Source organism: Coregonus lavaretus (genome assembly GCF_964263955.1).
Source record: "Coregonus lavaretus genome assembly, chromosome: 1".
Classification (NCBI taxonomy): domain Eukaryota; kingdom Metazoa; phylum Chordata; class Actinopteri; order Salmoniformes; family Salmonidae; genus Coregonus; species Coregonus lavaretus.
In genome coordinates, this window is record NC_139988.1 from 36,668,729 (window position 1) to 36,740,817 (window position 72,089).

At 45.6% G+C, this 72,089-nt stretch overlaps 1 protein-coding gene and 1 pseudogene across 2 annotated transcripts in view; one reads left to right on the top strand and one right to left on the bottom strand.

The window, feature by feature from the left end:
• The first annotated feature begins 35,491 nt into the window (after window positions 1-35,491).
• On the top strand, window positions 35,492-50,098 carry LOC311133112 (SH2 domain-containing protein 4B-like; annotated as a pseudogene). Its single transcript has 7 exons — window positions 35,492-35,596; window positions 37,783-37,920; window positions 38,246-38,393; window positions 48,126-48,262; window positions 49,037-49,195; window positions 49,823-49,950; window positions 50,085-50,098. The product of its transcript is annotated as an SH2 domain-containing protein 4B-like (transcript).
• Window positions 50,099-63,113: 13,015 nt separating this feature from the next.
• The window catches only part of LOC311130244 (tetraspanin-14-like), a 17,474-nt gene continuing 8,498 nt past the window's right edge, over window positions 63,114-72,089 (bottom strand). Inside the window, exons 5-9 of the mRNA XM_084162942.1 lie at window positions 68,451-68,621; window positions 67,930-68,055; window positions 67,371-67,421; window positions 65,369-65,482; window positions 63,114-65,271 (exon numbers count right to left, since the gene is read on the bottom strand). Coding sequence (XP_084019068.1) covers window positions 65,206-65,271; window positions 65,369-65,482; window positions 67,371-67,421; window positions 67,930-68,055; window positions 68,451-68,621 — 528 coding nt within the window. The 3' untranslated portion in view covers window positions 63,114-65,205. The remainder of the gene's footprint in view (window positions 65,272-65,368; window positions 65,483-67,370; window positions 67,422-67,929; window positions 68,056-68,450; window positions 68,622-72,089) is intronic.

Below are 72,089 nucleotides of genomic sequence, written 5' to 3' on the forward strand. Positions count from 1 at the left end.
TATAGCCAAGTTATCGTTACTCATTGTGTATTTATTATTACGCGTTTTACTCTCTGCATTGTTGGGAAAGGCCTGTAAGTAAGCATTTCACTGTTAGTCTACACCTGTTGTTTACGAAGCATGTGACAAATACAATTTTATTTAATTTTTTCTGCTTTACAACCAGTCCTTGTTGCCACCGTTACACAGGGATCTTCTGACCCAAGCATAGCGGGAGATTTGCCACCCTTACCCTTACCCAGTAGCCATGGCCCTCTGAATGCGACAAGCCTGCCACTCAATATCATTGACGATCTAGAGTGCCAGTGCGCACTGTTTATGCTCACTGTTTAGAAAAACAGGCGTTTTTGAGAAGTGGTGTGACCTACACAGATCATTCCTTAAATGCTCTGTATCCAGGGTTGCTTTGCTTCATTGCAGGACCTTTTTGGACAGTGTCACGCTCTGGCTCCGGGACTGTGTTGTTTGAGCCAGGGTGTATTCATTTGGTTGTGTTGGGTTAGGGTGTGTTCATTTGTTGTGTTTGGTTTTGGTTTTGTTTCCGTGTTTGGTCAGTGACTCCCAATCGGAGGTAACGAGTGTCAGCTGTCGGCTCGTTATCTCTGATTGGGAGCCATATTTATACTGTGTGTTTTCACCTTGTGGTTGTGGGTTTTTGTTCCGTTTCAGTCATAGTCACTGTTGGACTTCACTATCGTCTTTTGTTTTGTATTTACGTGCTTTATCAATTAAAGTCATCATGTTCACTCAACGCGCTGCGTATTGGTCTGCTCCTGTTTTAGACGATCGTGACAGAAAAACCCACCATAAGAGGACCAAGCAGCGTGTCAAGCGGCAACAGGACCCAGCTCCAAAGGTCTGGACATGGGAGGAGATTTTGGACGGAAAAGGGTCCTGGACTTGGGAGGAAATCCTGGAGGGGATGGATCGCCGTCCATGGAGCGAGACAGTGGAGAGGCGACGGAGAGAGGAACAACGGCGTCGGCAGGGCCATCGTCGGAGGGACGAGAGGCAACCCCAAAAAGTTTTTGGGGGGGGGCACATGGCTTGGGCGGCTGGGCAGCAGGAGGCTGCCACAGAGAGATGTGGAGAGAAGGCTATCGGATTACGGGAGCCATTGGCGAGTAGAGGAAGGGAAGTTGTTGCGGCACGGCGTGAGAGACTGATGTGTGTTACCAGTCCGGTCCGGCCCGTTCCTGATCCCCAGTTAAAGCCAGTGGTGTGTGTTCCCAGTACGGACCGGCCTGTTCCTACTCCACGCATCAAGCCCACGGTGTGCGTCGCCAGTCCAGCCCGGCCGGTTCCTGCTCCACGTACTAAGCCTACGGTGTACGTCGCCAGCCCAGCCCGGCCTGTTCCTGCTCCACGCACAGAACCTACGGTGTGCGTCGCCAGCCCAGCCCGGCCTGTTCCTGCTCCACGCACAGAACCTACGGTGTGCGTCGCCAGCCCGGTCCGGCCTGTTCCTGCCACCCGCACCAAGTCTACGGTGTGCGTCGCCAGCCCGGTCCGGCCTGTTCCTGCCACCCGCACCAAGTCTACGGTGTGCGTCGCCAGCCCAGCCCGGCCTGTTCCTGCCACCCGCACCAAGCCTACGGTGTGCGTCGCCAGCCCGACCCGGCCTGTTCCTGCCACTCGCACCAAACCCACGGTGCGCGTCGCCAGCCCGGTCCGGCCTGTTCCTGCCACCCGCACCAAGTCTACGGTGTGCGTCGCCAGCCCAGCCCGGCCTGTTCCTGCTCCCCGCACTAGCCCTGAGATGCGTGTCCTCAGCCCGGGACCACCAGTTCCGGCACCACGCACTAGGCCTTATGTGCGTCCCCAGGGTCCAGCATGCCCTGTTGCTTCTCCCCGCACTAGCCCTGAGATGCGTGTCCTCAGCCCGGTACCTCCAGTTCCGGCACCACGCACCAGGCCTACGGTGCGCCTCAGACGGCCAGAGTCTGCCGTCTGCCCAACGGCGCCTGAACTGACCGTCTGCCCAACGGCGCCTGAACTGCCCGTCTGCCCAACGGCGCCTGAACTGCCCGTCTGCCCAACGGCGCTTGAACTGCCCGTCTGCCCAAAGGCGCCTGAACTGCCTGTCTGCCCAACGCCGTCTGAACTGTCCGTCTGCCAAGCGCTGCATAAGCCGCCCGTCTGCCATGAGCCTTCAGAGCCGTCCGCCAGACCGGAGCCGCTAAAGCCTTCCGCCAGACAGGATCAGCCAGAGCCTTCCGCCAGACAGGATCAGCCAGAGCCTTCCGCCAGACAGGATCAGCCAGAGCCTTCCGCCAGACAGGATCAGCCAGAGCCTTCCGCCAGACAGGATCAGCCAGAGCCTTCCGCCAGACAGGATCAGCCAGAGCCTTCCGCCAGACAGGATCCGCCAGAGCCAGCCAGCCAGGATCTGCCATTCAGTCCGGTGCTGCCCCTTAGTCCGGTGCTGCCCCTTAGTCTGGTGCTGCCCCTTAGTCCGGTGCTGCCCCTTAGTCTGGTGCTGCCCCTTAGTCCGGTGCTGCCCCTTAGTCTGGTGCTGCCCCTTAGTCCGGTGCTGCCCCTTAGTCTGGTGCTGCCCCTTAGTCCGGTGCTGCCCCTTAGTCCGGTGCTGCCCCTTAGTCCGGTGCTGCCTCTTAGTCCGGTGCTGCCCCTTAATCCGGTGGGGGTCAGTTGGAGGAGGCGACGAAAGCGGGTAGTGACTATGGTGGGGTGGGGACCACGACCGGAGCCAGAACCACCGCCGAAGAGGTATGCCCGCCCAGCCCTCCCTTGTTTAGCCCGTATTGAGGCGCGGTCGCAGTCCGCGCCTTTAGGGGGGGGTACTGTCACTCTCTGGCTCCGGGACTGTGTTGTTTGAGCCAGGGTGTATTCATTTGGTTGTGTTGGGTTAGGGTGTGTTCATTTGTTGTGTTTGGTTTTGGTTTTGTTTCCGTGTTTGGTCAGTGACTCCCAATCGGAGGTAACGAGTGTCAGCTGTCGGCTCGTTATCTCTGATTGGGAGCCATATTTATACTGTGTGTTTTCACCTTGTGGTTGTGGGTTTTTGTTCCGTTTCAGTCATAGTCACTGTTGGACTTCACTATCGTCTTTTGTTTTGTATTTACGTGCTTTATCAATTAAAGTCATCATGTTCACTCAACGCGCTGCGTATTGGTCTGCTCCTGTTTTAGACGATCGTGACAGACAGGGGGAAGATCTCCACTGCAAGGTTCATTTAGCCACTATTCTTGACCATTACTCAATAGGGTAACACCCTCTGTTATGCCATTGATGAAGTACGCACGTCACTCCAAGTCTCGTCATTGGGACCTGTCTATTGTGCTTGAGGCTTCCTCGCGGCAGCCTCTTGAGCCGTTGGAAAGAGCGATATACTTCTCCTTCTCTATCGCTTTACCTTCTGCCGTTAAGCCTGCAAAGCGAGTGAGTGGGCTGCAAACACAGTCAGTCCACTGTTCGTGCCTACAGTTTGACTCCCGAGTGGTGTAGTGGTCTAAGGCACTGCATCGCAGTGCTAGCTGTGCCACTAGAGATCCTGGTTCGAGTCCAGGCCGGGAGACCCATGGGTGGCGCACAATTGGTCCAGCGTCGTCCAAGGTAGGGGAGGGTTTGGCCTGCAGGGATGTGGGTTCGTTTTCCACGAGGGGCCAGTATGAAAAATAAAAATATACATGTATGCATTCACTAACTGTAAGTCGCTCTGGATAAGAGCATCTGCTAAATGACCTAAATGTAAAATGTAAATGTTTGCCCCAGGGTTCTCCTAGGTACCTTGTTAACCCAGGATCGGGTAGGAATTTAACGGATCCAATTTGGTTCGGATCTCCATTTTGGGATCTGAGAAAACCTCTACTCAGTCTTAGGGGTGATGTTGTTGGGACTACCCTGGCTTAGGAGAACATGTCTGCGATACGGCAGTTGGCCATATCCCAATGTGACACATCAAAACAAGTATTTGAAATATAATTTAGGGTTACTTGGGTAACCCCGGTTCTATGATAATATGACTGAGATGTCTCACCTTGGTTCCCTGCTCGCAAGAGTGCAATGAAGAGAGGCATGTTTGAGAATGACCAGTGGGCGGGCAAGTGGAGAAGGGCTCACCTCATTTGCCACTTGATCTGTCTGTCTCCAACAGACGCTGTGTGATTGGTTCTTCAATTCCATTGATCCGCCGAGAGAATCCCAATGTGAGGCATCTCACTCATATTATCATAGAACTGGGGTTACGCAAGTAGCCCTAAATTTCCATTCACCCTTTGTTCTCCCTCTCAGATATGCCTATGCTAGGCCTCTCTGTTCCCACAACAACAGTACAGTCAAAAGCAAATAGTTCAGATATTTGGTGTAAATTCATATGCTGAAACAAGTAAATGTGTTGCAAAAATTCAAACACACATCACATTACGTATATAACCAAATCTCGCTTAGGGCCCCCAAAAGGTCTCAGGCCTTACACAAGGGCTTCAGAGGTACCCTTACCCTCCTGTGTGGCCTTCGTCATATCACAGATCCTAATGGTTGTGGTGCTAGCTTTTAGCCATCAAATACAAGGAGAGCTGGAAGAGCAGAGAGGCAGCAGAAGCAACCCAGCAGGGGATGTGTTTAGGAGAGTACCCCTCACCTCATCCAAATGACTACAGGCTTTTTGTTTGTATAGCTTCTTTCTTTCGGCTCTAACAAAGCAAGCACCCATTGGAATACTGTGTGTTTGGGAGGATTAAGAAGTTGTAGTTGATAAATTGGTTGTATACTTTTCTTCTCTTCTCTTGGCTTTAGTCCTTCAGTACCAATGCAAATTGACTCTCATTGGATTACATTTGGCATAACCAGCAGACACGTTTTTCAGGTCTGTAGGTGGTTGGCAGTGTAAGATCAGTAGCTTGCTGGTGTATAGATTATTTTACAACAATGATCCTTGTGTGACATTGTCAAGGTCTCCTCTCTAGGTATTTAAGAGAATTCATGGCCACATGCACTGATAGAGAGATATACAGAGGTTGAGAAGGAAGAGGCATAGAGAGAAGAGGAGAGCAAGAGGGAACACCAGCTTCCCAGTTCCCTAAAGTATGTTTTCTATCTGTCTTCTTCCTTATTCTCCTGCAAGTGTTGAAAGATGTTCTTGCACATCTTTTTAGTTTACAACATGCACCACATTCGTGGTTCAGAGCCACAGTGATACCTTTGTGTGAGCTTGATAAACAAGGGGTTTTCTGACTGCCCTGTTTTCTTGGTTAAATATTATGAGAGTGAGAGAAATGTATTTTATTTAACAAATTCAAAATGATCAATAAAAAATAAATCAACTACAAATTACAGAATCAACACTAGAGCTTCAAACACCACAAATACAACTATTTACATTAAATCCAAACAGTTGCAATTCTCATTAAATTCATTCAACATTAAAGTCCTAAACTGCCCTAGAGGCATCAGAGAGTCAAGATGTAGGGAGTTTTGTAGGCTACTCCAAAAATGGGGGGCACTAAAACTGAAGGCGGATTTACCTAGATCGGTATGTAGTAGTGGAACCTCGAGAGTTAACCATCCCTATGAACGGGTTTGGTGTCTCATATTTGTACATTTTAACAATGAAGTGAGGTAGGTCAGAAGCTTGTGTAGTAGAGCTTTGTAAACAAAAGGGAGTAATTAAGTGATCTAGGGGACTTTAATGAGGACCAGCCAACTTTTTTATACAGGGAGGGAAGGGGGGGGGGGGAGCGAGAGAGAGAGAGAGAGAGAGAGAGAGAGAGAGAGAGAGAGAGAGAGAGAGAGAGAGAGAGAGAGAGAGAGAGAGAGAGAGAGAGAGAGAGAGAGAGAGAGAGAGAGAGAGAGAGAGAGAGAGAGAGAGAGAGAGAGAGAGAGAGAGAGAGAGAGAGAGAGAGAGAGAGAGAGAGAGAGAGAGAGAGAGAGAGAGAGAGAGAGAGAGAGAGAGAGAGAGAGAGAGAGAGAGAGAGAGAGAGAGAGAGAGAGAGAGAGAGAGAGAGAGAACCCAAAATAGCAGAAAAAGAGTTCACTGCAGTCTCTACAAACACTCTTTGAGCAGGGGCTGACTGCAGAACCGGCATCAATGGGCTTTGAAACAGCAGCTCCCAGTGGCCAACACCACTCACTGCAGCCACAGCCACGACCAAAGCCACAGCCCATCTCCAGACTGAGATAACTTTATTTACTCAGAGCACAGCATTATTTAGATAACGCTGCGATAGTCACAAACTAATCCGGGCAGAATTACAGCCAGTGGGTTTTAAATGAGCGTTGTGATGTCGTGTTTCCATGCAGATTTTGGTTTTCCCCAGTCCTTAGATGTGTGTACTAGAGGGAAGGTTTAGTCCGGCTCAGTGTAGAGGATCTGTCTGACCACACAGACACAGACACAACACAGCATCTCCCCTCCAATACAGAGCCAAGCTTGTTTGGGATGCAGCCGCGATGACAGCCACACACTCCAGTGTGATGAACCAATTTGTTCCATGCATATCCCTATTTTCCACTGCCAATGCAGGAAAGGGTGTTTAGAGAACACAGCTGCAAGGTGGGAGACATGATGTTGGACAAGTCTGGATGATTTCGAGTCCTCTTCTGGAATAAAATCTGTCTAAATACTCAACGTTGGTGTTACTACAGTATGCACGTCTTTGACATCTTTGACAGTTCAACTGGATGAATAGTAACAACACCATGATTCATGTTGTTTTGATGAATGATAGAATGGCTGTCATTAGGAACCATCAAGAGACATGCTTCAATAACAGTAGAAGCTGCATTTCTGAGCATCTCAAGGCCCCTCACATCACTTATCTCAATTGGTGAAATATTTAACTGGAGTAATGATTTGGGAACGCTTTTCCATCTAACGAGTCTAGCATGTATGAGGTGATTTGGAGGTAATTTACAGTGAGAGAAGGAGAGGCCCTCACTTCTATACATCACAGTGAACAGGGGCTCCAGGGTTCCTGTTTATGAAAATTATATGCATGGAGTAAGTGTTAAAATGAGCATAGTAAGGTGCATTTGGGAGGGTTATCGTTACGGTAAATGAGGCAACAACTATGGTAAATTGATGTTTAATTATAGAGCAGTCTTCATAGAGGCCAACAGGTGGATGGTAGCTCCTTTAGCATACACTCCTTGTTGATGGACAGCTGTATAGTTTTGCAAGTAAATATTGTCTCATGCCAAAATGTTAATTAGATAAATCAGAGTGCTGACCTTTTCCTCTGTATCTACTGACACAAATAGTGGATGTCATTGTGTACAGGCTTTAGAAACCACATAGAAACATGTGGCACCAACTTTATTCCTGAAGGGCTTGACTGACGTGAGCCATGCCTGGGTTTCCAGAGGTGTTAAAACACTACCTTGGAGCAGCCACACTGTTTGAGAAGCCACTGCTACACTCATTCAGACTGTCTCCGCCAGCCTCAGAGAAATGATGGCAATTTGGATTTATACAGTAATTGCAGCAGAGATTCGTTAAAGGCACCCAAAACTGCAATTACCCAGGGATCCCTCCGTCTGTCAGCCTCTCACGGCTATGTACAAAGTCACCATGGCGATATGCAGTGAATGACAGCCTGTCACAGAGCTGACAGAAATGAAGTTCACGCTCCAGTCTTTTTGTAATGATACGGTATGTCAAATAAACATAATGATGTGAAGAGAAAAAGATAGAAAGATGATATGAGTATTTTTTGTAATATAGGATATCTATTCCGAGGATAATTAAGTTAGTGTAAGTGAATCATCTCAAGTGGAAATAACAACAACAAGCCTTGCGGAGGGCTGAGGAAGAAATCCTAATATTGTGGAAGAGATGGACACTCTCAATCTATCTATGTACAGTGGGGGAAAAAAGTATTTAGTCAGCCACCAATTGTGCAAGTTCTCCCACTTAAAAAGATGAGAGATGCCTGTAATTGTCATCATAGGTACACATCAACTATGACAGACAAATTGAGGAAAAAAAATCCAGAAAATCACATTGTAGGATTTTTTATGAATTTATTTGCAAATTATGGTGGAAAATAAGTATTTGGTCACCTACAAACAAGCAAGATTTCTGGCTCTCACAGACCTGTAACTTCTTCTTTAAGAGGCTCCTCTGTCCTCCACTCGTTACCTGTATTAATGGCACCTGTTTGAACTTGTTATCAGTATAAAAGACACCTGTCCACAACCTCAAACAGTCACACTCCAAACTCCACTATGGCAAAGACCAAAGAGCTGTCAAAGGACACCAGAAACAAAATTGTAGACCTGCACCAGGCTGGGAAGACTGAATCTGCAATAGGTAAGCAGCTTGGTTTGAAGAAATCAACTGTGGGAGCAATTATTAGGAAATGGAAGACATACAAGACCACTGATAATCTCCCTCGATCTGGGGCTCCACGCAAGATCTCACCCCGTGGGGTCAAAATGATCACAGGAACGGTGAGCAAAAATCCCAGAACCACACGGGGGGACCTAGTGACTGACCTGCAGAGAGCTGGGACCAAAGTAACAAAGCCTACCATCAGTAACACACTACGCCGCCAGGGACTCAAATCCTGCAGTGCCAGACGTGTCCCCCTGCTTAAGCCAGTACATGTCCAGGCCCGTCTGAAGTTTGCTAGAGTGCATTTGGATGATCCAGAAGAGGATTGGGAGAATGTCATATGGTCAGATGAAACCAAAATATAATTTTTTGCTAAAAACTTAACTCGTCGTTTTTGGAGGACAAAGAATGCTGAGTTGCATCCAAAGCAGGGGCGGTGTGTTCAATAGGGCGATATGGGCGACGCACTGCCAAACGGGAAAAGGAAGGGATTTTTTTTCTAATCAATTATATCACGGCAACAGTAGTTATCAGTGTTGTAATCTAGACGTCTGATCTGCCACAGTGCCACTAAATGTCCAATCAGGCTAAAGTCGTGCTTCAAATGGCCCCCCCCCCTTTTGGGGCGATTTCAGTCAGGTTGAAAATCGCCCAGAAGTCTGTCATAGACTCCCATGTAAAATCTATTTTTTTCAAATATCAGAGCTTTCAATACAATCTCTATGGGTTTCTGAGGGCTTGCACTTACGCGCTTTCGTCATACGTAACATAACCATGAACGTAACTAAGAAAAGAGCGGGTAGCAGCGTCAATCAATTCACTTTTACTGTCAAAATGGCTAGGCTTCAGTGCAACTCGATTGTGTCTTTGAAAGAAGTTCCTTTTTGTCGGCGAACAAATGAAGATAAATTGGCAACGAAACAATTAGGACCTCCCAGACCAAATTTAATAATTCAACAGGTTTCTACTAAAGGGGGGAAGTCCTACACCCGAGGATTTTCCAAAAATTGGTACGAACGAAAAACCTGGCTAGCAGGCTGCGATGTAGCTAATGCAGTCTTCTGCTACCCCCTGCTTACTCTTTCACCCTGAAGGCGGCACGGCAGACAGCACCGCTTGGACAGCGACTGGTGTGTAACGGACATGCACCATCTTTCAGGAAAGATTAAGAAACATGAGCTGTCAAAGACCCACATGGATACCTGTTTGAGATTGTCTGCTTTGGGGAGAGTGAACATTCCCACTCAACTGGATGAGGGATACAGGCTAGCTGTCCGCCGCCACAACGATGAGGTTAGTGTTGATAATCACAAGTTTCCTGGAGAACTGAAACTGACAAGGCTGACAAGATAGGACCCTTTTGTCCATTGTTATTGGATAGGAACATAACTTATAACCAGCTCCTGACCTAAATAGATCTTAGCACAACATTTTACTCAACATATCATATTCCATATTCACTATAACAAATATATTTACTACGACATTAGCAAGAACCGCCACATCCTCAGCCGGCTAATCCAGTGTGTGAAGTTTTGCGGAGTGTTTGAGTTAGCTTTGCGAGGCAAAGATGAAACTGAGGGCTCCACCAACCCTGGTAAGCCAACACTTTTGAGATCAGTCAATAAATGCTTCTGGTATTGACTTATATGCTGCCCCTGTCTTCATGTTGTTGCTGGACATATCTTTTTTAAAATGTGTGTAGGTCACCTAAATCATCAGAAAAATTGCCCCCCCTGAGAATTTTTTCAGGAGCCGCCACTGATCCAAAGAACACCATACCTACTGTGAAACATGGGGGTGGAAACATAATGCTTTGGGGCTGTTTTTCTGCAAAGGGACCAGGACGACTGATCCGTGTAAAGGAAATAATGAATGGGGCCATGTATCGTGAGATTTTGAGTGAAAACCTCCTTCCATCAGCAAGGGCATTGAAGATGAAACGTGGCTGGGTCTTTCAGCATGACAATGATCCCAAACACACCGCCCGGGCAATGAAGGAGTGGCTTCGTAAGAAGCATTTCAAGGTCCTGGAGTGGCCTAGCCAGTCTCCAGATCTCAACCCCATAGAAAATCTTTGGAGGGAGTTGAAAGTCCGTGTTGCCCAGCGACAGCCCCAAAACATCACTGCTCTAGAGGAGATCTGCATGGAGGAATGGGCCAAAATACCAGCAACAGTGTGTGAAAACCTTGTGAAGACTTACAGAAAACGTTTGACCTGTGTCATTGCCAACAAAGGGTATATAACAAAGTATTGAGAAACTTTTGTTATTGACCAAATACTTATTTTCCACCATAATTAGCAAATAAATTCATAAAAAATCCTACAATGTGATTTTCTGGGGAAAGAAATGCTCATTTTGTCTGTCATAGTTGACGTGTACCTATGATGAAAATTACAGGCCTCTCTCATCTTTTTAAGTGTGAGAACTTGCACAATTGGTGGCTGACTAAATACTTTTTTTCCCCACTGTAAATGACCCAATGGGCATACAGAAAGATGAGGTGTGCAGATGAGCTGGAAAAAGGCTCAGAGCCTAAACCAATCACTATAATCATCATGATGGCCCATTATACCTGTTGACTTCCCAGAATTGCATTGGATACCCTGAGAGTGTAGATGAGGCCAGTTGGAGTGAGAATAAAGTATATTTTCATGCTACAGCTGCACTTAATGTGCTATGATATTTTAAGGGTGTACTCCAACAAATATGTCCCGGCATTCCCTTTCAGCCAACATTGACTATGCAGGGAAGGGATTCTCAGGAGATGTCATATGAGCACTACCGCTATGTGGACCATTGTGCTCTAAATTAAAGCCAGACTTTTTACAAGGACGACTCAAATAAAAGGATATAATATGTAGTCTTGTAATATTCTAGTGACTGACAGTGCCCACTCATAGTATGTCCTCAGATGTTAGCTTTGAGATGGGCGCATACAGTACTGTAGTTGTTCTAAAATGTATTTAAAACTTTTAAACTATTGCATGTCCTCCCCTAAAACTCTAAGCCGTTAGTCTAACACATTCATAAATGGCAAAAGCGTCAAAAAATAAATCATAAGGAAAACGTTTTTGAAGTGTCTGTCCTATATCTAGGAGATATAAGAAAGTTCAGGAATATATACAGTTGAAGTCGGAAGTTTACATACACTTAGGTTGGAGTGATTAAAACTAGTTTTTCAACCACTCCACACATTTCTTGTTAACAAAGTATAGTTTTGGCAAGTCGGTTAGGACATCTACTTTGTGCATGACACAAGTAAGATTATTTCACTTATATTTCACTGTATCACAATTCCAGTGGGTCAGAAGTTTACATACACTAAGTTGACTGTGCCTTTAAATAGCTTGGAAAATTCCAGAAAATGATGTCATGGCTTTAGAAGCTTCTGATAGGCTAATTGACATCATTTGAGTCAATTGGAGGTGTACCTGTGGATGTATTTCAAGGCCTACCTTCAAACTCAGTGCCTCTTTGCTTGACATCATGGGTAAGTCAAAAGAAATCAGCCAAGACCTCAGAAAAAAACAAGTCTGGTTCATCCTTGAGAGCAATTTCCAAATGCCTGAAGGTACCACATTCATCTGTACAAACAATAGTACGCAAGTATAAACACCATGGGACCACGCAGCCATCATACCGCTCAGGAAGGAGACGCGTTCTGTCTCCTAGAGATGAAAGTACTTTGGTGCGAAAAGTGCAAATCAATCTCAGAACAACAGCAAAGGACCTTGTGAAGATGCTGGAGGAAAAGTATCTATATCCACAGTAAAACGAGTTCTATATCGACATAACCTGAAAGGCCGCTCATCAAGGAAGAAGCCACTGCTCCAAAACCACAATAAAAAAGCCAGACTACGGTTTGCGACTGCACAAGTGGACAAAGATCGTACTTTTTGGAGAAATGTCCTCTGGTCTGATGAAACAAAAATATAACTGTTTGGCAATAATGTCCACCGTTATGTTTGGAGGAAAAAGGGGCTTGCAAGCCGAAGAACACCATCCCAACCGTGAAGCACGGGGGTGGCAGCATCATGCTGTGGGGGTGCTTTGCTGCAGGAGGGACTGGTGCACTTCACAAAATAGATGGCATCATGAGGAAGGAAAATTATGTGGATATATTGAAGCAACATCTCAAGACATCAGTCAGGAAGTTAAAGCTTGGTCGCAAATGGGTCTTCCAAATGGACAATGACCCCAAGCATACTTCCAAAGTTGTGGCAAAATGGCTTAAGGACAACAAAGTCAAGTTTTGGAGTGGCCATCACAAACCCCTGACCTCAATTTTATGAAAAAGCGTGTGCGTGCAAGGAGGCCTTCAAACCTGACTCAGTTACACCAGCTCTGTCAGGAGGAATGGGCCAAAATTCACCCAACTTATTGTGGGAAGCTTGTGGCAGGCTACCCGAAACGTTTGACCCAAGTTAAACAATTTAAAGCCAATGCTACCAAATACTAATTGAGTGTATGTAAACTGCTGACCCACTGGAAATGTGATGAAATTACATTTACATTTTACATTTTAGTCATTTAGCAGACGCTCTTATCCAGAGCGACTTACAGTTAGTGAATACATATTTTTTTATACTGGCCCCCCATGGGAAACAAACCCACAACCCTGGCGTTGCAAACGCCATGCTCTATCAACTGAGCTACATCCCTGCCGGCCATTCCCTCCCCTACCCTGGACGACGCTGGGCCAATTGTGCGACGCCCATGAGTCTCCCGGTCGCGGCCGGCTGCGACAGAGCCTGGATTCAAACCAGGATCTCTAGTGGCACAGTTAGCACTGCGATGCAGTGCCTTAGACCACTGCGCCACACAGGAGTAAATACAAGCTGAAATAAATCATTCTCTCTACTATTATTCTGACATTTCACATTCTTAAATAAAGTGGCGATCCTAACTGACCTAAGACAGGGAATTTTTACTAGGATTAAATGTCAGGAATTGTGAAAAACTGAGTTGAAATGTATTTGGCTAAGGTGTATGTAAACTGCCGACTTCAACTGTATATCCATACTTCCATTTATTTGTTTAACCGGTACAGGGTTACCATTAGACAAGTCCCGTAGGGCTTGTGGGGGTCGTAGAACAAAACGGAGAACACCATATGTTCGTGACAGACTCATCTTTCTAGAGAGTGGTCCATAGAGTGGTCCATAGAGTGGTCAAACGCTACAGATGTTTTCGTGAGAAGACCGATTTTTGGTCTCCTGGTCTCCTGGTCTGACAAACAGCGCTGTAGCTCTGCCACTTTCCACCGCAGATGTGGAAGGCCGACATCGGTGGATGCAGTGGTTTGAAACGCAGCCCATGCATGTCCACTTATTCACTGACCAAGCCATGATAAATATTTAATTAACCTAAACAAGCATTGATATGATTGATATTGTGTGTGTGTGTGTGTGTGTGTGTGTGTGTGTGTGTCTGTGCGTGTGTGTGTATGTGCGTGCGTGTGTGTGTAAGCATGTGTGCGTGCGTGCATGTGTGTTGGGGGTGAGAGAGGTTTGGGTGTGGGATGGAGGCCCCCAGAAGATACACAGACACAGCTGGTAGTGTCTGCCATAATCTTAATTGAAATCTCCTAGTCTCACTCTCCCTCTGTGTGTGTTGGTGTGCGTGTGTGTGTGTGCTGAAGTAGAGAAACATTTTCCTTCACTAAGCTCACAACAGGTGTGTGTGTGTATGTTTTTCACCTCAGTGTGTTTGTGTGTGCGTGTGCGTACCTTCATGTGTTTAAAATACATGTAAGGTTGTTCCATCACTATGTTGAAACAGCAATGTATAGGCCTACATTTAAAAAACGATGAAAGATATATTGAGAGCTGCATAGGATTTGGAGGATAAGGACATTCCATGTATTTATTTCTGTCACTGGTGGGTGCCAGAAGGTATGCGGGCCAAGATAGCTGGGGGGCCACTGGTGCTAATCTTAGAAGGAGTACGTGATGGAATATCCTGAATGGAGTGCAACACGATACCATATAGGGTGATCCTATTGTGGTGAGGAGTGACACTCAATAATGGTTGGCAGCTGTTGGATAGAATTAGCTTGCAAACAAGTATACAGTATAAGCCAAGAGATTTCAGATAACAATGGGCCACACACGGGCCGTTTGCTATGTGAACCCGGTACCGCAATATTAAATACTTTGAATCAACTCTCCATGTAAGTGTTTAAGTATCTTCTTGCATTCTGAATTACTTGATGCCAGAGAAACTCATCATAACAAGTAGGTCCTTAGTGATGTGGACACCGAGGAACTTGAAGCTCTTGACCCGCTCGTCTGGTAGGCTGGCGTCACTGGGCAGCTCGCAGCTGGGTTTCCCTTTGTAATCTATGATAGTTTGCAAGCCCTGACACATCTGACGAGCCTCAGAGCCGGTGAAATAGAATTAGATCTTAGTCCTATATTGATGCTTTGCTTGTTTGATGGTTTGCCGGAGGACATAGTGGGATTTCTTATAAGCGTCCAGATTAATGTCCTGCTCCTTGAAAACGGCAGCTCTTGCCTTTAGCTCAGTGCGGATGTTGCCTGTAATCCCCAGCTTCTGGTTGGGATATGTACGTATGAATATTGTGGGGACAACGACGTCAATGCACTTAATAATGAATCCGGTGACTGATGTGGTAAACTCCTCAATGCCATCGGATTAATCCTGGAACATATTCCAGTCTGTGCTAGCGAAACAGTCCTGTAGCTTAGCATCCGCTTTATTGGACCACTTCCGTATTGAGCGTGTCACTGGTACTTCCTGTTTGAGTTTTTACTTTTAAGAAGGAATCAGGAGGACAGAGTTAGAAATGGATTTCAGTTTTCCTGCATTAAAATCACCGGCCACTAGTAGCCCCACCTCTGGATGAGCATTTTCTTGTTTGCTTATGGCCCTATACAGCTCGTTCAGTGCGGTCTTAGTGCCAGCATCGGTTTGTGGTGGTAAATAGACAGCTACAAAATATACAGTTGAAAAAACTGGTAAATAGTATGGTCTACAGTTCATCATGAGGTATTCTAACTCAGTATAACAGTACTCTTCTTGCGTTGTGTACAATCATCGACACAGACTCCAACTTATGGCACCAGTCATGGAGATTTATTCTCATAGAAACAGCTCAATATTGACGTCATGCAATGCACGGCTCACCATCCAACTCTGCACTCACGCACGCTGGTTTGGTGCTTGTTCACTGGGGCAACGTAGTTACTAAAATAATACAACGATTACAATTCACAATGTAATATTTTTAACAATGTACCTGATAGAAACAGCACAAAATTGCACGTCATGCAATGCACGGCTCACCATCCAACTCTGCATATACACACTGTACAAAATATACAAACCCCCCCCCACCCGACACAATAAGTTGCTAGCTAGCATTAACTGCAATTCTCTACAACAAAATGCACAACAAATATGCACAAAAAACGCTGCATCTTATTTGTGATGTTTTAATATTATTTACAAACAAATTGATAAAAATGTCAAATCATCACTTGGGAGTATAAAAATCACTTTTGAAGTACAGTGCTTTGCAACCAACAAACTACTGCTGGTTTGGTGCTTGTTCATTGGGACGATTCTAACTTAATCATCCTCCCCGTAAGCAAAGCCACGCAAACCAGCAAATAAGACGCCATGTTGAGTAGGTGAAGGAAAGACAAAACTAAAATCAAAAACCCATTGGCTTAAGCCGACATGAGGAATTTTAGGACCCTTTAAGTATAAAAAAATATACAGTACCAGTCAAAGGTTTGGTCACACCTACTCATTCAAGGGTTTTTCTTTATTTTTACTATTTTCTACATTGTAGAATAATAGTGAAGACATCAAAACTATGAAATAACACATATGGAATCATGTAGTAACCAACAAAGTGTTAAACAAATCAAAATATATTTGAGATTCTTCAAATAGCCACCCTTTGCATTGATGACAGCTTTGCACACTCTTGGCATTATCTCAACCAGCTTTATGAGGTAGTCACCTGGAATGCATTTCAATTAATAGGTGGGCCTTCTTAAAAGTTAATTTGTGGAATTTATTTCCTTCTTAATGCGTTTCTGTCACGCCCTGACTCAAGGGACTTGTATTTGTTGAGTCAGGGTGTGTATTTTCTGTGTTGGGTTTGTCTATGTTAGATTCTAGTATGTCTAGATCTATGTTGGCCTGTGTGGTTCCCAATCAGAGGCAGCTGTCGCTCGTTGTCTCTGATTGGGGACCATACTTAGGCAGCCTTTTGGCACGTGTTAGTTGTGGGATCTTGTTCCGTGTGAGGTATGTTATTTGTCTACCTTGGACGTCATGTTTCGTTTGTTGTTTTGTCGTGTGTTTATTCGCTTAATAAATATGAATGCATATCACGCTGCGCCTTGGTCCTTCTCGTCCGTAAACGATCGTGACAGAAGATCCCACCAATCCTGGATCAAGCAGCGTGACGAGGAGAGAGGATGGACTTGGGAGGAGATGAGCGAGAGTCTGGCAAGAGGGATGGAGGCCATGATCACGGGGGAGAGACAAGCCCCAAAAAATTTTAGGGGGGGGCTCACGCCGTGGACGACGAGGCAGCAGGAGGCCGCGATAGAGCGGTTCAGCCGTTTAGCAGAGGAGGCCGCCAGATTAAGGGGGTCATTGGTTCAGAGGGAGCAGAAGGAAAGTGTAGAGGCACAGCGAGAGGAGCTGGTTAGGCAGCAGAAGGTGCCAATCGAGTGGTGCGTGTCGCCAGTCCGGTCCGGCCCGTTCCTGATTCCCGCACTAAGCCAGTGGTGGGTGTTCCCAGTATGGTTCGGCCCGTTCCTGCCCCTCGCTTCAAGCCAGTGGTGCGCATCGCCAGCCCGGTCCGGCCTGTTCCTGTCCCTCGCACCAAGCCAGTGGTGCACGTCGTCAGCCCAGTCCGGCCCATTCCTGCTCCCCGCACCAAGCCAGGGGTGCGCGTCGTCAGCCCAGTCCGGCCCGTTCCTGCTCCCCGCACCAAGCCAGTGGTGCGTGTGTCCAGTCCGGCACGGCCCGTGCCTGTTCCACCGGAGCCTGGTCCGGCACCGGTCAGCAGCTCCACTCCGGAGCCAGAGCAATCCGCTCCACCGGGGTCCAGTCCAGCTCCGGTCAGCGGCTCCACCCCGGAGCCAGAGCAGTTCGATCCACCGTCGTCGGGTCCAGCTCCAGACAGCGGTTCCAGTCCAGACCCAGACGTCAGCCCCTCTCCAGGTTCGGGGTCTCCCACACCAGAGTCCAGACAGGGCGTGGTACTTCGTGGGAGGAAGGAGAGAGGAAGCAGCGCGCCAAGGTCCAGACCAGACAAGGGGCGCAACGGGGAGGTGGAGAGTAAGTGGTGGTCACACCCGGAGCCGGATCCGCCTCCGAGGCGGAATGACCACCCGGCCCCTACCCTGTTAGGTTTATGTGGCGCGGTCGGAGTCCGCATCTTTGGGGGGGGGTACTGTCACGCCCTGACTCAAGGGACTTGTATTTGTTGAGTCAGGGTGTGTATTTTCTGTGTTGGGTTTGTCTATGTTAGATTCTAGTATGTCTAGATCTATGTTGGCCTGTGTGGTTCCCAATCAGAGGCAGCTGTCGCTCGTTGTCTCTGATTGGGGACCATACTTAGGCAGCCTTTTGGCACGGGTTAGTTGTGGGATCTTCTTCCGTGTGAGGTATGTTATTTGTCTACCTTGGACGTCACGTTTCGTTTGTTGTTTTGTTGTGTGTTTATTCGCTTAATGAATATGAATGCATATCACGCTGCTCCTTGGTCCTTCTCGTCCGTAAACGATCGTGACAGTTTGAGCCAATCAGTTGTGTTGTGACAACGTAGGAGGGGTATACAGAAGATAGCCCTATTTGGTAAAAGACCAAGTCCATATTATGGCAAGAACAGCTCAAATAAGCAAAGAGAAACGACAGTCCATCACTACTTTAAGACATGAAGGTCAGTCAATCTGGAAAATGTCAAGAACTTTGAAAGCTTCTTCAAGTGCAGTAGCAAAAACCATCAAGCGCTATGATGAAACTGGCTCTCATGAGGACCGCCACAGGAATGGAAGACCCAGAGTTACCTCTACTGCAGAGGATAAGTTAATTACAGTTACCAGCCTCAGAAATTGCAGCCCAAATAAATGCTTCACAGAGTTCAAGTAACAGACACATCTCAACATCAACTGTTCAGAGGGGACTGTGTGAATCAGGTCGTCATGGTCGAATTGCTGCAAAGAAACCACTACTAAAGGACACCAATAAGATGAAGAGACTTGCTTGGGCCAAGAAACACGAGCAATGGACATTAGACCGGTGGAAATGTGTCCTTTGGTCTGGAGTCCAAATTGGAGATTTTTGGTTCCAACCGCCGTTTCTTTGTGAGATGCGGTGTGGGTGAACGGATGATCTCTGCATTTGTATTTCCCACTGTAAAGCATGGAGGAGGAGGTGTTATGGTGTGGGGGTGCTTTGCTGGTGACACTGTGATTTATTTAGAATTCAAGGCACACTTAACCAGCATGGCTACCACAGCATTCTGCAGCGATACGCCATCCCATCTGGTTTGGGCTTAGTGGGACTTTCATTTCTTTTTCAACAGGACAATGACCCAACACAACTCCAGGCTGTGTAAGGGCTATTTTCCCAAGAAGGAGAGTGATGGGGTGCTGCATCAGATGACCTGGCCTCCACAATCCCCAAACCTCAACCCAATTGAGATGGTTGTGATGAGTCGGACCGCAGTGTGAAGGAAAAGCAGCCAACAAGTGCTCAGCATATGTGGGAACTCACATTAAACTACAATGTAAAACATTTTAAAAATAAAGAAAAACCCTTGAATGAGTAGGTGTGTCCAAACTTTTGACTGGTACTGTATATATATATATTGTTTTGATAAAATATTGACTTTGGCCTTTACTACTAAAGTCCATAGAAACGCATTAAATAACACATTCATAAAAGGCAAAAAGGACGTTCAGAAATTAAAACAAGGTTTTGAAGTGTCTTTCCTAAAAGGAGAGATAAAAAAAAAAACTCAGACCCCATGACTTTTTCCACATTTTGTTACGTTACAGCCTTATTCTAAAATCAATGCAATTGTTTTCCCCTCCTCAATCTACACACAATATCCCATAATGAAATTTTGGCAAATTTATTAAATAATTAAAACGGAAATATCACATTTACATAAGTATTCAGACCCTTTACTTAGTACTTTGTTGAAGCACCTTACACAGCGATTACAGCCTCAAGTCTTCTTGGTTATGACGCTACAAGCTTGGCACACCTGTATTTGGGGAGTTTCTCCCATTCATCTCTGCAGATCCGCTCAAGCCCTGTCAGATTGTATGGGGAGCATTGCTGCACAGCTATTTCAAATCAAATCAAATCAAATCAAATCAAATTTTATTGGTCACATGCGCCGAATACAACAGGTGCAGACATTGCAGTGAAATGCTTACTTACAGCCCTTAACCAACAGTGCATTTATTTTAAACAAAAAAAGTAAGAATAAAACAACAACAACAAAAAAGTGTTGAGAAAAAAAGAGCAGAAGTAAAATAAAGTGACAGTAGGGAGGCTATATATACAGTAAAATAAAGTGACAGTAGGGAGGCTATATATACAGGGGGGTACCGTTGCAGAGTCAATGTGCGGGGGCACCGGCTAGTTGAGGTAGTTGAGGTAATATGTACATGTGGGTAGAGTTAAAGTGACTATGCATAAATACTTAACAGAGTAGCAGCAGCGTAAAAAGGATGGGGTGGGGGGGCAGTGCAAATAGTCCGGGTAGCCATGATTAGCTGTTCAGGAGTCTTATGGCTTGGGGGTAGAAGCTGTTGAGAAGTCTTTTGGACCTAGACTTGGCACTCCGGTACCGCTTGCCGTGCGGTAGCAGAGAGAACAGTCTATGACTAGGGTGGCTGGAGTCTTTGACAATTTTGAGGGCCTTCCTCTGACACCGCCTGGTATAGAGGTCCTGGATGGCAGGGAGCTTTGCCCCAGTGATGTACTGGGCCGTACGCACTACCCTCTGTAGTGCCTTGCGGTCAGAGGCCAAGCAGTTGCCATACCAGGCGGTGATGCAACCAGTCAGGATGCTCTCGATGGTGCAGCTGTAGAATTCTTTGAGGATCTGAGGACCCATGCCAAATCTTTTTAGTCTCCTGAGGGGGAATAGGCTTTGTCGTGCCCTCTTCACGACTGTCTTGGTGTGTTTGGACCATGATAGTTCGTTGGTGATGTGGACACCAAGGAACTTGAAGCTCTCAACCTGTTCCACTACAGCCCCGTCGATGAGAATGGGGGCGTGCTCAGTCCTCTTTTTTTTCCTGTAGTCCACAATCATCTCCTTTGTCTTGGTCACGTTGAGGGAGAGGTTGTTGTCCTGGCACCACACGGCCAGATCTCTGACCTCCTCCCTATAGGCTGTCTCATCGTTGTCGGTGATCAGGCCTACCACTGTTGTGTCGTCGGCAAACTTAATGATGGTGTTGGAGTCGTGCCTGGCCATGCAGTCATGGGTGAACAGAGAGTACAGGAGGGGACTGAGCACGCACCCCTGAGGGGCCCCCATGTTGAGGATCAGTGTGGCAGATGTGTTGTTACCTACCCTTACCACCTGGGGGCGGCCCGTCAGGAAGTCCAGGATCCAGTTGCAGAGGGAGGTGTTTAGTCCCAGGATCCTTAGCTTAGTGATGAGCTTAGAGGGCACTATGGTGTTGAATGCTGAGCTGTAGTCAATGAATAGCATTCTCACGTAGGTGTTCCTCTTGTCCAGGTGGGAAAGGGCAGTGTGGAGTGCGATAGAGATTGCATCATCTGTGGATCTGTTGGGGCGGTATGCAAATTGGAGTGGGTCTCTCCAGAGATGTTAGATTGGGTTCAAGTCCAGGCTCTGGCTGGGCCACTCAAGGACATTCAGAGACGTGTCCCGAAGCGACTCCTGCGTTGTCTTGGCTGTGTGCTTTGGGCCGTTGTCCTGTTGGAAGGTGAACCTTCCCCCCAGTCTGAGGTCCTAAGCTCTCTGGCGCAGGCATTAATCAAGGATCTCTCTGTACATTTCTCTGTTCATCTTTCCCTCAATCCTGACTAGCCTCCCAGTCTCTGCCACTGAAAAACTTCCCCACAGCATAATGCTGCCACCACCATGCTTCACCGTAGGGATGGTGCCAGGTTTCCTCCAGACGTGATGCTTGGCATTCAGGCTAAAGAGTTCAATCTTGGTTTCATCAGACCAGAGAATCTTATTTCTCATTGTCTGAGAGTCTTTAAGTGCCTTTTGGCAAACTCCATGTGCCTTTTACTAAGGAGTGGCATCCGTCTGGCCACTCTACCATAAAGGCCTGATTGGTGGAGTGCTGCAGAGATGGTTGTCCTTCTGGAAGGTTCTCCCATCTCCACAGAGGAACTTTGGAGCTCTTTCAGAGTGACCATCGGCTTCTTGGTCACCTCCCTGACCAAGGCCCTTCTCCCCTGATTGCTCAGTTTGGCTAGGCGGTCAGCTCTAGGAAGAGTCTTGGTGGTTCCAAACTTCTTCCATTTAAGAATGATGGAGGCCACTGTGTTCTTGAGGACCTTCAATGCTGCAGACATGTTTTGGTACCCTTCCCCCGATCTGTGCCTTGATACAATCCTGTCTCGGAGCGCTACGGACAATTCCTTTGACCTCATGGCTTGATTTTTGCTCTGACATGCACGGGCAACTGTGGGACCTTATATAGACAGGTGTGTGCCTTTCCAAATCATGCTAGTTGGCTGTGGCGTCATATGACTAGGTGCCCTGGACGGTTTTCACGGAAGAATACTGTACCAAGTTAGCTAGCTGAATAAACTAAGTTAGTCTATTCCTAGAAAACATTGAACCGCTGTAATTTACAACAATTATAGTTTCTGAGGTGGAAGTTGGGAGAGTTATATTTGGGTGTTTCAGTGAAATGTAAGTGAGGGAGGCCCCGCTCTCTCGCTTTCCCAGATGTTTAGTTCATTTCATTCCGATCTCCTTTGCATTATTGTAGCCATTTTCTGTAGCCTGTCAACTATTTCTCTGTCTATCCCTGTTCTCTCCTCTCCGCACAGTCTATACAAATGCCTCACACTGCGTGGCTGCTGCCTCTCTAACCTGGTGGTCCCTGCACGCACAACCCACTTGGAGTTCCAGGTCTCCGGCAGCCTCTGGAACTGCCGTTCTGCGGCCAACAAGGCAGAGTTAATCTCAGCCTATGCTACCCTCCAGTCCCTCGACTTCTTGGCGCTGACGGAAACATGGATTACCACTGAAAACACTGCTACTCCTACTGCTCTCTCCTCGTCTGACCATGTGTTCTCGCATACCCCGAGAGCATCTGGCCAGCGGGGTGGTGGCACAGGAATCCTCATCTCTCCCAAGTGGACATTCTCTCTTTTTCCCTTGACCCATCTGTCTATCTCCTCATTTGAATTCCATGCTGTCACAGTCACTAGCCCATTCAAGCTTAACATCCTTGTCATTTATCGCCCTCCAGGTTCCCTTGGAGAGTTCATCAATGAGATTGACGCCTTGATGAGTTCCTTTCCTGAGGAAGGCTCACCCCTCACAGTTCTGGGTGACATCAACCTCCCTACGTCTAGCTTTGACTCATTTTTCTCTGCCTCCTTCTTTCCACTCCTCTCCTCTTTTGACCTCACCCTCTCACCGTCCCCCCCTACTCACAAGGCAGGCAATACACTTGACCTCATCTTTACTAGATGCTGTTCTTCTACTAATCTCACTGCAACTCCCCTCCATGTCTCCGACCACTACTTTGTATCCTTTTCTCTCTCGCTCTCCTCCAACACTACTCACTCTGCCCCTACTCAGATGGTAATGCGCCCTCTTCCCTCTGCTCAATCCTTCTCCCTCCAATCTCCTGATTCTGCCTCCTCAACCCTCCTCTCCTCCCTTTCTGCATCCTTTGACTCTCTATGTTCCCTATCCTCCCTGCCGGCTTGGTCCTCCCCTCCTGCTCCGTGGCTTGACGACTCATTGCGAGCTCACAGAACAGGGCTCCGGGCAGCCGAGCGGAAATGGAGGAAAACTAGACTCCCTGCGGACCTGGCATCTTTTCACTCCCTCCTCTCTACATTTTCTTCATATGTTTCTGCTGCTAAAGCCACTTTCTACCACTCTAAATTCCAAGCCTCTGCCTCTATCCATAGGAAGCTCTTTGCCACCTTCTCCTCCCTGCTGAATCCTCCCCCCCCCCCCCCCCCCCCCCCCCCCCATCCGATCCTCATTTGTTAAGTCAAATGACACTGCTGGTCCTGCTCACACTGCCCTACCCTATGCTTTGACTTCTTTCTCCCCTCTCTCTCCAGATGAAATCTTGCGACTTGTGACAGCGGGCCGCCCAACAACCTGCCCGCTTGACCCTATCCCCTCCTCTCTTCTCCAGACCATCTCCGGTGACCTTTTCCTTTACCTCACCTCGCTCATCAACTCATCCTTGACCGCTGGCTATGTCCCTTCTGTCTTCAAGAGAGTGAGAGTTGCACCCCTTCTCAAATGATGTCAACAACTACAGACCAGTATCCCTTCTTTCTTTTCTCTCCAAAACTCTTGAGCGTGCCGTCTTTAGCCAACTCTCTTGCTATCTCTCTCAGAATGACCTTCTTGATCCAAACCAGTCAGGTTTCAAGACTGGTCATTCAACTGAGACTGCTCTTCTCTGTGTCACGGAGGCTCTCCGCACTGCTAAAGCTAACTCTCTCTCCTCTGCTCTTGTCCTTCTAGACCTGTCTGCTGCCTTTGATACTGTGAACCATCAGATCCTCCTCTCCACCCTCTCCGAGTTGGGCATCTCCGGCGCGGCTCACTCTTGGATTGCGTCCTACCTGACTGGTCGCTCCTACCAAGTGGCGTGGCGAGAAGCTGTCTCCGCACCACGTGCTCTCACCACTGGTGTCCCCCAGGGCTCAGTTCTAGGCCCTCACCTATTCTCGCTATACACCAAGTCCCTTGGCTCTATCATATCCTCACATGGTCTCTCCTATCATTGCTACGCAGATGACACCAAACTAATCTTCTCCTTTCCCCCTTCTGATAACCAGGTGGTGAATCGCATCTCTGCATGTCTGGCAGACATATCAGTGTGGATGATGGATCACCACCTCAAGCTGAACCTCGGCAAGACGGAGCTGCTCTTCCTCCCGGGGAAGGACTGCCCGTTCCATGATCTCGCAATTACGGTTGACAACTCCATTGTGTCCTCCTCCCAGAGTGCGAAGAGCCTTGGCGTGACCCTGGACAACACCCTGTCGTTCTCCGCTAACATCAAGGCGGTGACCCGATCCTGTAGGTTCATGCTCTACAACATTCGGAGAGTACGACCCTGCCTTACACAGGAAGCGGCACAGGTCCTAATCCAGGCACTTGTCATCTCCCGTCTGGATTACTGCAACTCGCTGTTGGCTGGGCTCCCTGCCTGTGCCATTAAACCACTACAACTCATCCAGAATGCCGCAGCCTGTCTGGTGTTCAACCTTCCCAAGTTCTCTCATGTCACCCCGCTCCTCCACACACTCCACTGGCTTCCAGTTGAAGCTCGCATCTGCTACAAGACCATGGTGCTTGCCTACGGAGCTGTGAGGGGAACGGCACCTCCATACTTTCAGGCTCTGATCAGTCCCTACACCCAAACGAGGGCATTGCGTTCATCCACCTCTGGCCTGCTGGCCCCCTTACCTCTGCGGAAGCACAGTTCCCGCTCAGCCCAGTAAAAACTGTTTGCTGCTCTGGCACCCCAATGGTGGAACAAGCTCCCTCACGATGCCAGGACAGCGGAGTCACTCACCACCTTCCGGAGACACTTGAAACCCCACCTCTTTAAGGAATACCTGGGATAGGATAAAGTAATCCTTCTACCCCCCCCTTACCCCACCCCAAAGAAAAAGAAAATAACAAACACATTGTAAAGTGGTTATCCCACTGGCTATAAGGTGAATGCACCAATTTGTAAGTCGCTCTGGATAAGAGCGTCTGCTAAATGACGCAAATGTAAATGTAATGTCCAATCAATTGAATTTACCACAGGTGGACTCCAATCAAGTTGTAGAAACATCTCAAGGATGATCAATGGAAACAGGGTGCACCTGAGCTCAATTTCGAGTCTCATAGCAAAGTGTCTGAATACTTATCTAAATAAGGTATTTCAGTTTTTTCTTTTTAATACATTTGCAAACATTTCTAAAAACCTGTTTTCGCTTTGTCATTATGGGGTATTATGTGTAGATTGATGACGGAAAACATTTATTTAATCAATTTTAGAATATGGCTGTGACGTAACAAAATATGGAAAAAGTCAAGGGGTCTGGAAATTTTTTTGACGAGTGTCGTAGCGATTCGTCTCTCCAACAGCACCCTGGAGAGGCGCGCTGGGAACAGTGGTGTGTATTCATGGATGCCAAGGGAAGCCAGGCTTCCCCTAATATTTGACCAATAAATACATTAAAAATATAAATAATTTATATTTAATCTCTCTCTGTGTTTTCATAATTTTCCGTCAATTCACAAGTGGCTGAATCTCACCGTTGAAATCATCCGAGCAAGGGAAAGCCCTCTGTCTCAGTATTTGTTGCCCATGTATCTGATGCTGTCTGGATCAAAAGAGTGTAACATGTTGCCGCCGTAGCGGCATTTGATTGATTGATGCCTACAAGCATTTAGCCTCCCTTGACAAAAAAATAGATAAAATAATTAGCCAATCAGCGTTGAGCTGATATAAACTGTGGATTGTCCTGGTGCAGCAAAACTCCCCCAATAGGAAGGCAGTTTGGATTTAGCTTCAGACCAATCAAATCACTTAATTTTCAGAAAGTGTTCTGGTCTGCTTTTGTTGATGTCCTGCAGTAGCTAGCTTGCTAAATCGATGGAGATGGGGATTTGGACTTGTGGTTTTGACTTAATTCTCTGTACAGGCCAATGTTTATGACAGTGATTCTGATCTAACCATAAATGAATATGTTGTGCCACTAGCCTGAGACGACTGAAGTTCAATATGTAGCCTAGATGTAGCCTAGTAGGCTCACATTAAGTAGCTAGCTAGCTAGCTAACTTAGCTGGTTCATTGTTGCCCATGCAAGGAAGTCAGGCTAGGAAGCATTTTACTTAGGTAGCCTATGACAACAAAAACCAAAATTGTCCTTACTGTATGACAGAGCCATAGACCGTTTTGCCAACATGAAAGAGAGAAGGATGGCATTGACGTCTAAAAGTAGGGTGAGTCAAAACTGTGTTTTACATGCGCGTACACACACAAATCAGTACCATGGACAGCCACATTATATTTAGCTACATTGATTGGACTAAAGACAAAAATTAGTTTTCATTGTATTAACTAAGCATATGTAGCCTTGTTGATTTGATGATGTTTAAATGTTTAAGTTGAAATAATGCTGGAATAGCAGAGTCAGTGCTCTTGTTGTCTTTGTGGTTCTAAATCAGTAGTTGTTTAGTAAACTGTAGAAAACAATAACTTGGTTGACCATGCTGCAGGTGAACTGTTTGTATGCAATATTTGCTTTGTGGACTTCACTGGACAGATGTTGCTCTCTGGTTTTGTGATGAAACAAACGTATGTGTAGTTGAATTTATTCTGCCACTGTGTGACTGTTGTCTTTTAGTTGTCACGGTGGCGTATGAACGAATGGGTTATAGAGCAAACAACGCAATTATGACAACAGGTTGTAATATGGCTTTTTTACTGGCTTGGCTTCCTCAGTGATTTTACCCACGCACCGCTACTGGTGGGAATGGACAAGATAAATAATTTGCTTCCCTGCCTTTGACAAAGTGTGCCCTGCTTATCATAGGGTGGCATCAGCACTCACTTTAAAAGCCCATATGCCACTAGATGAGAGAAATTGCCATTGTTTTTGGGCAGATTTATGTGAGGTTTTATGTATCATTGGAGGTGCGTCTTGGTCAGTTTAGCTCAGAAAATGCCGCCCTCGTCAATCTCCCGGCCTAATCCTGCCTAATGACCAGGCCAGCCCTGGACTCTAGGGGGTTAATGTCCCATTGATAGGATAGTCTCGAACGGCGCTTGTCCAGTTTATTCTCCAGCAATTGCACATTTGCCAATAGAACAGAGGGTAGAGTCGATTTATTAATTTGCCGCCGTAGTCTCACCAGGGTGCCTGCGTGCCGGCTTCTATAGCACTGTCTTCACCTTCTATGAGTGTCTGGGATTAGGGTCTGGTCCAGGATAATCAATAGGTATTTCGCCTCTGACTCATTGAAGTAGAATTCCTTGTCCAATCGAGGTTAGTGATAGATGTTCTGATGTCCAGAAGCTCTTTTCGTTCATAGGAAATGATGGCGGAAACATTATGCACAAAACAAATTATGATCAACGCAAAAGAAATACACTAAATAGCACAATTGGTCAGGAGCCCGTAAAACGTCTGCCATTCCCTCTGGCGTCATTCTCATATTCAGCCAGGGTGTGTGGTAGTACACCAAAGGATCTTTTAAATCTGGAAAGACCTAGAGGTCCTGAAGGTTGAGGGAGCCTCTCACTCCTGCTATCTGTTCCCTTCTTTCACTCCTTTAGCCTTAGAGCTTCCTCTCTCTCCTTCACTCTCTATCAATCTCATATAGAAAAGTCCCTTTTCATCTCTGCCACCTTGCCACTCCATTTCTTCTTGTATTCCTTCCTTTGTGTTTTTGTTTATTTACTCTGCCACCAGTTCCATCTCTCTCTCTCTCCCTCTCTTTCTGCACACTCTTCTTAGTTTTCTCTATCTCCTTAGTTCTCACTGTTCTCTCTCTCTCATTGTTTCTCTCTTCAATGGCACGATTTGTTTCCTCAGTATATCAGGCTCTTGAGGCTTATGGCAGGTCTCCTCCTAATCCTGGGTTGGCAGGGTGGTATCATCTGCCAGATTCATCTGCCTCCTCAACATAAGGAGTTGTTTAGCTGGCTCCATGAGGCTCCATGAGCCATGAGGACTTCCCAGGGGACACACTGCCAGGCCATATTTCCAATGCCAACAGCAATGCCACTTAAAAAGGCTATTAGAACATTACCATTAGAGCTCAGCTCTCATATTTTTCTTTAGTTAAAAAAAGGGTAAATTCTGTCTCTCAGTTTATATTTTGAGTGTTTGATGTTTGGTGTCATGTCACATTTTGGTGTTTGGTGTCATGTTTAATTGGCCTGGCCAGTTTACAGAGAGGGATTACTGAAATCTAACCCACCCCTTTTATCATCCATTTTGCATAGAATGCCCAGCCCAGCATGTTCAATCTTTCCTTCTTTATTTTATTACACATTTCATTACTCCACATTTCATGACAATTAAACCAAAGAGCAAGCACCCCCCCAAAAAAAATAAAAAAAATAAAACATCATCCTCTGCTGGTGTACTTGATTGTGTCATATTGTGTGGAAGAACTTGACTGGCCTGCACAGAGCCCTAAACTCAACCCCATCGAACACCTTTGGGATGAATTGGAACGCCGACTGCGAGCCAGGCCTAATCGCCCAACATCAGCGCCTGACCAGTCTAATGCTCTTGTGGCTGAATGGAAGCAGTCCCCGCAGTAATGTTCCAACATCTAGTGGAAAGCCTTCCCGAAAGAGTGGAGGCTGTTACAGCAGCAAAGGGGGGACCAACTCCATATTAATGTCCATGATTTTGGAATGAGAAGGGTAACACCGACGTCATCTATAAAAGAAAATCAATACCTGGGTAACAAGTGATTATCAATACAGCCATGGCCTTTAGAATAACAAGGGTGACATGTTTGCTGGTGTGCCACTTTGCTCAGGCAGGCCTCCCAATTACTGCATCCAATCACCCTGTTGACCTGGGTTTCAAAACCGTCTTTATTAATCAGGTTTACACAGAGAGTTGCTTTGATGTTCCCCATTAAATAGACTAGCGAAATATTCTATTGTGGCCCAAGGCAGATACAGTACTGTAGTTCAGGATGAAGTTATACTTACATCAGCCTGCCGTATGAGACTTAAAACAGTGACAGATGCAGTGCATGATGTAACAGTGGAGATGTAGCCTAGAGTAGTCTTTTGCATGTAGCATGCACACTGTTTCATTGCTTAGTGTAACATAATTGTAGTGTAACTTAATCGTATGTGATGTACTATGTCACCGCGTCACACATACACATGTATGTGATATGCTGTACATGGTATGCAAAATAGACTCATCTATGTACAAGGGTAGATGTGCGAGCTCACAGAACAGAGCTCCGGGCAGCTGAGCGGAAATGGAAGAAAACTAAATATTTTCACTCCCTCCTCTCTACATTTTCTTCATCTGTTTCTGCTGCTAAGGCCACTTTCTACCACTCTAAATTCCAAGCATCTGCCTCTAACCCTAGGAAGCTCTTTGCCACATTCTCCTCCCTGCTGAATCCCCCCCCCCCCCCTCCTCCCTCTCTGTGGATGACTTCGTCAACCACTTTGAAAAGAAGGTTGACGACATCCGATCCTCGTTTGTTAAGTCAAATGACACTGCTGGTCCTGCTCACACTGCCCTACCCTATGCTTTGACTTCTTTCTCCCCTCTCTCTCCAGATAAAATCTTGCGACTTGTGACTGCAGGCCGCCCAACAACCTGCCCGCTTGACCCTATCCCCTCCTCTCTTCTCCAGACCATCTCCGGTGACCTTCTCCCCTACCTCACCTCGCTGATCAACTCATCCTTGACCGCTGGCTATGTCCCTTCCGTCTTCAAGAGAGCGAGAGTTGCACCCCTTCTAAAAAAAACAACACTCGATCCCTCTGATGTCAACAACTACAGACCAGTATCCCTTCTTTCTTTTCTCTCCAAAACTATTGAGCGTGCCGTCTTTAGCCAACTCTCTTGCTATCTCTCTCAGAATGACCTTCTTGATCCAAACCAGTCAGGTTTCAGGACTGGTCATTCAACTGAGACTGCTCTTCTCTGTGTCACGGAGGCTCTCCGCACTGCTAAGGCTAACTCTCTCTCCTCTGCTCTTGTCCTTCTAGACCTGTCTGCTGCCTTTGATACTGTGAACCATCAGATCCTCCTCTCCACCCTCTCCGAGCTGGGCATCTCCGGCGCCGCTCACTCTTGGATTGCGTCCTACCTGACCGGTCGCTCCTACCAAGTGGCGTGGCGAGAAGCTGTCTCCGCACCACGTGCTCTCACCACTGGTGTCCCCCAGGGCTCAGTTCTAGGCCCTCTCCTATTCTCGCTATACACCAAGTCACTTGGCTCTGACATATCCTCACATGGCCTCTCCTATCATTGCTACGCAGACGACACACAACTAATCTTCTCCTTTCCCCCTTCTGATAACCAGGTGGCGAATCGCATCTCTGCATGTCTGGCAGACATATCAGTATGGATGACGGATCACCACCTCAAGCTGAACCTTGGCAAGACGGAGCAAGACGGTCCTAATCCAGGCACTTGTCATCTCCCATCTGGATTACTGCAACTCGCTGTTGGCTGGGCTCCCTGCCTGTGCCATTAAACCCCTACAACTCATCCAGAATGCCGCAGCCCGTCTGGTGTTCAACGTTCCCAAGTTCTCTCACGTCACCCCGCCCCTCCGCACACTCCACTGGCTTCCAGTTGAAGCTCGCATCTGTTACAAGACCATGGTGCTTGCCTATGGAGCTGTGAGGGGAACGGCACCTCCGTACCTTCAGGCTCTGATCAGTCCCTACACCCAAACGAGGGCATTGCGTTCATCCACCTCTGGCCTGCTGGCTCCCCTTCCTCTGCGGAAGCATAGTTCCCGCTCAGCCCAGTCAAAACTGTTCGCTGCTCTGGCACCCCAATGGTGGAACAAGCTCCCTCACGACGCCAGGACAGCGGAGTCACTCACCACCTTCCGGAGACATTTGAAACCCCACCTCTTTAAGGAATACCTGGAATAGGATAAAGTAATCCTTCTACCCCCCCAAAAAAATAAATAATATATATATAAAAATTGTAAAGTGGTTATCCCACTGGCTATAGGGTGAATGCACCAATGTGTAAGTCGCTCTGGATAAGAGCGTCTGCTAAATGACGTAAATGTAAATGTAAATGTAGATTTAATGTAGCTGAAAGAGCGTCTCCTGAGTATGGACTGTTACTGAAGTTGGCCTTTCAGTCTGTGTTCAGTTCCTCTTCTTTACTTAATCCTAGCCCACCAAGACACCTCAGCTCAAACTGCACAAGCAATGTTTACAAAAACTCCTTCATGAAGCAAGATGGCGACATGCTAAAATGACACTTCCTGATCTTCAAGTGCACCACTGAGACTTAAGAACAATAGTGACGTCATTGATGTCTTCGTACATATTTTCTTTAACAGTTTATGTGATGTATCCCATGTTCAGCGGCTCACCACACCAGAGCATGAACTGAACAGGCTTCCTCACTTGCATAAGAAGCTTCCCGTAGAGTAAAAACACATTCCTGTTACATGAAACACTGCTTTATGGAAAGAGATTTGATATGCAATAAAACATCCTGATTTCCTGCAGACATTGGGAAGGTGGTGATCTGTTCTCATTAGTCCCTCCTTGATCTCTTCCTCCACAACTTCATCCTATTTCTCAGCACCCTCTCCTTCTCTCTTTTTCACCCTCTCTCACGTCACTTCACCTCCCTCTATCTCTCTCTAATCTGTGTGTGATAAAGATACTGACTAGGATTGTTCCATAATCCCAATGTCAATATTGTATTAACTATTCTGTAAATGATTTGCTTTATTGCATAACCCTACTGCATATAACGCTCTGCATGGTTCACAATCTGATGGGGATATTTCATAACAATGATTCAAACATTTTGTCTGTCTCTCCATCTCCCTGCTTTAATTTCCATAAATTTTTATACATAGCCTGCCCTTTCATTTCTTAAAAAGCTAAGCCAGATGGAGAATGGAAGAGCGTGTGAATCCAAGCTCAAAGAGGAGGAAGAGAGAAGAATATGGCAGGGAGAGGCAGAGAGAGAAGCAAGTAGAGAATGAGAATAAGAGAATCATTATCCAAACCCTGGCACCAGCAGGTTGTTGCAGTCTTGGCCCTGATTGGTCCTAGTCATGTGAAAACCTTGGTCATGATTGGCTCACCACTTCAAAATCCCACTACTGGTGCCTCAGTAGTCAATGTATACAATCTATCACTGTGATATAGCTTCAGACTGATAATCCTTAATGAAAATAATAAAGAGCAGTGGACTGATTTCTCCAACCATCAGCATTAAACACTCAAAAAGAAACAGTAGTTTCTCAAAACCACATACAGTATTCAACAAGGCGTAACAAAGTATTTCTCACACTCAGTGACCCTCAATAACCAATACAAAAATAGTTTGACACTAGTTGGTGAAATATCCAAACAGTCATCCAACCCAAGACCTTGTAGATAATCAACCTTTGATTAACAGAAAACCTGAAAGTCACAAATAAAATTGTCAATAAAAGAAAATAATAAAGTGGATTTTGTTTCAACTCAGTCCCGTTGAACTAAATAAACAAGCGACTCTAGCGCTAAAGTTTCTTCAATGACAATGTCCTTTCAGCTCCCTTCATGGAACTCCTTTCTCTGATGAGAGAATAATGTTCTTTCTCTTAGAGTCACTGTGAAGTCACAAGTTTGCTTCTCTCATATCCGTTACCAAACTAATGATCTTCAGCTAGAATGAGTTAGTAATCTGCTTCTATAGTTAGTCAATTTGTAAGTCGCTCTGGATAAGAGCATCTGCTAAATGACGTAAATGTAAATGTTAGAGCTAACGATATGCTCCAGCTCATGAGTTTCCATAATAGCTGTATTTGCATAAATTGCACTGTCTGCTACTGTGGCAAATTGTTATTGTTGCCAACTTCACACTGTCACTGTCCATTCACACTGGTACTATCCTGTTCTATGAATGATGTTAAGTCTAAATCCAATAGTGACAGTTTTTACTTCCCTTTGCTGTAGTTCAATGTCCGCTTTCCTCGAGCTGCAACTTCCCGCGCTATTCAGTGTCCCGATCCTCGACTTTGCTGTTCCCGATCCCGTGCTGCTGCTAACTCGCCTCTCTGTAGCTGAAGACTCTCCGGTCCCAGCGCCATTAGCAAGCTAGCCAATCTTCTGTGTCCCAGCAAAACGTTGGCGGTCTCTCACTCCACTTGTAGCACCGAAGAATGAGAATAGTATTACACATAAAGTCTCTCTTCCGTTCTCCAGTAGACTCCACTGATTTCAGGTTAGTCACATTATTTCTAACTGTTTTTTTAAAAGTAATTTTTGTTGTGTCTTTGTTCTGTAGGCCTCTTATCATGGCACTCTATTCAGCATGGGAAAAATATAATTTATATTTTAGTCTGCGAAGGTCAATTATATTCTTCTTACTATAAAATCATATAATATAAAATAATGACACAGGACTTATAAGTGTATGTTGTCTGCGAAACGAACTAGCCTACAGCCTATGGCATGGCGCATAGCCAGATAACATACAGTAGGTCAACTCATATTCTGTTCTTCTGAAATACATTTTCTTCATATCATAATGTTTCTTTAGACCTGCCTAAAATTAATAATGGCTTTATTGTGATGTGGTATATTAAATTGATTTATTCAACTTTTTTAAATGTTGATGTTCGAAAGGCATGCATCAACGGCTTGTATGTGGCTTGTATGTGTGGAGGCCTGGAGATGCTAAACATTGATTAGGTCAAATCCCATGAGACCGGCAGTCTTTTGCATGACAATAACCAACTGACAAAATGTCATTATCGCCACAGCCCTAGGTACATCAACACACAGACTCTTCAGTTATCACATCCACTCAAGTACAATGTGTTCCTAACACAGGAGCTGAAACCAGAAGGCCTATAGTCTATGCTGGTATTGTTTGCATGGTTTATATTGTTTACAATGTGTGCACTCACACAAAGGATGCTTTTCCATTCAGATTGAAAACCACTCTGTTCATACAGTTAACAACAACAAGCAAAGCTTTATGGAAACAAAGGGCTAGGAAGCTTTATTGTCTGCCTGTGAATTATTTTTTTGAGTGAAAAAGTTTTACAATAAATCATGTGTGTGTGCATGCTTTATTACCCATGGTGTATACAGTATGTATGCTTGTATGAGCCATGTACTTTATATCTCAGTGTGTCTTCACACTTTCAAGTGTTTATGGATGCACACCAGCAGCTTCTTCTCCACTAAAATGGCGGGTGAAATCCGAAATTTGATTCATTATACTGCTGTGGAATTATGCTTCAGATGCCTGCCACTTGGGGAGGTGGCTCCATATTCACAGCCCCCAATGCCTTCATAAATCAAGCTGCCTAATGTTCTGTGTGTTGAGAGAGAGAGAGAGAGAGAGAGAGAGAGAGAGAGAGAGAGAGAGAGAGAGAGAGAGAGAGAGAGAGAGAGAGAGAGAGAGAGAGAGAGAGAGAGAGATAGTGAGCTAGCGAGAGAAAGAGAAATGTGCCTCATAGCAGTTTGTGGATGGCAGTCCCCAGCAGAGCGTATTATGTTGGGCTGTATGCTTACTGAATACTAAGACCCTGACACACACACACACACGCACACAGCTGACAGCCATGGCCACCTGGTGTTTGCTGCTGTATCCGTTTTCAGCGTTGGCCTATGAAGACAAAAACCGCCCTGTCCGGGTCGCTATCCGCTTTATGTGTGAGTGTTGTCTGAAATGACTAGGGGCAGGCAGGCAGACTGATAACAGCACAGGGAATGGTAGAGGAAGTCATTCTCCCAATGACATCCCTGTGAAACAGAGCAGAGCTAGGGGAGAGTTAAACTTTATGTCTGCCCTATTTACTGTACTGTGGATGGTTTATTTTGCTGGTGGGAGAGGAGATGTTGTTGCTAAATCAAATCAAAGGGATTGTTATAAATCCAAGGCAGATTACAGTGCACATGGATTGTATAATGACTTGCATGAATAAGGCATTTGACTGGAGTTAGGCGGTTTATATAATTTCGTTATAATACTGAATAACCTGTTGTCTAGCTCTGAACATGAATAAAACTGTATACACAAGCTTAATTACAAGATAGCAGGAATAATGGAAAGAAAACAACACTAATCTGATACTAATAGCATGTAGAAGAGAAGGAGAGAGGAAGATGAGAACTACATCTCCCAAACATGAAGTGAAATGATAAAAGGGGTTCATGGCCCCATAACCCTAACCTCAGGTTCACCCTGAGATATCTTGGGTATTTGGAAGCTGTGTGTTGATAAGATGATGCAGCAGATTTTGAGGGATATGCACATCAATTCGGACCTGCTGGACGAGCTCAATGAGGAGCAGAAGCAGATCCTGTTCTATAAGATCCGCCAGGAGCAGGTAAGGCTTTGAAAAGAAGGTTGACGACATCCGATCCTCGTTTGTTAAGTCTAATGACACTGCTGGTCCTGCTCACACTGCCCTACCCTATGCTTTGACTTCTTTCTCCCCTCTCTCTCCAGATAAAATCTTGCGACTAGTGACTGCAGGCCGCCCAACAACCTGCCCGCTTGACCCCATCCCCTCCTCTCTTCTCCAGACCATCTCCGGTGACCTTCTCCCCTACCTCACCTCGCTGATCAACTCATCCTTGACCGCTGGCTATGTCCCTTCCATCTTCAAGAGAGCGAGAGTTGCACCCCTTCTCAAAAAACCAACACTCGATCCCACTGATGTCAACAACTACAGACCAGTATCCCTTCTTTCTTTTCTTTCCAAAACTATTGAGCGTGCCGTCTTTAGCCAACTCTCTTGCTATCTCTCTCAGAATGACCTTCTTGATCCAAACCAGTCAGGTTTCAGGACTGGTCATTCAACTGAGACTGCTCTTCTCTGTGTCACGGAGGCTCTCCGCACTGCTAAAGCTAACTCTCTCTCCTCTGCTCTTGTCCTTCTAGACCTGTCTGCTGCCTTTGATACTGTGAACCATCAGATCCTCCTCTCCACCCTCTCCGAGCTGGGCATCTCCGGCGCGGCTCACTCCTGGATTGCGTCCTACCTGACCGGTCGCTCCTACCAAGTGACGTGGCGAGAAGCTGTCTCCGCACCACGTGCTCTCACCACTGGTGTCCCCCAGGGCTCAGTTCTAGGCCCTCTCCTTTTCTCCCTATACACCAAGTCACTTGGCTCTGTCATATCCTCACATGGCCTCTCCTATCATTGCTACGCTGACGATACACAACTAATCTTCTCCTTTCCCCCTTCTGATAACCAGGTGGCGAATCGCATCTCTGCATGTCTGGCCGACATATCAGTATGGATGACGGATCACCACCTCAAGCTGAACCCTGGCAAGACGGAGCTGCTCTTCCTCCCGGGGAAGGACTGCCCGTTCCATGATCTCGCCATCACGGTTGACAACTCCGTTGTGTCCTCCTCCCAGAGTGCGAAGAGCCTTGGCGTGACCCTGGACAACACCCTGTCGTTCTCCGCCAACATCAAGGCGGTGACCCGATCCTGCAGGTTCATGCTCTACAACATTCGGAGAGTACGACCCTGCCTTACACAGGAAGCGGCACAGGTCCTAATCCAGGCACTTGTCATCTCCCGTCTGGAGAACTGCAACTCGCTGTTGGCTGGGCTCCCTGCCTCTGCCATTAAACCCCTACAACTCATCCAGAATGCCGCAGCCCGTCTGGTGTTCAACCTTCCCAAGTTCTCTCACGTCACCCCCCTCCTCCGCACACTCCACTGGCTTCCAGTTGAAGCTCGCATCCGTTACAAGACCATGGTGCTTGCCTATGGAGCAGTGAGGGGAACGGCACCTCTGTACCTTCAGGCTCTGATCAGTCCCTACACCCAAACGAGGGCATTGCGTTCATCCACCTCTGGCCTGCTGGCTCCCGTTCCTCTGCGGAAGCATAGTTCCCGCTCAGCCCAGTCAAAACTGTTCGCTGCTCTGGCACCCCAATGGTGGAACAAGCTCCCTCACGACGCCAGGACAGCGGAGTCACTCACCACCTTCCGGAGACATTTGAAACCCCACCTCTTTAAGGAATACCTGGGATAGGATAAAGTAATCCTTCTACCCCCCCCCCCCCCCCCCCCAAAAAAAATAAAAATATATATATTATATAAAAAAATATATAAAAAAATAAATAAAAAATTAAAAATAACCTTTCTTGTAAAGTGGTTAACCCACTGGCTATAGGGTGAATGCACCAATTTGTAAGTCGCTCTGGATAAGAGCGTCTGCTAAATGACGTAAATGTAAATGAGTGGGAGAACCAGAACCAGGACCAGGACCAGGCCAAGGGGAAGAAGGGTGAGTCTTGGTGTACTGTACTGAAATAGTGTTTTTTGACAAGCGGAGTGTAGATTTAGACATGCTTTTAGCTGTGTCTAAATTATGATTTCATAGGGATGTTTGATATTGGTAGTGGTAAGTATGGTTAAATACAATATTCCCAAAAGAAACTGGAGAGGTTGTGTTTGCCACGTTTTTTTTTTGTCATAGACAGTCAAAGGTGATGCTAACACGCTTACCCCACTGTACCTGCTCAGGCAGCAGGAGAGGTATCCAGTAGCTGCAGGAGAGTTATGGGGATGTGTGGGTGTGGGTGATGGGTGACGCTCCTGGAGATAAGCCTTATGATGACATCATCAAGGAGCTGATGGGGTGAGAAAGCCAGACGGCAGGCTCAGCAGGAGGCCAAGGAGCTCTGGTGACTGGGGAGGGGAAAGGATGCCCACATAACCCAGTGCGAGGATTTAAATGCCAAAGGTAAACGATTGATCTGTGTTAAATGTTATAGAAGGAAATGAAAATGTGCCAGAGAGAGATTATATTGTAAGAGGGATGAGAGGGGCAGATAATGAGATATCTGTTGTGTGTTATAGAGTCAGAACTAGACAGAAACTTTCCAAAGATGTCTTATTCATAACAGCATGCACCTTGATGCAAAGAGACCCATGTCAATTTGGGCTTTAAGTAGATTTCCCACCCCTTCCTTTCACAACAAGGTATATTTCAACAACCCTCCTGCTCAGGCAAACCAAAGAGGCTGAGATTGAAAATAAGTTCTGGGATGCTATGGCGAAGGAAAAGGCCCATTTTGTGGCAGGGAAGTGGAAGGAAGAAACGGAGGACAGGAAGGCTGCCAAGCAGGATGAGGAACGCATCCAGGAAGAGCTCAAGGTAGGGCAAAGGCTGTGTGTGTGTTTGTGTGGGAGGGATCTGTGGGGCAGGGGCAAAGTATTTCTCAGGGAGTGCACTGCACAGACGAACACTTTGTGTGTGTGTGTGTGTGTGTGTTTGTGTGGGTGCATGCGTGCGTGCATGTGTGTCTAGTTGTATGTGAGTGATGGGGATCTTTGGTTATGATTTGGAAATGTGAGTCGGATGACTTTTCCCATACAATCCAAGTGATCAGTGTCTTCTACAGAGATTGTGTTGATGCCCAACTTGAGGGCAAAACATTTATTTGCTGGACTTGCTTGCCAGATCAGTCCCATTAAATATTTAATTATTTAAGCTGCACGGTGCAACGCCACACTGCTGTTAGAGAGAGAGGACGTCCGCTCAGTCTGCGTCCCAGCTCCCCTGCTCTACAGGAGGGAGAAATATGAGAGCAGGATCGGACGATCAATACTAAATCTGGGAAGCACACTAGCAGAGGGAGAATCAGCCTTATTAGAGGGATCTGAGGAACAGGGGCGAAGTATTTCCCAGGGAGTGCACTGCACAGACCAACACTGTGTGTGTGTGTGTGTGTGTGTGTGTGTGTGTGTGTGTGTGTGTGTGTGTGTGTGTGTGTGTGTGTGTGTGTGTGTGTGTGTGTGTGTGTGCGTGCGTGCGTGCGTGCGTGCGTGCGTGCGTGCGCGCGCACGCACACACACACACACACAAATATGAAAAATAGAAGAGGCCAAAATTGCATGACTAGACTATGTGTAGCAAAGTTAGGTCATTAGTCTTCCACCAATTCAGTTTTCAGTTCAGTCAATTCGCAACCCTGGCTTCTGGCTGAGATTTTGTGTCATTGGCCTACACACAATACCCCATAATGTCAATGTGGAATTATGTTTATAGATTTTTCTTTGAAAATAATTCAAAATTCAAAGCTGAAATGTCTAGAGTCAACCCCTTTGTTATGACAAGCCTGAATAAGTTCAGGAGTAAAAATGTGCTTAACAAGTCACATAATAAGTTGCAATAATGTGCAATAATTGTGTTTAACTACATTTTTGTGTTTAACATGATTTGAATGACTACCTCATCTCTGTACCCCAAACATACAATTATCTGTAAGGTCCCTCAGTCGAGCAGTGAATTTCAAACACAGATTCAACCACAAAGACCAGGGAGGTTTTCCAATGCCTCGCAAAGAGCACCTATTGCTAGATAAAAACAGACATTGAATATTCCTTTGAGCATGGTGAAGTTATTAATTACACTTCGGGTGGTGTATCAATACACCCAGTCAAATAAAATCAAATCACATTTTATTTGCCACATGCGCCGAATACAACAGGTGTAGACATTACAGTGAAATGCTTATTTATAAGCCCTTTGTCAGAATGGTGTGTGTAGATGAGTGGAAGGAATCAAGCGCAGGATCCAGGATGACTTCAATAGTCTTTATAGTACGTTCAACACGTGAACAAAATAGTCGCCAACCCAACCGGGTGGCGCAAAACAATTACGCACAAAACACAGTGCGTAAAACACAAGAAAAGCGCACGCAGTGCGAACTCTCGGGACAAGCCAAACAACGAGAGAAAATACCCTAACGAGGCAGTCTGACAATAAACAATCACGCATAACACCTGACCCAAACACACGAACTAAATAAGGGAAACAATTAAGACACAAATAAGGGACAGGTGTTATGAAACAGACAAAACCAACAGAACATGAAACATAGAACGGTGGCAGCTAGTACTCCGGAGACGACGACCGCCGAAGCCTGCCCGAACAAGGAAGAGGAGCAGCCTCGGCCGAAACCGTGACAGTACCCCCCCCTTGACGCGCGGCTCCAGCCGTGCGCCGACCCGGAGCTCGGGGACGACCCGGACGACGCGGAGCAGGGCGCGCAGGATGACCCCGATGGAAATCGGTCAGTAGGGACTGGTCTAAGACGTCCCTCCTTGGCACCCAGCACCGCTCCTCCGGGCCGTACACCTCCCACTCCACGAGATATTGAAGACCCCCCATCCGGCGTCTAGAATCCAGGATGGACCTCACGGTGTACGCCGGAGCCCCCTCGATGTCCAACGGGGGCGGGGGAGTCTCCTCAATCTCAAAGTCCTGGAGTGGACCAGCTACCACCGGCCTGAGGAGAGACACATGGAACGAGGGGTTAATATTTTTGTAATCAACAGGTAGTTCTAACCTATAACTCACCTCGTTCAATCTCCTCAGGACTTTAAATGGCCCCACAAACCGCCGACCCAGCTTCCGGCAGGGCAGGCGGAGGGGCAGGTTTCTGGTTGAGAGCCAGACTCGATCTCCAGGTGCGTACACTGGCCCCTCACTGCGGTGTAGGTCGGCGCTCGTCTTCTGTCGACGTATGGCACGCTGCAGATGGACGTGTGCAGCGTCCCACGTCTCCTCCGAGCGCCGCACCCACTCATCCACAGCGGGGGCCTCGATCTGGCTCTCATGCCATGGTGCCAGAACCGGCTGGTACCCTAATACACACTGAAAAGGGGTTAGTTGGGTGGAGGAGTGGCGAAGAGAGTTCTGTGCCATCTCGGCCCAGGGCACATATCTCGCCCACTCCTCCGGCCGGCCCTGACAGTATGACCTCAGAAACCTACCCACATCCTGGTTGACACGTTCAACCTGCCCATTACTCTCCGGGTGGTACCCCGAGGTAAGGCTTACCGAAACCCCCAACCGTTCCATAAATGCTCTCCACACCCTAGAGGTGAACTGGGGGCCTCGGTCAGACACTATATCCTCGGGTACCCCGTAATGCCGGAAGACATGGGTGAACAGAGCCTCAGCGGTCTGTAGGGCAGTGGGTAGACCCGGCATGGGAAGGAGACGACAGGCCTTAGAGAACCGATCCACAACGACCAGGATGGTAGTATTCCCCTGTGAGGGGGGGAGGTCGGTAACAAAATCCACCGAGAGGTGGGACCAGGGTCGTTGTGGAATAGGCAGGGGTTGTAACTTACCCCTGGGCAAATGTCTGGGCGCCTTACACTGGGCACACACCGAACAGGAGGAGACATAAATCCTCACATCCCTAGCTAACGTTGGCCACCAGTACTTCGTGCTAAGGCAGTGCACTGTCCGGCCGATACCCGGATGGCCAGAGGAGGGGGACGTATGAGCCCAACAAATGAGGCGATCGCGTACCTCGAGCGGAACGTACGTCCGACCCACAGGACACTGTGGAGGACTCGGGTCGGTGCGTAACGCCCGCTCGATCTCACCATCAACCTCCCACACCACCGGAGCAACCAGACAAGACTCCGGTAGTATGGGCGTGGACTCAACTGACCTCTCCTCTGCGTCATACCGCCGAGACAGAGCATCTGCCTTCCCGTTCTGGGACCCAGGGATGTATGTGATCTTAAACACAAACCGGGCTAGGAACATAGTCCAACGAGCCTGGCGAGGATTCAGTCTCCTAGCTGCCCGGATGTACTCCAGGTTACGATGGTCAGTTAGAATGAGGAAAGGGTGTTGAGCCCCCTCGAGCCAATGCCGCCACACCTTTAGGGCCTGTACCACGGCTAACAGCTCCCTGTCTCCTACGTCATAATTCCGCTCCGCCGGACTGAGCTTCTTAGAGTAGAACGCACAGGGACGGAGTTTAGGTGGAGTGCCAGAACGCTGGGAAAGAACGGCCCCTATCCCGGCCTCTGACGCGTCCACCTCTACTTGGAACGGTAAAGAAGGATCCGGATGCGCCAACACCGGTGCCGAGGTAAACAGGTCCTTTAGTCTCCCAAATGCCCTGTCCGCCTCAGCTGACCACCGCAAGCGCACCGGACCCCCCTTTAACAGAGACGTTATGGGAGCTGCCACCTGTCCAAAACCCCGGATAAACCTCCGGTAATAATTCGCAAAACCCAAGAACCGTTGCACCTCCTTCACAGTGGTTGGGGTCTGCCAATTACGCACAGCTGACGCCCGGTCTACCTCCATCTTCACCCCTGACGCAGACAACTGGTAACCCAGAAAGGAGACCGACTTCTGGAAAAACAGACATTTCTCTGCCTTGACATATAGGTCATGCTCCAACAGCCTCCTCAATACTCGGCGCACCAGGGCTACATGCTCAGCACGGGTAGGACTATACACCAGAATGTCGTCGATGTACACAACTACTCCCTGTCCCTGCATGTCCCGGAAAATCTCATCGACGAAGGATTGGAAGACTGAGGGAGCATTCATCAACCCATATGGCATGACTAGATACTCGTAGTGTCCGGAAGTCGTGCTAAACGCTGTCTTCCATTCATCGCCCGCTCGAATGCGTACCAAGTTATATGCGCTCCTAAGATCCAATTTTGTAAAGAACTGCGCACCGTGCAGTGACTCCGTCATAGTCGCAATCAGAGGAAGTGGATAGCTGTACTTCACTGTGATCTGATTGAGACCGCGGTAATCAATACACGGGCGCAGACCTCCATCCTTTTTCTTTACAAAAAAGAAACTTGAGGAAGCGGGTGAAACGGAGGGCCGTATGTATCCCTGTCTCAGAGACTCAGAGATGTATGTCTCCATAGCCTTTCTCTCCTCTTGAGACAAGGGATACACATGGCTCCGCGGGAGAGCTGCTCCTGACTGGAGATCTATCGCACAATCCCCCCGTCTATGAGGCGGCAGCTGCGCCGCCCGAGTCTTACTGAACGCCAGTGCCAAATCCTCATACTCGGGGGGAATCTGCAGTGCTGGCATTAGATTCGGACTCTCCACCGAGGTCGCCCCTATGGAAACACCCAGACACCGCCCCTCACATTGAGCAGACCACCCTTTAAGAGCTTTCTCTCGCCACCTAATAATAGGGTCATGAGTCATCAACCAGGGAAGACCCAGCACTACCGGATACGCAGGAGAGTCAATCAGATAGAGCTGAATTCTCTCCTCATGACCCTCCTGCGCCGTCATCTGAATGGGTGCTGTGACCTCCCTAATCAACCCAGACCCTAACGGACGGCTATCTAGGGCATGGACGGGGAAAGGTTTATCCACTGGAAGGAGGGGAATCCCTAACTCTATACAGAACTGGCGATCTACAAAATTCCCAGCTGCGCCTGAATCTACCAGCGCCTTATGCTGGGAACGAGGTGCAACCTGTGGGAAACAAACAGGCAAGGTTAGGTGCACGACAGAAAGCTCTGGGTAAGCAGGGCGCCTACTCACCTGGGGGGACCCCCCAATGCGTGACCTGCCATCTCCCTCACTGGAGGACCCGCCCCAACACCTAGCCGCGGTGTGTCCTCCACGACCACAGTTGGTGCAAGGGCCAGGTCCCCTCGGGCTCCTCCTCCTCCGTTCCCTAGCGCCAGCACCTCCGAGCTCCATAGGGCTCGGCTCGGAGGTGCTGGAGAGTGGAATGGGCGAACCCCCCCCTCCGGGACGCCCACGGGTGGCGAGCAGGGTATCCAGCCGGATGGCCATGTCGACCAGCTGGTCGAACGTCAACGACGTGTCCCTGCACGCCAACTCTCGCTGGACGTCCTCCCGGAGGCTGCAGCGGAAATGGTCGATAAGGGCCCGCTCATTCCACCCTGCATCAGCCGCTAGGGTCCGGAACTCTAAGGCAAAGTCCTGGGCGCTCCTCATCCCCTGTCGGAGGTAGAACAGACGTTCCCCCGCCGCCTTCCCTTCCGGTGGATGGTCGAACACAGCACGGAAGCGGCGGGAGAACTCCGCATAGTTCGTAGTAGCGGCGTCCATTCTCCTCCACTCGGCGTTGGCCCACTCCAACGCCTTGCCGGTGAGACAGGAGATGAGGGCTGAGACGCTCTCGTGTCCCGAGGGCGCCGGGTGGACGGTGGCGAGGTAGAGCTCCACCTGCAGCAGGAATCCTTGACACCCGGCAGTGGAGCCGTCGTACGCCCTCGGGAGCGAGAGCCGAATCCTACTAGGTTCCGGAGATGAGACGGGGGGGCTGGCCGATGGGGCTGGTTCGGTTCCTGGAGGTGTGGGAACCCCACTGGTCTCCCATCGGTGCAGAGTATTCATCACCCCCTCCAGGGCATGACAGACCTGGTTGATGCGGTCCTCCTGACCACGAAGACGTTCAGCCATCTCGGTCGTCGGCGCGGTCGCTCCTGCTGATTCCATGGTGGTGATGCGTGATTCTGTCAGAATGGTGTGTGTAGATGAGTGGAAGGAATCAAGCGCAGGATCCAGGATGACTTCAATAGTCTTTATAGTACGTTCAACACGTGAACAAAATAGTCGCCAACCCAACCGGGTGGCGCAAAACAATTACGCACAAAACACAGTGCGTAAAACACAAGAAAAGCGCACGCAGTGCGAACTCTCGGGACAAGCCAAACAACGAGAGAAAATACCCTAACGAGGCAGTCTGACAATAAACAATCACGCATAACACCTGACCCAAACACACGAACTAAATAAGGGAAACAATTAAGACACAAATAAGGGACAGGTGTTATGAAACAGACAAAACCAACAGAACATGAAACATAGAACGGTGGCAGCTAGTACTCCGGAGACGACGACCGCCGAAGCCTGCCCGAACAAGGAAGAGGAGCAGCCTCGGCCGAAACCGTGACACCCTTAACCAACAATGCTATTGTTAAGTAAAAAATAGATAAGCAAAAAATAAAAATAATTAAAGAGCAGCAGTAAAATAAAATAACAGTAGGGAGGCTATATACAGGGGGTACCGGTACAGAGTCAATGTTCGGGGGCACCGGTTAGTCGAGGTAATTGAGATAATATGTACATGTGGGTAGAGTTAAAGTGACTATGCATAAATAATAAACAGAGCAGCAGCAGCGTAAAAGAGGGGGTTGGGGTGGGGTGGGGTGGGGTGGGGGGAAGCTGTTAAGAAGCCTTTTGGACCTAGACTTGGTGCTCCGGTACCGCTTTCCGTGCGGTAGCAGAGAGAACAGTCTATGACTATGGTGGCTGGAGTCTTTGATAATTTTCAGGGCCTTCCTCTGACACCGCCTGGTATAGAGGTCCTGGATGGCAGGAAGATTGGCCCCAGTGATGTACTGGACCATACGTACTACCCTCTGTAGTGCCTTGCGGTTGGAGGCCGAGCAGTTGCAATACCAGGCGGAGATGCAACCAGTCAGGATGCTCTCGATGGTGCAGCTGTACAACATTTTGAGGATTTGAGGACCCATGCCAAATCTTTTCAGTCTCCTGAGGGGGAATAGGATTTGTCGTGCCCTCTTCACGACTGTCTTGGTGTGTTTGGACCATGATAGTTTGTTGGTGATGTGGACACCAAGGAACCTGAAGCTCTCAACCTGTCACTACAAAAATACAGGAGTCCTTCCTAACCAGTTGTCGGAGAGGAAGGAAACCGCTCTGGGATTTCACCATGAGGTCAATGGTGACTTTCAAACAGTTAAAGAGTTTAATGGCTGTGTTAGATGAAAACTGAGGATGGATCAACAACATTGTAGTTACTCCACAATACTAACCTAAATGACAGAGTGAAAAGAAGGAAGCCTATACAGGATAAAAAAATATTCCAAAACATGCATCCTGTTTGCAATAAGGCACTAAAGTAAAACTGCAAAAGAATTGGCAAAGCAATGAACTGTATGTCCTGAATACAAAGCAAGTTTGGGGCAAATCCAACAAACACAAAACTGAGTACCACTCTTCATATTTTCAGGCATGGAGGTGGCTGCATCATGTTATGGGTATGGGTGTCATCAGCAAGGACTAGGGAGTTTTTTGGGGATGAAAATAAATGTAATAGAGCTAAGCACAGGCAAAGTCCTAGAGTAAAACTTGGTTCAGTCTGCTTTCCCAAGGACACTGGGAGCCAAAAGCACCTTTCAGCAGGATATTAACCTAAAACACAAGGCCAAATATTCACTGGAGTTGCTTACCAAGACGACGTTGAATGTTCCTGAGTGGCCTAGTTACAGTTTTGACTTAAATCAGCTTGAAAATCTATGGCAAGACTTGAAAATGGCTGTCTAGCAATTATCAACAACCAACCTGACAGAGCTTCAATAAATATTTTAAGAATAATGTGCAAATGTTGTACAATTCAGGTGTGCAAGACTCTTAGTGACTTACCCAGAAAGACTTAGGTAAATGGAATATTTCTGTATTTCATTTTCAATAAATTAGCAACATTTTCTAAAAACATGTTTTAACTTTGTCATTATGAGGTATTGTGTGTAGATGGGTGAGAAAAAATCTGCTTAAACCATTTTGAATTCAGGCTGTAACACAACAGAATGTGGAATAAGACAAAGGGTATGAATACTTTCGGAAGGCACTGTAGCTTGTTTTTGGTCACAGGTTCAGGAATGGCTTAAAAATCACAACATTTACTTAAAGCTATCTCTGCAAATAGCACTGTTGGGTGATTTGAAAAGCCATAGTCAATCAATCAATAATATAATAATACTGTTAGTACATATTTTCATCTTTAATTTACAATCTGTATAAACTATGAGAATAGAAAGGTTCAGAACTTTTTTGAAATATCACAGCACAATTGAAAAATATATGGCAAGTCGAAATCAAAACTGGATGGTTTTCAGAGATATATGGAAGGGGTTAAAGGTAGCAACAAAAAAAAAGAAAATGAAAAAAGATAACATATGTAAAATATACCGTGTCCATTTACCATGTCCATAAAATGTATATAATATGTATAAGCTGGGAGTAGAACCCTAAGTGTTGTTGTCCATTGGTTTACTCCAATTAGGGGAGGGGTGGTAGGGTTAGGGGAAAATAATATAGAAGGTAAATATATATTTTTTTAAATAAGAAAATAATATATGGGAGATTGGAAATGATGCAGAGAAATACATTGACAGAACCCACAATTGATATGCAATATTAAATCTGCTTTACACCCCCCCCCCCCCTCCAATAAAAAATGTATTATAATAAATAAATAAAATAATAATATGATGGGTCCATTGTGCTGATAACCCTGGTTTGAACCCCTGTTGGTTGCATTCACAGCAGAGTAGCCTTTGACCTCTAGAGAAACCCAATCGCTGGGCACACGTGGTGAATGCTTGCCTTGCCAAAGCAGAACCCTGTGTGGTCTGAAACTCTGAATATGTTCACTGAGGTTCTATACACTGTATGTTCTTTCCACAGCATCAAACAACACCAATTATCTCGCTGTCACAACTGTCAGAACTGTCACTCACCGCTCTCCAGCAGGGAAAAAAGCATTTTAGCTACAACAAAACATAACAGCTAACAATTGTCCCGGTCAAAAGCTGCCTGTTTTCACTCCATAACTCAATGGTAATTACTCCATGCAATGGATTACAGGGCTTTAATGGTTCAAATTACCACAATGCAATGTGTTTTTACTTCCACTTCCACTTCAGCACAGATGATGAGCTGAATGCTTGTGTTCATCACAAGCAGTGTGTATGGAATATCATACTGGAGAATGAGGTCATTATTGAAGTCAATTAGAGGACAGCCTAGTTGGACTAACTGGGGCAGGGGAAGGGCGCAAACCCTAAATATTATAATAGGCCTACATTTATCAGCAGGCCAGGGTACAAGATGCAGCAATCATGACAGTCAGGGACATACAGGTCCTGTATTTACTGCAGACAGTCCTGGACAATTATTTTTGTGTCTTGTTACGAAATTATATGCAAATACCTCTGCAGTCAGTGTGTGTGTGTGTGTGTGTGTGTGTGTGTGTGTACGCCCACCTGTCTTTTGTTTCCCATTCCTCACATATTTTTTCTCCGACAGAAACGAGAGGAGGAGAGACAGCAAGGTGAGGAGGAGATCAAACGTGCGGAGGAGAAGAGAGTGAGGGAGATGTATATCTCCCTAGAGCAGGAACAAAGGGGTGAGAAGGATGAGAAGGAATGGGAGGAGCAACGGAAGTCAAGTCTTCCCTGCCTTTTCTCTCTACACCTGTTTTCCTTTCCATTGATCACCTCCTCTTCTCCATCCCTTATTTTTACATGATCCTCTTTTATTCATTTCTGTCCCTCCCTAAATATCAACTCCAAAACTTCTGTTGTTTATCCTCAAACTTTTACAGTTAAAGGAATGATTCACTCATTTTGAATGTTCTCATATGACACAAAACTCATCATACTGGCTGTATTTCTGCCTGATTGAACGGCGAATAGCTCAGATACACATGAAAACATGAAATGACCCCAGGAATCGATAGAACATCAATCATGGATGCACAAATACAATATAACATTCAAAATGGGTGAATCCAGTCTCCTTTTTATCTAATTTAACACCTGGGGGTGGGGGGGGGGGCATTCCTCTTGTGTTCTCTATTGCTCCTCTATTGTTCCTCAAGTAAGGGGGGAGGCCGAAGACATCACAACTTCCCATCAAACCAATTCCTTGAAAGCCCTACTCCTTGAAGTTTGCAGTTGTGTTTAAATACACGGTCCCGCTGTATTTGAAGTCCATCTTATGAAGGCTTCATAAAGCAGTCATATAGGCTTTGTAACCACTACATAAATGGGTCACAAATCATCTATAACTGTATTTCATGCTCTATAAAGGATTAATAAATGTGAAAAAATACATTATATGGTTATGTCACACAGTTATGCCACATTATGAATCATTCTAGAGCATGAAAAACGGTTACTGATGATTTATGACCCATGTATGTAGTGCTTATAAAGCCTTCATAAGATGCAGGCACGTGTCGAATACAACCGGCAGTCCCTGCGGGCCATTGAGAAGGGCCGTGTGGCGGGGCTCAGTTGGCTGTTCCAGCAGGGCACTGTGGTGGGGAACGGACAAACAGCAGCCTCCCTCAGGAGACACAGCACCATGCTAGAGTCATCCTCCTCCTCCACCACCCACAGCGTCCCCACTGCCCCAGGTCCAGCCTGCTGCTCCTCCACTGTACCGCCGCAGACAGCGCCAAAGACACAGCCTCATTGTTACACATCCACTGATGGACAGGTACAGGACAGATACAAAATTGGCCTACTATTCATGAATATGTACAAGGATAGATATAGCATAATTACTATGCAGCAACCAATCCATATACAGATAAGATACATACATTTTAGTCATTTAGCAGACACTCTTATCCAGAGCGACTTACAGGAGCAATTAGAGTTAAGTGCCTTGCTCAAAGACACAGACAGATTTTTCACCTAGTCGGCTCGGGGATTAGAACCAGCAACCTTTCGGTTACTGGCACAACGCGCTTAACCACTAAGCTACCTGCATAGAGTGGTGAAGTAAAAAAAAGTATTTAATATATATTGAGAGATACACAGAAGCAGACCCGATAGGCCCGCAAGGCTTTTTTTATGCCTGGAACTCATCTAAAGCATGATGCACCTTTATCACGGCATCATTAAAAGGCTTAGGGCAATCATGCTATATTATGTATTTATTTATTATTATAATATCATGTGGCTATGTATGCTTCACTTCTCTATCTTCTCCAGTCCTGCCTGGGTGAGAGCACCCCAGCCCAGCGCCAGAGAATGTGTTCTGCTGTGGTTCAAAGAGGAGCAAAGGCCCAAACAGGCTGGCTATGAGCGCAACAGCACCGCCATTGCACCCTGGTTCCACGGTCAGTACTGGGATGTTGTCTCGACAAAATATGGATCCCTCCTAGCTTCCCCTCTTGCACCAAACTACTTCTCTTCACTACTATTACCACATGCAAACTATTTAACTCAAAAGTATTCTTGCCTGCTTCCTCAGGAAAGGAGAATTGAAAAAAAGTGTGTCTGTTCGTGCATGCTAGAGTGTGTGGCTGGAGGGATGGCACTTTTCAATAATTCATAGGCCACCCTAGACTAATTACTGGCGAGTGGCCCTCAGCCCTAACTCCCTGCATAATAGGTCACAGTGTGTAGCTCCTGGTTATGTGACAAAAGGCCTGATGAATGGGCCTATGAGTGACACAATCCACTGGAAAGAGGGGTGCAACATGCACTCTGTACTATCATGCCGAGACAGGGTATCAGGCATCTAAACACGCATCCCCATACCCACTCAGTTTGATACCGTTTCATCCCTTCTTCAAATCATGCATTTATACAACCGTTATCATCTCTCTGTCACTGAGATACTTGTCATTCCCTTTTGTTAATAAAAACGTTACACAACATTAATTATTTAGGGAAATTAGTTTTTCCTCTCGTTAGACCCAGAAACACTTAGCATGCTATAGACGTCAGTAATTCAGTGATTTCAGTGTTCTGCAGTGCTGTTAGTCAGCATAGTCACTCCATGTGCAAGTCAGGTTAAATGGTTACTGCTAGTAACTCAAGATCAAAGTGACAGCCAGCAAATGATATACAGTACATCAGTGATATTTTCCTATTACAACTGATTTAGCAACAAATCACATACATGGCTGACCTGTGTTATCTTCAATAATACTGCTGTAACCATGGATACATGAAATGCGGAGGCTGACAAAACTGAATGTGTGAATCTGTGACATTAGTTATATGCTAATGTACAAAGGAGGATGCATCTTGGTCTGCAGGAATTCACATGTCTCTTTGACATTACACACACATGCAGTATAACATTGTGTGTAGTGTACAAATACAAATAAAAAGCATCTGGAGACTGCCGGGGGGGAATGCTGATAAACAGTGTGAATATGATTCACCACAGATCACCACATTGAATCTGGAAAATCGTAACATAAAACCATCATATTACTGTAGAGCTACATAATATGCATGCAGTATGCAAAAGACAAAACAACAGCTGTTGATAAGAATGTATAGCACAAGCATATCTAAGACCAGGCATGTCATGGCTATAGGCTATGTGCTGATGATCTGTCCGTCTTTCTCTAGGAAGAGGTGATCGCCACATCAGGAGGAGAACTTCTGCAGGAAGCATGCAAATGGACAGGCTCAGCCACAGACTATGGGGACTCTTCCAATGACCCCCTCAACACCTTGTCAGGTCACTATGAACCCCTTTGTGCTCCCCGTGATGTCACTTTGACCTCACCCCCCTGGATTCACACAGAGGGAGCTCAAGAGCTCCATCTTTCTCCAGGCGTAGAGCTATGTCTTCAGACGCCAACCGTACCACAGGACTGTCCATAGACATCCATTCCCCCAGTAGCATCTCAGATGCTTCACCCTCAGCTGTATAACAGTGAGGACTGTGTAACACAAAAGATGAGTGAGCCGTTGAGATATCTATCGTTACTGCCTAGGGAGTAACACAAATGTTGAGCAACAGTGCGATTCAGGACAAAATCCAGTTTTTAGGGAAGGAGCAGACATGTGTACATGGGTAGGCAGACAGACACCCAGACACCGGAGGCAACAGGGAACAGAGGTTGATTGCTAAAAGTGTCTCGCATCTGTCAAACACTTCAAATGACACTATTTATTTTTGAATGTTAAGATTCTCACTTTGTACTTATGGAAACTTATGGTAAGACACAAAACACAATTAGACGAAACAGGGAGTACTAAAGCTTCAAAGTAGAGTCATACAGATGACTTTGGACTTGTTTTTGTGCACTCATCCCTATTGGGATTCTGTTGTCATCCTGATAGGGCTTTGTTCCTGGGCCAGACTGCAGTTGAAAGAGAGCATTTGCAAAAGATCACACAAACTACGTATACCGAATTAATGCACATCCTCCTCCCATAGGTTAAAGCTACTATGAAAAGGAAGTAATCATAATGCAAACAGTGCAATTCTTCATTGAGATCCACCTATCTCTTGTTAAAAAGAAAAAGGCTATTGCAACCTCTTTGCAATAAGGAATTGAGACGAAAAGTTCAAGAGAAGTTTCAAGTGTTTAATACCAAGGATGCAGTCAGCTGAGTGCATACATTTAGAAAGTTCACTACACATCTTATACTCTTCCCTCCTTTTGGTCACCACCCTCTTGTAGGTGTCACCTCCCCAGCTATACATTTTATGACTCCAAAGAGTTTCCCTTAACTCCCCTGTGGAATGTCCGTGGTCCTCTCTTTGTTTAGCTACATATCAGAATCACAACCCGTCCATCTTCATTGTCCTGGGCCTGAACCTGCTCCCTGATCCTAGGCAATTTCCTCTTATCTGATTAGGTCAACCTTTCCAAATTAGCATACACACAGTTTCATGGCCTAAACTCCATTAATACTCACAGTAATCATTCACTAAACAGTATACAAACAAAGTACAGTTTAACCTGAAACATGTTACATTTTAACAGAATCCATCAGTCCCCCCTATTAAACCATAAACACTTCTTATTGTTTAATATCACTAAACAATAATTTCAACTGCCTGCTGTAGACTTTCTTCTTCTTTGGTTTTCTCCATACCTGAGAGTGTAATAGAAACAGACTTGATAGATAGAGAATAGAAAATACTAGAAAACAAAAAACAAATACAAAAAACACTCATGAGTTAAAACAATCCTACATTCTACTGATTATCATAAGCTTCTACGTAGATACATTTATAAACTAAATCTCTGAACACAGCTTGAGGAACCCGACTGACACAATCTCCTGCTACCCCTGGACATTATACCCACTGACATACTTTTCTGCTAAGGTCCACTAAAAGTAGGGCTCTAAATATCCCCATTATGCTTTTCCTCAGTCTTCCATCAAGGGCTACAGGATCACAAGATATGTTTTTCAGCCAAGCCCTCCTCACTGCGTTCACCTCCTAAAGCTACCCTAAAGAGCCGTAACCTGAATCAATTTCACCTCCTCTTGTGGCAGATCTGCACTATAGATGCGTTTCAACAACAAATCTTTTACTATATGGAATCCTAACAATGTCACCAGAGCTACCCCCGTAACTGTCAACACTGCCCATGCGGCATACTCCAAAATCCACCTTATTTGATCAATAGTCCAATACCATGCTGTTCCTACAGCACCTCCACAACCTTAAAAGTCTATTGTTGTTATTACTCCCAATGTAACAGCAGTAATTATTGCTCCCGCTTTAACTCTGTCTCTCTCAGTGACTTGCGTCACCGGCTTTACCGTTAGATCTATGATTGAGTTTGTGAGATATTCTCTGCCTTTTTCCCAGTCCTCTCCGATCGTTTTCCTGACCAGCTTATCTATTGCCTCCTTATGTTGTGCTACAGTAGGGACTGGCGGGTAATAATTACCATTACTCAGATCTGGATCACATTTCTCATCCCACGGCATACCCATCATCCACATAGGTTTTAGGGCATACAGGTTGTTTTTCCACAATCCCTCTACAAATTCCTGTTACCGTGGCTTGGTCCCAGTTCTCTGAGAGGTATGTCAATTGATTATCTGCCCTTTGATAAGGAGGAGAGAGCAGTGGGGTTGAGAGAGTGTCCAGTTCTACATATCTCTGGGTCACATGCTTCCTGATCGTCCCCTGCAACAGATGGGCTGCCATCACTACTGCAAGCTTTTTCTCTGGGAATACAGCTTCTTGTATACACGGGTCTGTGGCAACCCTCTCAATTGTTGTTCCCTCATCAGTAAATCCTTCTCCATATGTGGCTATTAAAGTCTGAAATGATAAGACTATTTCAGCGACGGTTATGATCACCCTCCTACAGTCCTCCATGTTCATAGTAGTCCTTCCACTCTGCACAGACCACTGTCTTTCCCACACTGCGCACTATTCCCTGTATAACGCTACACAGTGGAGTGGTATAATTCTCTAATGAGTCTATCACCCATTTTCTTAATTTATAGGCGAGGCATCCCTCCGCCTCCGTCACATTTATTCCTCTATTTCCTGTCCCAGTAAAGACTATGGCCTTGGCTTTAGGGATACCCTGTTACCCCCAAAGCCGACACCAATACTCCATAGGAATGTCCTGTTCTTCCCCCACTCTGCCACAGACATAGGTGTATATTTGTCTCATGAACTAAAGTAGGGCCTAACCGAGCCTATAAATAAGTCTTCATCTGCTCATATCCCTCTCTTTCCTCATTCCGTTTAATGACAAGGACTACCTGGTCATTATACCCTCTTCGCATAATATTGTCCAGGGTCTGATTGCCCCACCAAGCTGTTTCTCCCCAGGTCCTCAGTCTCTCACTATCTAAAATCTTCCCAGACCATTTAATTCCTATTGGTGTTGGGTAATACGGAGTGACAGGTATGTAAAACCTCTTGCTCTGATATAATCCCCTCTCTTTCGTATCTGTAGCTTCACCTGGCTTGACGTCACGGGGAGCAATTCTCAGAAGTATTGTCCTCCGCCCACACTAACTTGAAGGTTAGTAACTGCTAATCTTTCCAAATTCCTGGGACACGTGGATCCAGGCCTTCCTTCCCGACACCTTCACTGCTGTGTCAGTCACTAGTAGGACAGTGTGGGGTCCAGTCCACCTGGGCTGAAAGGTACCCGGTTGATGGACCTTCAAGTATACCTCGTCTCCCGGCTGTAGTGAGTGTGCTTTCCAATCCTGGGGGAGTGGGCCTCTTTCACCTGGGAAGATACAGAACTCAATACAAGTATAAGTGGTTTACAATAGTTTAGAAGTTTGTCTCCCATCACTTGAAGATCCCATAGAGATATTGGTGCCCCTGGTACACTCATGGGTCTACCCATGGCTATCTCGAATGGAGACAAGTGAGTCCTAGCATTTGCCGCCTCCCTGGTGGCCATCAGAACTGCGGGTAGATGGTCTACCCATGAACCTTGCTCTGACAAATGCTTTGTTGAGTTTCTCCTTCAACGTTTTATTGCTGCGTTCAACAATTGCCTCTCCCATAGGGTGGTATGGAGTGTGGAAGGATTGTTTCATCTTTAAAGCCTTACACACGGCCTGAACCACCATTGAGGTAAAATGAGTCCCTCTGTCTGAATCTACAGATTGAGGCACCCCCCATTTGGGAATGATATCCCTCAATAGGGCCTTCGCGACATTCCTTGCAGTGGCCGCAGCCATCGGAAATGCCTCTACCCACTTTGTGAATGTGTCAACACACACCAGTGCGTATTTCTTTTTCCTGGCGTGCCATCTACTTGCTGTCACATGCTGTGTCTTTGCTGAGTTTACCAAAATATCCACTGCATGTGGTGCATAGATGTGAATCACTGCCCCCATTGTCACCGGAACTGCCGCTTTTACTGCTAAGACTGTCGCTTGAACCCCCCTATGGGGCGGCAGGTAGCTTAGTGGTTAAGAGCGTTGTGCCAGTAACCGAAAGGTCGCTGGTTCTAATCCCCAAGCCGACTAGGTGAAAAATCTGTCGATGTGCCCTTGAGCAAGGCACTTAACCCTAATTGCTCCTGTAAGTCGCTCTGGATAAGAGCGTCTGCTAAATGACTAAAATGTAAATGTAAATGTATGGCAGGAAGGCATTCCTGCCGCTACTGTGTCCAATCTTGTACTATAGTACATTACTTTTTTCTCCATATTTTTGTGTGATGACTGCATTACAATGTCCTCTATCCTCATGTACAAACATCTCAAACTCTCTATTTACTGTACATCTGGAATTCCCAGCGCTGTGGCTTTGCATAGCACTTGTTTCAATCTTTCAAATGCCTTTTCACACTCTGGTGTCCACTCTACCAGGTCATGTCTCCGTTAAGCCATTAATGAGAATGACGGTATAAAACTGCGGACATAACCGAATTGTCCCAGTCTTTTCTTAACCCCTCTAATTGTTGTTGGAATTGGCAGTCGTTGGATTGCGTCTTTTCGGCCAACCGTCAGTTTTCTTACACTTAGATATAGTGTGTTCCAGGTATGTTACCTCTGGGAGCGCAATTTGTGCCTTTTCACGGGACGCCTTTAGACCAACTTGTGTTAGGTGTCTCAAGAGGATGTCAAGATCCTCTTCATGGGCTGTCTGAGAATCTGAACATAATAACAAATCATCCACATATTAAATCATAGTGGAACCTACCGTGAACTGACAGTTCTCCAGAGCTTTCTTAACGGCACTGTAAAACAGGGCAGGGTCAGAAGCGTACCCCACTGGCAAACGACGAAAACAATACTGTTCGATATTGCATACAAATGCAAACCAATGTTGTGAGTTCTCGTGAATTGGCAAGGCCCAAAAACCGTTCTTCAAATCAATTACTGAGAAAATGTTAGCAGATGGTGGGATGTAAGACAGAATGGTGGAAGGGTCAGCTGCTATGGGTGCTACTTTTTTAGCTCTATTGGTCACACCCCTAAGGTCAACTGTTAGCCTATATCCTTCACTCTTCGCTACATGAAACATAGGACTGTTACAACAGCCTGCCTGTTTCACCAAAACTCCTCTCTCCACCAATACTGCCACATCCTCTACCATAGCTACAGTGGGGAAAAAAAGTATTTAGTCAGCCACCAATTGTGCATGTTCTCCCACTTAAAAAGATGAGAGAGGCCTGTAATTTTCATCGTAGGTACACGTCAACTATGACAGACAAATTGAGAAGAAGAAAATCCAGAAAATCACATTGTAGGATTTTTAATGAATTTATTTGCAAATTATGGTGGAAAATAAGTATTTGGTCACCTACAAACAAGCAAGATTTCTGGCTCTCACAGACCTGTAACTTCTTCTTTAAGAGGCTCCTCTGTCCTCCACTCGTTACCTGTATTAATGGCACCTGTTTGAACTTGTTATCAGTATAAAAGACACCTGTCCACAACCTCAAACAGTCACACTCCAAACTCCACTATGGCCAAGACCAAAGAGCTGTCAATGGACACCAGAAACAAAATTGTAGACCTGCACCAGGCTGGGAAGACTGAATCTGCAATAGGTAAGCTGCTTGGTTTGAAGAAATCAACTGTGGGAGCAATTATTAGGAAATGGAAGACATACAAGACCACTGATAATCTCCCTCGATCTGGGGCTCCACGCAAGATCTCACCCCGTGGGGTCAAAATGATCACAAGAACGGTGAGCAAAAATCCCAGAACCACACGGGGGGACCTAGTGAATGACCTGCAGAGAGCTGGGACCAAAGTAACAAAGCCTACCATCAGTAACACACTACGCCGCCAGGGACTCAAATCCTGCAGTGCCAGACGTGTCCCCCTGCTTAAGCCAGTACATGTCCAGGCCCGTCTGAAGTTTGCTAGAGTGCATTTGGATGATCCAGAAGAGGATTGGGAGAATGTCATATGGTCAGATGAAACCAAAATAGAACTTTTTGGTAAAAACTCAACTCGTCATGTTTGGAGGACAAAGAATGCTGAGTTGCATCCAAAGAACACCATACCTACTGTGAAGCATGGGGGTGGAAACATCATGCTTTGGGGCAGTTTTTCTGCAAAGGGACCAGGACGACTGATCCGTGTAAAGGAAAGAATGAATGGGGCCATGTATCGTGAGATTTTGAGTGAAAACCTCCTTCCATCAGCAAGGGCATTGAAGATGAAACGTGGCTGGGTCTTTCAGCATGACAATGATCCCAAACACACCGCCCGGGCAACGAAGGAGTGGCTTCGTAAGAAGCATTTCAAGGTCCTGGAGTGGCCTAGCCAGTCTCCAGATCTCAACCCCATAGAAAATCTTTGGAGGGAGTTGAAAGTCCGTGTTGCCCAGCGACAGCCCCAAAACATCACTGCTCTAGAGGAGATCTGCATGGAGGAATGGGCCAAAATACCAGCAACAGTGTGTGAAAACCTTGTGAAGACTTACAGAAAACGTTTGACCTGTGTCATTGCCAACAAAGGGTATATAACAAAGTATTGAGAAACTTTTGTTCTTGACCAAATACTTATTTCCCACCATAATTTGCAAATAAATTCATAAAAAATCCTACAATGTGATTTTCTGGATATTTTTTTCTCATTTTGTCTGTCATAGTTGACATGTACCTATGATGAAAATTACAGGCCTCTCTCATCTTTTTAAGTGGGAGAACTTGCACAATTGGTGGCTGACTAAATACTTTTTTTTCCCCCACTGTACATTTTTTCCCCCACTAAAAGGAATCAGTGAAATTTCGGCACCAGTATCTATAAGAAAGTTAAATGTCCAGCGATCTCCAACGGTACCTTCCATTTAAAACCCATCAATACCTTTTATTACCACTGACCGCACAGAGGTAAACCACCCCTATGCTTCAGAATCATCCTTGCTCCCTCTGGCTGCTCCTAGCAGGGCCTTTTTCTGCCCTGTTGTTTGATGGGCAAATTGCTCCACCAGCTCATATTTTATGGCTATTGGAGCAGATGGCCTCAGCCTTTGATCTTCCCCCCTAGGTCTGTCTTGCGTCCATTTGGGACACTGTCCTATCCAGTGTGTCGTACTCCCACACTTAAAACAACCAATTTCTTCACCCCTGGCAGGCTGTCCAGATTTATAGTTCATCTCCCTCTTCAATTGCCCCCCACATATCTCTTCGCATGTCCTCTATTTCACTAGTCAATAATTTAGCCTCCTTAACCACCTTTCCTAGATTGTTTTGAGTCCATTCCAGCTTTTCCTTGGCCTCTGTTAATTCTTTAGTAACATTGGTGTGTTTCCCTACACCATAACATATACTTTGTATCCCTTGTTTACTCAAGTGTTTTCTTTATTTTGTCAGTTACCGGTATGCCTACTGTCGGGAAGGCTGCAGTTTTGGCAGCATGTGTGCCAAATATATGCTACAGCTTGTTGCGTTGTAGCCATAGACATATAATCCTTTTTTTTTTTACCCTGGCAATTTGACTGTTAACCTCATGGGTACACTAGCAATAGATGCCAGTCCTGATTTGAATGGGAACTGCTATCTATTGATACTTTTTCTATGGATGGTTGCAGCTGTCAGTTTGCCTTTTGCAGATTTCTAAATACAATTGTGGGGAAAAAATACAATTTCAATATCTCCCAATGTGTAGCTAACAGTAGCACTATTTTTCAAAGTAGTTCATCTTGAGATAGACTATTGTCATGAAGAGCGCATCGGCCATCACCATGAGTAGCCTATGGCTTCATCTTCATGTGAGATAGTGTGCCACTGGAAATTGTATTTAGTAACCTATGATATATATACTGTATACAGTATATTGCCTCCTAATATTGTACAATCTGTGTGTTGCTTCATTGACCTGCGCTATTGTTTGTTTGAATTCAAGATTTCTGTTTGTTAGTGTCAGAGTAGCCACTCAATTAGGTCATTTTTGTGGTAATAAAAAAGATTCAGCTAATGTCTTCTGTCATGTAAATGATGAATGGCATGAAATGCATTTTTAAAAGGCAGATTTTTTTTCGGACCCATGTGTGGAAATCCTAAAAACGCCTCTTCTCAACTGTAGCCTATGCCACATGGCAAACGTTATTATGGCTTTATTATGAAGGGGCTTTTTCTTCAACAGTAGATTTACCACGATTCGAATTGCATCTTGGTGCATACATTTCTTTAAATAACATTATGGGGGGGGGGGGGGGGGGGGGGGGTTCTACTAAGCAAACATATGGAATTGTTTTAAGATGGTCATACAATGGATCATTTAGCTATTTGATTTGGAATTTTAGGACCCCTTTAGGTATTAACTTTGTATTTTATAAAACATAATTTGATAAAATATAGAATTTGGCCTTTACTACTATAGCCCATAGAAACACATTGAATAACACTTTTATAAATGTTAAAAAAGATAGTCAAAAAATCAATCATAAGGTTTTGAAGTTTCTGTCCTACAGTGAGGGAAAAAAGTATTTGATCCCCTGCTGATTTTGTACGTTTGCCCACTGACAAAGAAATGATCAGTCTATAATTTTAATGATAGGTTTATTTGAACAGTGATAGACAGAATAACAACAAAAAAATCCAGAAAAACGCATGTCAAAAATGTTATACATTGATTTGCATTTTAATGAGGGAAATAAGTATTTGACCCCCTCTCAATCAGAAAGATTTCTGGCTCCCAGGTGTATTTTATACAGGTAACGAGCTGAGATTAGGAGCACACTCTTAAAGGGACTGCTCCTAATCTCAGTTTGTTACCTGTATAAAAGACACCTGTCCACAGAAGCAATCAATCAATCAGATTCCAAACTCTCCACCATGGCCAAGACCAAAGAGCTCTCCAAGGATGTCAGGGACAAGATTGTAGACCTACACAAGGCTGGAATGGGCTACAAGACCATCACCAAGCAGCTTGGTGAGAAGGTGACAACAGTTGGTGCGATTATTCGCAAATGGAAGAAACACAAAAGAACTGTCAATCTCCCTCGGCCTGGGGCTCCATGCAAGATCTCACCTCGTGGAGTTGCAATGATCATGAGAACGGTGAGGAATCAGCCCAGAACTACACGGGAGGATCTTGTCAATGATCTCAAGGCAGCTGGGACCATAGTCACCAAGAAAACAATTGGTAACACACTACACCGTGAAGGACTGAAATCCTGCAGCGCCCGCAAGGTCCCCCTGCTCAAGAAAGCACATATACAGGCCCGTCTGAAGTTTGCCAATGAACATCTAAATGATTCAGAGGAGAACTGGGTGAAAGTGTTGTGGTCAGATGAGACCAAAATGGAGCTCTTAGAACTGGGTGAAAGTGTTGTGGTCAGATGAGACCAAAATGGAGCTCTTTAGCATCAACTCAACTTGCCGTGTTTGGAGGAGGAGGAATGCTGCCTATGACCCCCAGAACACCATCCCCACCGTCAAACATGGAGGTGGAAACTATGCTTTGGGGGTGTTTTTCTGCTAAGGGGACAGGACAACTTCACCGCATCAAATGGACGATGGACAGGGCCACGTACCGTCAAATCTTGGGTGAGAACCTCCTTCCCTCAGCCAGGGCATTGAAAATGGGTCGTGGATGGGTATTCCAGCATGGCAATGACCCAAAACACACGGCCAAGGTAACAAAGGAGTGGCTCAAGAAGAAGCACATTAAGGTCCTGGAGTGGCCTAGCCAGTCTCCAGACCTTAATCCCATAGAAAATCTGTGGAGGGAGCTGAAGATTTGGGTTGCCAAACGTCAGCCTCGAAACCTTAATGACTTGGAGAAGATCTGCATAGAGGAGTGGGACAAAATCCCTCCTGAGATGTGTGCAAACCTGGTGGCCAACTACAAGAAACGTCTGACCTCTGTGATTGCCAACAAGTACTAAGTCATGTTTTGCAGAGGGGTCAAATACTTATTTCCCTCATTAAAATGCAAATCAATTTATAACATTTTTGACATGCGTTTTTCTGGATTTTGTTGTTGTTATTCTGTCTCTCACTGTTCAAATAAACCTACCATTAAAATTATAGATTGATCATTCCTTTGTCAATGGGCAAACGTACAAAATCAGCAAGGGATCAAATACTTTTTTCCCTCACTGTATATCTAGGAGATACTGTATAAGCTCAGGAAATATGTGTTTTTTTTTGGACACATGTTTAACTCCATATTTTTGTTGGCACAAAACTACCTCAATACTTCCATTCATTTGTATGGGTTACCTTCAGACGAGTCCCGTGACACTTGTGGGAGTCTTAGAGCAAAAAGGAGAACATCGTGTTCGTGAGAGAATCCCATTTTCACAGTGGTATCATATTAGTTTAGCCCAAACTGTTCGGACGCTACAGACAGAATTGGCACATCAGCATTACCGATTTCAGACGAGTCCCATTGGACCGTTCGAATGCTACAGACCTTTTCGTGAGAAGACTGATTTTCGGGATGTCAAACACTTCTGTAGCTCGTCTACCTTCCACCACAGACAGCCGGGATGGGCGAATTCGGTGGCTGCAAAATAACAGATATCTCCATATTAAACTGACAGATTTTTATGGATTTTTTTTTACGTTACTTAGATTGACGCAGGGGTGCGTCAATAGAGTCGAGGGGGAGGGGTAATAGGACATGTAGCCTATTTTAAATTATGAGCGCTTCTAAAGGCGTTAGCATGCTTAAGTTTGGCTGGCGCCTAGCCGAACGAGTGTGTTCCCATACTCCCTTAAAAGACATTCGCTTGAAAAACAAGAAAAAAGCGGCAATAGTACTTTGTGTCAATTTTGATACGACAGAGCCAGTATACACTTCCTCAAAATAGTCAGAATGAATCTAAGATTACAATAAAATCAGTCATTCATTTTGACATTTTTGCTGAAGAGATCTTAGCCGAGCAATTTTACTATGTTTGGTGCAGTATTTTTCAACGAAATAATTTGCCGGAAAACGAGTCGTCTCTCGTTGAATGACAACAAAGACTTTATTGAAGAATCCCCACGGTTGACTTATCATTGACGAAGGGGCTTAGCCTCCAGAAAAAATGTTGTGTGCCCTAACAGCCGAAAACACCCTCACCGAAGTCCAAAACATACAAAAACTTCACAAAATGTCATCATAATATATGTCAACTCTACCAAACTGTTTCGTCTGGGAAGCATGTGAATGCCTTTAGTCACCTTTATATGTTTTTTATTAAAATACTTTTCATTCAAATCATTTGGTTTTGTTTCAATACTTCAAAACCAAATGGTAGGTCCAGGTAGTCACAAAAATAGATGTGTTGGTAAAATGGTGATTTTAAAGAATGGAGCGGCATATTTTTTACTTATTAACTTTGTCATCCGCAGCTTTGATCTCTTGTTACGTCAGTCACTCAATTAGCCCGTCAGCCCCAAAAAATCTAATTGGTAGTTTAGTCTAGCCAACAATCGACCAGCCCCCCCCCCCTCGATTGTTAGTCACTCGCACTCAGATATTAAAAACTGCAAACATTTCTCTTCAGGGCCAGCTCTGACTGCATGTGTGTGAATGGATGTGGGTATGCAGGCCCGCAAGCCACTGCAGCCCCTCGTGATGAGCTCAGATTCTTTGTGGCACCCACCCCCATCAAAGTTGCTACACTGTCTCTGTTTAACAAAATGGACAAACATACTTTATTGCTTATAAAAACCTATCAAGAAAATTCACATTTACAAAATGTCATTAAGTAAAACAGATAACATCTACATATGAAAAAGGTCCCTTTTTGTTAAAAACACATATGATTACATGGAAACAATCAGTAACACACACTACACACAAAGAATTGTCAAACTACATGACATACATTCACCACCAGATCAGGAGTTGAAGGCCTGAATGACCTTCTACTCCATTGGTTTCATTTGCCTCTTTGATCTTGTAACATATGATATATAGCTCAACTCCAGCATTCATCAGCTGTAAAACCCCATCAAAGATATCCTGACTCAACATTCCACAACCCTGCCATAGATGGCTCTGTAAAGCTCCCCTTTCTAGTACGAGGACAGCAGAGTATCTTTGGACAGGATGGCGGTAAAGCAAGCTCAATGTGTGGAGGGACTGGCAGTTAACTGGCTTGAGGCAAACACCTCTGCCAAATACGCATTCGGAACGCTTTGAATAATGTTAGGCCAGGGTTCACTTGGAAGATTGCTGGGTGCCTTGTTGAGGTATATAATCTGGAATGAGAGGAGAGTACATTTGTAATTGTATATTTTCTCCATAAAGTGCCATCGGGAAGCCCCATCATCACAACAGCAAAATAATAAAACTCTGCTACTCTGAGGGCTAACTAATACTTCACTTAGGGGTCATCGAACACTGATCAAAATAAAACATGTCAACTATCTACATACACATTGAATCCACAATTATCTTTCCCTTAAGGAAAATTGTATGTATCTAAATGATCAATACTTAACTTATTCTGCTCAGAAGCATTTGATGCACGTTGTAGACTGACAAGTATGTATGACAAGTTATGTGAGACAAATGACTCAGAAAAGAGACGGCTTGATTGACAACAGGTCAGAGGTTCAGCAGTGCACATGTGGGTTTGAAAGGCTGCAGACTAATTCAAATGGTTAAGAGCTAACAGAATTTTCCCAATGTTTAGCTGAGAGGTAAGGGACAATGGGGGTTCCAGTTGAAAGCCTGTCACATAACCTCATCCCCAGGCTAAAATTGCTGTCACATAGAGCCTGGTAACACTGTGCAATAAAGCAGGATTCGAAAGGGGTGTGGTTAAAATCGAGGTGTGAGAGGGCGAGCCTGCTACAGCTGTGTTAGATTAAACTGAAATATGGCAAAAATCACCAATCAATATAAAGGCTCTATCACATTGACCATATTTTTGAGAAGCTCAATTGATTCGGAGTTCGGGATATAAAGTTGATATGTGAAAACTATTTCTAAAGACGTGTACTTTCAGATTTTCTGAACTCTCTTCCTTGTTTAAATCACGTGCTGCTCGAGCTTTGATGTCCACAATGTAGGGGGAGGTTCTAAGGGTAACGCTAGATGGAGAGCGCGCCAGCTGGTGGACGAGATTAGCCGTCACACAATGAGATGCTGAGATCCTGTTGGTTCAGAAAGAGCTCTAGGGCAAAGTCTCATATCGGAGCAATTACAGCTTCACTGATGTGGTAGACAACTCTTACTGTTCGCCCAGTCTGAAATCCTACCATTCTAGTCATGGAATGCTGCAGGCCAGAGAGCACACCGTTTGAACACTTTTGACGACTTCAATGTTGTTTTTGGATCATTGTTGAGGTATGATGTATTCACCCAGGATTCTACCTGGGTATATTGGTTAAGACACTGTTCCCGGGAAAGAGAGGAAGATGTTCAGTGTGTCTGAGGCAAACAATACAAGAATGTATCTAATACAAAAACATATTTAAAGGGAAACTCAGGGGTATTTTTTAAAGAGGTTCCTTGAAGTCTGACTGCAATCCTGTGAGAGAAGGCACATAAGAGTCTAGTTGAATAAGGCAGCTTCATATCCACTGTGCAGAGACTGACAGAACAGTCCAAAGATAACAAGCCATAGGTATGGAAGAAGTATTTGTCCTCTTCTCTCATCCCTTGCCAGGTCTCAGAGAGGGAGATCAGAGAGAGGGTGGAATGGCTGGTGGATAGTTTCTCTCTCAGTACTGTACCCTGTAGGCCTATGCATTCCACCACACCCCTCACTAGTAGTTAAACTTGACCTTCTCAATATCGACAATAAGTGTCCGAGCCAAGAAGATGCCCATCATCTGAAAAGGGGGAAGAATTTACAGCATTAGCTAACAATAGATATGAATCCCATAAGCATATAAACATGTAGTCTAATTTCAATATAGATATATTTACCTGAAGCAGAGATATAATGATGAATACTCCAGCTACTATGTAGAGATTCCGTGGAAGCCATTCCTCTAAGGCTGGGATGCAGCCCTTGACGTAAATATAGTTGATCCAGTCCCCCTGCAACAGGAAATGAGAGCTATATGGAATGCTCTCCCGTACCTTTGAATATATATATATATCGGCTTACTCAAATCACCTTACACTAAGTACAAGTCTTGGTGCACTAAATGCATCTTGAAGGTTTAGATCCAACTGATTGTTTTTTTTCAAATACTAAGAAGATTTGATTTGACACCAAGTGTTTGACAAAAAGAGTTCCGAATTAGAATATAAAAAAGTCAAAAGGATGCCTTCTGCTATTGTGTAGCCGTTATACATGACAGCCTATGACAATATCTTAGTGAAATTAATATTGACCACCACAAGAGGCAGAGGAAAGGTCAAAATTAGCAAATAGATAGGCAGCAGGTAGCCTAGTGGTTAAAGCGTTGGGCCAGTAACCGAGAGGTCGCTGGTTCGAATACCCGAGCCAACAAGGTGAAAAATCTCTCGATGTGCCCTTGAGCAAGGCACTCTGTCCTGATTTTCTCCAGGGGTGCCGAACTACTATGGCTGACCCTGTAAAACAACATTTCACTGCACATATCTGGTATAGGACAAACAAGAACATAAAAAAAAATATAAAGAATTGATGAGTCATATATGATGAATAGTGAAACTCAGCTCTTCCATTTCAAAATAAAAACTCCCATTTATCTAGAAGCATCTGCTGTGTCTAAGACATTGTTTTTCCTGACAAACAAAAAATACAAATCAGTTTGCCTTATAACTTTGAATAACAATGAAGATGAATAGTTCATTCTGAGCCAGGGGACCAGAACCGATGTAAAACAGGGTGGATTTGCAGAAAAACAAATTTAAGCCCCAGCTTTAAGAGCGACCACTGGAACACTAGGCCAAAAATATAGAAAAAGGATCATTTATTTTCAGCCTGCCGTTCTTCGTAGTGACAAGAGATTAACAGGGGCAGGAGGGAGCCTGCCTTTTATTCAGCAGTGATAACACCACATTTGTGTTTCTCCCATTTGGGTAATGGGGAAGGAAAGGCGCTGTCGATACAGTTTAAATGACATTACACGAAAGCCTGTATTATGTACCCGTAAGAAGAAATGGAAGTTTACTTTCTGCACTGAAATCTATTACTTTCTCAATAAAATGTTTAACTTTCACAGCAATAGTCTTACTACAGCTAGTACAGAGGTGGATTGTTGCAAACAATAGACATGGATGCATATATAGGCCATATAAACATACAGTTAAGACATGCAGTAGGCTATCGTAAAGAGAAATAGCAATTTCTCCAGATTCTGTGTGCGGATATACATAAGTCACTTTGGATAAAAGTGTCTGCTAAATAGCTCAGCTCTTGCTCAGTTGTGCACCGGGGCCTCCCACTCCTCTTTCTATTCTGGTTAGAGCCAGTTAGCGCTGTTCTGTGAAGGGAGTAGTACACAGCGTTGTACGAGATATTCAGTTTCTTGGCAATTTCTCACATAGAATAGCCTTCGGAATAAAGTTATTTGTTTCTGGACATTTTGAGCTCCAAATACTCAACTAGTCTCAAGAAGGCCAGTTTTATTGCTTCTTTAATCAGCACAACAGTTTTCAGCTGTGCTTACATAATTGCAAAAGGATTTTCTAATGATCAATTAGCCTTTTAAAGTGAACAACTTGGATTAGCAAACACAACGTTCCATTGGAACACAGGACTGATAGTTGCTGATAATGGGCTCTGTACGCCTATGAAGATATTCCATAAAAACATCAGCCGTTTCCAGCTACAATAGCCATTTACAACATTAACAATGTCTACACTGTATTTCTGATCAATTGTATGTTATTTTAATGGACCATTTTTTTTGCTTTTCTTTCGAAAACAAGGACATTTCTAAATGACCCCAAACTTTTGAACGGCAGTGTATGTGTGCACTGGATAGGGTCATACCTTTAGATGTTTACGGACATCATAGCCACACTGGGTGTTTAAAACTGAGTCCTGAGGAGAGAGAGAAAGGAACAGGTCGATTTAGTCCTGTCAGTGTCAAGGACTAACGAGGCATACCTAAAAATGAGTATGACAGTGGCAGTTATAACAACTAGTACAGAGTCACTTATTCAGAGGAGACGGATACGGAAGGAGCAATGACACCATTTTTTACATTACATTTTAGTCATTTAGCAGACACTCTTATCCAGAGCGACTGAGTGCATACATTATTTTTTTTATTTTGCATACTGGCCCCCCGTGGGAATCGAACCCAAAACGCCATGCTCTACCAACTGAGCTACATCCCTGCCGGCCATTCCCTCCCCAACCCTGGACGACGCTGGGCCAATTGTGCGCCGCCCTATGGGTCTCCCGGTCACGGCCGGCTACGACAGAGCCTGGATTCGAACCAGGATCTAGTGGCACAGCTAGCACTGCAATGCAGTGCCTTAGACCACTGCGCCACTCGGGAAACCCACAAGAGAGACATGGAGATACGGGCAGGCAGATTACTCACCGTAGGGTCACTGAGGCAGCAGGAGAAGGGCACTCCACACCTCTCTCTGCTGGGGTTGTTGTTGGTGCAGTTGAAGTAGACGTTCAGGTTCCAGTCGTCAGGCTCCTTGGCTCCGCAGCAGTGGTTCTAGGACAGACAATAGAGGGGAGTTTGAGTCAGATGGTTCTAACGAACCGAACACACTCCAACTCCTGAGGTGTGTTTCCATACCATACATCTGACAGTGTAGGACTGAGCACACAGCACATATCCACTTAAAGGACAGCAGTTCAAGTATCATCAGGTCCCCAGAGAACAACCGGCCATTGTAGCAAGGCTTGTGAAAGCAAGCACACAATCACACACTAACACTGGGATGTATGAACAATCTCGGGGAGGGGTTAGGAGGAAAGGAAGGAAACAATGTGACAGAACCGATGTGAGGGACAGCAGGTTATTAGGTCACCTTGTGTCTCACATTCTCCCTGCCTCTATATCCCATTACCCACCCCCCACAGCCACACGCTGCATAGCTCTCTCACCAGCTTTTGCAGGGAGTCGATGAGGTTCTGCAGGTCGATGTCCTCTCTGTAGGCCTTGACATTGGCCAGGAAGAAGTCGTTGATCCACTCTCTGACGTAGTCCTGGAAAACGAACGCCAGCACGGCCGCAGTCAATTCCAGGAAGAAGATTAACCCGATCACACCCGAGAACTGGAAGAGAAAAACAAGTTAACTACACGTGGTGGGAGACTGATAGAGAAGCATCAGAGTCAGAGACAACAGACTCAAATACAGGACAGTAGTGTTCTTGCTAATATGGTTTGGTAGTGCTTTGCATGGGTAGAAAAAACCCACCATAAAGATAAAACAATTGCATGCCCTAATCAATGAAGGATGTGGTGAATGAAGGAATCCCTCATTGATGGATTTACACTCATTAAGATGGACACACCTTGTTATATAGTCAGTCATCGTATAGCCTGAGGAGTCATAGGAGCATGTCTGACTAGTGGAGCACAAGCTGGGCCAACAGAAAGGGCTTGTAAGTAGGGCTGGCACAATTAACGTATAACTGTAACAGACTGTTATAGATGTAGACTGACATGAAAATAAAATAATGTAAATCTCTCTCCGTCTATCTATCTATATACAGTACCAAACAAAAGTTTGGACACAGCTACTCATTCCAGGGTTTTTCTTTATTTTTACTATTTTCTACGTTGTAGAATAATAGTGAAGACATCAAAACTTTCTACAACGTTACAGCCTTATTCTATAATGGATTAAATAGTTCCCCCCCCCCCCCTCAATCTACACACAATACTCCATAATGACAATTCAAAAACGGGTTTTTGCAAATGTATTAAAAATAAAACTGAAATATCACATTTGCATAAGTATTCAGACCCTTTACTCACCACTTTGCTGAAGCACCTTTGCCAGCAATTACAGCATCGAGTCTTCTTGGGTATGAAGCTACAAGCTTGGCATACCTGTATTTGGTGAGTTTCTCGCATTCTTCTCTGCAGATCCTCTCAAACTCTGTCAGGTTGGATGGGGAGAGTCGCTGCACAGCTATATTCAGGTCTCTCCAGAGATGTTCGATCGGGTTCAAGTCAGGGCTCTGGCTGGGCCATTCAAGGACATTGAGACTTGTCCCGAAGCCACTCTTGAATTGTCATGCTGTGTGCTTAGGGTCGTTCTCCTGTTGGAAGGTGAACCTTTGCCCCAGTCTGAAGTCCTGAGCGCTCTGGAGCAGGTTTTCATCAAGGATCTCTATGAACTTTGCTCCATTCATCTTTCCCTCAATCCTGACTGGTCTCCCAGTCCCTGCAGCTTATAAACATCCCCACAGCATGAAGCTGTCTCCACCATGATACACAGTAGGGATGGTGCCAGGTTTCCTCCAGATGTGACACTTTGCATTCAGGCCAAAGAGTTCAATCTTGGTTTCATCAGACAAGAGAATCTTGTTTCTCATGGTCTGAGAGTCCTTTAGGTGCCTTTTGGTAAACTCCAAGCTGGCTGTCATGTGCCTTTTACTAACAATAGGTTCCGTCTGGCCAATCTACCATAAAAGCCTGATTGGTGGAGTGGTGCAGAGATGGGAGATCCTTCCAGAAGGACAACCATCTCCACAGAGGAAATCTGGAGCTCTGTCAGAGTGACCATGAGGTTCTTGGTCACCTCCCTGACCAAGGCCCTTCTCCCCTGATTGCTCACTTTGGCCGGGCAGCCAGCTCTAGGAAGAGTCTTGGTGGTTCCAAACTTCTTCCATTTAAGAATGATGGAGGCCACTGTGTCCTTGGGGACCTTCAATGCTGCAGAATTATTTTGGTACCCTTCCCCAGATCTGTGCCTCAACATAGTCCTGTCTTGGAGCTCTACGGACAACTCCTTCGACCTCATGGCTTGGTTTTTGCTCTGTCATGCACTGTAAACTGTAGACCTTATATAGACAGGTCTGTGCCTTTCCAAATCATGTCCAAACAATTGAATTTACCACAGGTGGTGTCCAATCAAGTTGTAGAAACATCAAGGATGATCAATGGAAACAGGATGCACCAGAGCTCAATTTCGAGTCTCATAGCAAAGCATCTGAATACTTATGTAAATAAGGTATTTCTGTTTATTTTTATTATTATAAATTAGCAAACATTTCTAAAAACAGTTTCGCTTTGTCATTATAGGTTAGTGTGTGTAGATTGATGAGGACAAATTGATGGCTGACTAAATACTTTTTTCCTTGCACAATTGGTGGCTGACTAAATACTTTTTCCCCCCCCACTGTACATACAGTCCCAATCAAAAGTTTGGACACACCTACTCATTCAAGGGTTTTTCTTTATTTTTAGTATTTTCTACATTAATAGTGAAGGCATCAAAACTATGAAATAACACATATGGAACCAAAAAAAATAGTAACCAAAAAAAGTGTTAAACAAAATATATTTGAGATTCTTCAAAGTAGCCACCCTTTGCCTTGATGACAGCTTTGCACACTCTTGCATTCTCTCAACCAGCTTCATGAGGTAGTCACCTGGAATGTGTTTCAATTAACAGGTGTGCCTTCTTAAAAGTCAATTTGTGGAATTTCTTTCCTTCTTAACGCGTTTGAGCCAATCAGTTGTGTTGTGACAAGGTATGGGAGGTATACAGAAGTTGGCCTATTTGGTAAAAGACCAAGTCCATATTATGGCAAGAACAGCTCTAATAAGCAAAGAGAAACGACAGTCCATCATTACTTTAAGACATGAAGGTCAGTCAATACGGAATATTTCAAGAACTTCGAAAGTTTCTTCAAGTGCAGTAGCAAAATCCATCAAGCGCTATGTTGAAACTGGCTCTCAATGAGGACCGCCACAGGAATGGAAGACCCAGAGTTACCTCTGCTGCAGAGGATAAGTTCATTACAGTTCATTACAGTTACCAGCCTCAGAAATTGCAGACCAAATAAATGCTTCAAAGAGTTCAAGTCACAGACACATCTCAACATCAACTGTTCAGAGGGAACTGTGTGAATCAGGCCTTCATGGTCGAATTGCTGCAAAGAAACCACTACTAAAGGACACCAATAAGAAGAAAAGACGTGCTTGGGCCAAGAAACACAAGCAATGGACATTAGACCGGTGGAAATTTGTCCTTTGGTCTGGAGTCCAAATTAGAGATATTTGGTTCCAACCGCTGTGTCTTTGTGAGACGCGTGTGGGTGAACAGATGATCTCCGCATCTGTAATTCCCAACGTAAAGCATGGAGTTATGGTGTGGGGGTGCTTTGCTGGTGACATTCTGTGATTTATTTAGAATTCAAGGCACACTTAACCAGCATGGCTACCACAGCATTCTGCAGCGATACGCCATCCCATTTGGTTTGGGCTTAGTGGGACTATAATTTGTTTTTCAACAGGACAATGACCCAACACACCTCCAGGCTGTATACAGTGGGGGAAAAAAGTATGTAGTCAGCCACCAATTGTGCAAGTTCTCCCACTTAAAAAAAGATGAGAGGCCTAGGTAGGTACACGTCAACTATGACAGACAAATTGAGAAAGAAAATTCCAGAAAATCACATTGTAGGATTTTTAATGAATTTATTTGCAAATTATGGTGGAAAATAAGTATTTGGTCATCTACAAACAAGCAAGATTTCTAGCTCTCACAGACCTGTAACTTCTTCTT